The 72,089-nt window shown below is 47.0% G+C and overlaps 1 protein-coding gene across 1 annotated transcript; it reads left to right on the forward strand.

Moving 5' to 3' along the window:
* Positions 1 to 27,246: 27,246 nt before the first annotated feature.
* On the forward strand, positions 27,247 to 29,400 carry LOC119380192 (uncharacterized protein K02A2.6-like). Its single transcript, XM_037648972.1, has one exon. It carries the CDS (start codon positions 27,247 to 27,249, stop codon positions 29,398 to 29,400), a length of 2,154 nt encoding a protein of 717 aa, XP_037504900.1.
* The last annotated feature ends 42,689 nt before the right edge of the window (positions 29,401 to 72,089 follow it).

A 72,089-nucleotide genomic window follows, 5' to 3' on the forward strand; every position in this document is an offset into this window, starting at 1 on the left:
CTATGTCGAGGCGGCAATACTTCGCGGCACCTAAAGTTACATTAAAATGATTATTTACAAAAACTCGTTAAATAACTTTTGAATTATTTACTTGAGGGCAGTTGTTTATATGGAAAAGTTGTAGGGCGTGACAATTTATAAAATGCGCATTTTTTTAGAAATCCCGAAAAACACACATAATTTGAGATGTGAGATATTAGAAATTGAAGGCCACGATTTCTATTATCAATATCTCAAAAAAAAAAATATATATATATATATATATATATATATATATATATATATATACGTTACGGACGCTGTGTCGAAGGACCACACAGCACCTGTCCTGTGTCGTTCTTTGTCTCGTGTAGCCGTCTTTTTTTGCAATGCTTATACCATGAAGTCAAACTACTGCTCCGCAAAGAGGAGCCACTACAGGCAATACGGAGGCCGACTTGTGCCCCTCGTATTAGAACTTCTGGCACTCCGTGCGATAGACAAGAGGTCTGTTTCTTGTGTTGTTTGTTTTCCGGTAGGAACTGAGAAAAAGTTTTGCTTAACTGTTGGACTGTGGTGTATATGTACTAGCCAGGTCAGAGCTTTGGCATGTGACGAGCTGTGTCGTTCATCTTTAGACGTTTCTTGAGATGGGTATTCTCTGCTACGTTTGCACTTTGTCCTGCCTCTTGACAGAAAGCTGAAGTTCGTGACAATGGACAATTATCCCCTCCTACAGTGTAAGCGTGCACGCTAATGTCGTTTATCTGAAACGTTTGACAGAAATGAGCACAATGGCTATCATTTTCTAAGTGCAAGGGAGCGATAGCACAGTTGATTCGGCTAACATAAGAATGCCGACGTGCGTAACGCTGTCATTAAAAGACAATATAACTCATAGATGGACAGAAGTGCATTACAAAAATACAGAAGTGGACGAAGAATGCTGATACAGCTCATTTATCACTCGTTTCAGTGGCAGTGATCAAGTACGACGACAAGGACGCTCAGAAGAACATTGCTGATAATATAGCGTGTAGGAGAAAAAAAAACACAAAGCAAGCAGCTTGCTTAATGGTCCCAGAACAAAGAAATGCGTAATCATTTTGACTTATCTTTGTACTTCCGAACGTAGTACGCATCTACACAGTTCACTTACCTCCATATCGTCCAAGTTTTCTTGCTTCAGACGCATGGAAGAGACTTCTTAGCTCTAAAGTACGAATTAGTTCCCCAGGATAAGGATGTCATGTTCTGAACTCAAGTAGGTAAACACAGCTTGCAGGATGGAGTGTCTTTAGTCCATGGAGCGTTCACGTACTTTTCATCTATGCTTTTTCCTCGTGACCCCTGGTGCTAAAAGTGGGCCGTCGATACAAGGCAGCTTAGCTATATCACCACATCGCTGCGACTTTTTGGTTGATTGATTCCTTTTATTGAGACAATATTTCCGTCATATGTGAGGCATCTGGAACACTGCCTTGACAAACACGCTTCCATTTTCGCACCCACCATCGCTGATGCTTCCTTGACAATGCGCGCGTGTATATACGTGTGTTAAAGGTAATCCGGAATGAAGCTTCAGCGCCTGCATGCCGACGACTTATAGTGCAGGCGGATGATTCAGTAGATGCCCGAGGATCAAGTGCACGCGCACTTATGTGAATCTTCTTCACAGTAAGTCGCCAGCTGTACACTATGGGTCGCAATGTATTCGATCAGCGTTTCTGAAAATGTGGGCTGCGTAGTATGCAATGTAGGTACAACTAGTGTTTTATATGACACCTCTCTCAAAAACCCTCCCTCCCCCTTCCCGCCCACAGACAGAGAGAAAGAGAGAAGTCTAACACCGAACACCTCCCCCTCTCGAAACCAGAATCCTGGAAGAACTTCTTGGCAGTACAATACTTACGAACATCACCTTTCAGAGCAGTGAGCAAGATGTCTGATACGGCATTTGGGACGACCTGTCTTCGCTTAGCGCAACTAAATCCACAGCGTATCAAAGACGATAACAGGATTATCCTGCCCTTGGCCTCGCGAATGAAGTGATTTCGAAACAACCTGATGACAACACCCTCGCTTCCAACATGCAGTTGCGCGTCTGTCCTTTGTTGCATTCTCTGGATAATTTAACGTGTCTTTAAAGCGAAAGTTTTAAAAGCTGTTCTTGAACTCGAAGGTGGGCGAAAGCCCATATTTGTTCGGTGATTGTTAAACCACAACTGATAAAACGCATTTATATTGACCACAGCACTAGCAGCCTAAAAAAGAAAATTACGTCAAGACTAAATGATTAAAAAACTACAGTGCGTTTCTAAGAGCATGCAGCACCTAAATACAGCCGTGTAGGTTAGCTAAAAGTTTGAAAACCACTGTGTTAGAAATTGCAGAGAATAAGGAAACATTCATGGGACTTCCTTTTAAAATATATCATGGGGCTCAGCGACTGCAAGACTGTGATGCAAGAATGCTACGCTTAAAGCAGTTTGCTTCACTTATAACACGGACAGAACTGCTTTCCATGACATTGCAGTGTGCCTTTCCCTGCGGCAGCTGTAGCTCTGGGCGACACCGTAGTCCACGTTAAGCTGTTGCGCGCTTACACCGAGCACTTGGCCAAAAACACCATGAAATGTACAAGACCCGCTCTTAGAAACCAAATATAGCGGAAAGGTGTCACGCCTGCTCATTGCGGTCTCGATCGTTCACAGAGTTTCAAAGCAGTAGTGCCCAGTGTGGCATGGTGGCAACCTAGAAGGTCACATGTATTGAGTCAGTGACACCCAGCTAGCCATTGCTGTCACTTCCAGTGCTCTGACAGCTGCAAGTGACAGCTCTTACGTGCCTTTCTGGCGGCAGGGACTACACCACCTGAATTTATGACAAATAAAGGCCCCCAATTAGGGCTCCAGTAAAATAATTACGAAGAACGCAACGCGCTGAGGATTTAGCTGCGGACAGAGCAAGTTCCGAGTAGCAGTGACGCAAGTATCGTTAATCTCTACGGCCGGCGTGGCGTGACGCGAGAATCGTCGCAGATAACCTGGTTGCAGCGAGACAACGGAATTTTCGATAAGTGTACGAGAGGAGACCTTCGGACGAGTCCTTTTGTTTTGCAGGCCTTGAAGCAACAGGCAGCACGCACCTGTTGGGAAAGATACGCGCCTTCGCTGCGTACTCACGTGCGTAATCGAACGACGAAACTCGTAGCTTGGACGAAATGCAGAACAAAAATAAAAGCAATGCAACTACGAGCACAGCTGCACTTAACTCTATAACGAAGCCAGCGAACCTCAATGTCTGATCTGGACGGTTCTCAGAATGGCTGGATGTATGCGTATACGCCCGAAGGTCGCACAGGCAGCAGGACGAAGCCAGACTGCAACCGACGAGGCAACACCTCATGCTATTATAAACAATCTCTTGGCGATTCATATACACAGCCGCCACACTATAACCGACCACCTCTTCAATATGGACTTATCGATGGCATAGACATATGTACCACAGGTCCGCCAGACCATAGCTTTCCCGCTTCCTCCCACTTATCTATGGCCACCGAGCTTTCTATTGTGCTTCCTGTACGCGATTGCCGGATGCAATGTCTATTCGTGTGCAACTTCAGTGTACGTGCGCACTCTTATATTATCATCTGCTATATGACAGCTTCCCATTTTCGTTTAGATTCGACCAGCATGCCATTTGGCTAGCCTGTCGTAACTACAATACTTTACCGGTAAAAAAATGTACTGTGAATTCCTGAGAGCGGTTAGTTCTGAAGACGATTAACGGCAATGGAAACGGTGGAAACGTTCGTTACAAGCCTAACGACTACATGGGCCAGGGATAGTGCTTTGTCAGCTATTTCAAGGTGTAATGCAATTCACACTGATTACGTCACTTGCGTTGATTTTTCATCTACCTGCGTACTTCACGCACTCATCAGAGCACCTCTGAAAAAAAAATCTATAGCCCTTAAACGAAAGCAACACCATGGTTCTACAGGGGTAATTCAAAACGCACTTTATTATTCAAAAGAGCGTTGATCTAAGTGAAGGAGGTAACAGAGCGTAAAAAATTACCGACAATTACAGATGCTCCCTAGGGTGAAATGTGAGCGCAGCTCTACGTATGTTTTCATTGACGATATATTGAGGCAAAGAATTTAACAAAGACATGCATGTACGTATAATTACAGACTACTCTTTGTTTTTGGTTTTTAGCATTTTTATAAGATTTACTTATATGTTAGTTTATTTTTGTTACTATTTTTTCATTTCCTTGTTCCTGCTTCGGCGATGCGAACTGCATTTGCATGCAACGCTGTATTTTATTTCTCTTTGATGTTCTCCTTATTTTCTTTTCATTTTTACCCTTTTGTTGTCTCTTTGTATTTTTTGTTTCGGCGGCGAAGGCTCCAGAGTAATCCAGCCGACCTCGGCAAAAGAAGAGGAGTGCCGTGTTACTCGAGTTACCCGAGCCAGATCTTTTGCACAGGGTGTCGGAACGAAATGTATTTCGTTTCAGTGTTAGTTTCGTTCCCCCGAAAAAAGTTCCCTTTCGTTTCTTTTCTGGAAGGGAAAAAAATGTTCCGTAACGGTTCCTAACGGTTTTTATTTGTATGCAAAAATTTGAATTTAAGGTAACGAAAAAAAACATCGTATTAATTTTTCCTCTTAAGTGAATAACGAATTCTCTGAGCAGGCTGAATACTTTGCGTGAAGGGAGTGAGCGTGATCTCAGAAGCAGCACGCCATCGAGTGATATGCGAGACCGCTGTTCTTATTAAACAAACTTGAGCCCTCTCCGTGCTGGCCTGTGTGAGTGGCACACCAAGGTCCACTTAATATAAACAGCTCCGGTTGCCACAATTTTCGTTTTCCGCAAACGAAAAAAAGCTTTAAAAGAGTAATACTGAGTTCAGTTTGTACGAAGTGTATACGTAAAATACTGCCAATACGCCAGCATACGCCTCATCAATATATGAACAGTCATGAATGGAGGAATATGATTACTTGTCAAACATTATTAATTGTTTTTAGTCACTCAGCTGTTCAGTTTATTTCTACACTCGCTAATTCCCTTAAACCTACCCTGTATACACTAAACATTTTTACACCCTTAAGGGTGTAAATCGGTTTGTCGCCAGACGGACACCCTTAGGGTGTTATTGACTACACCCTTCAATTAGGGTGTTAATTTAACACCCTAAAAAAAGGGTGTTCAGCAAAAATTTTATGGGGTGTTAGGGTGTTAGCTCGTATTAACACCCTTTTGTATGGGTGTTGGAAGGGTGCACACGATTCCTTTAGCGTCATGTGTAATGGCCGAAACAGAAGCTTTAGGTGGTCACAAAGGGCGTCATGCATGTGTTCCTGCGGATGTCATTAATTCGAGGTGTACTACCGAATTTGCACAAACGCGTCTTCATATTGGTTTGGCAAAGGTCGTGTTCACATAAGGAGGGCTTGGTTGGAAAGACACCCCGAATTAGTGAAATCTGTAGTGATCCATGCGTAAGCCTCGTGCGTTCATCTGAAGCTTCAAATTCGGTCATCACCCACTTGTGCTGCATATTAAGGATCATGGAATAAAATCAGAAGTAGTACACACATATAAATATGTATATACAACATCATGTACGAGCATATGTACAAAGCAATGCTTAATATGGCTTCCACATCCAGTCAAACTGGTCTGCAAAACGTAACTCTTGATTTTCAAAAAATATAAAATATTTATTGTATGCTGTGATACAGAAAAGTATGAAAAATTGGGAAAAAACAGGCATGGGTAATGCTCAAACTTTTTTTACGTACAACAAAATTTGTGTTATGTGCACTTTGACAACAAACATAAGCTGATCGAACCTGCCAATGAAGGTGCCTGATACTTGAAAATGATTTGTTAGATGAAAATAATGAATTCCTTATTAAGATGCCTTGAATAGTCAAAAAATCTAAAACATTCTTACTGTGCTCAAAAACTAACAGACCTTCGCATTATATCAACACTAAAAATATAATTCATGCAAACAGATGCCGAAAATCGCCCGTTGTACTAAAAATTGCAAAACTGAAAAGGGCGCTTTCATACAGCAAGCCGTTTCATTGTCCTTAACAGAAATTGTTCATGTTTGAGCTCGAGGTAGGGGAAATCTGCAAAACTGCAAGTAGATGCACTTGGACCCACTGGAACCCCACTGTCTAGTTGATGCAACGTATGGCACCTCTGAAATACCGCTGTCAGTAGATGGAGCACAAGGGATTGCAAGAATGTCACCCTGCATTGAAGAATAAAATGCATTGTGATTGTGTACTGCATATGCACCTTGTACTACAGCGCAAACACAATCGTAAACACGTTCCCGCTATTTATTGTGTACTTGTGTGTTCGAGCACTAATACAACGTGAATACGCACCTACTTCCCAGACCCGTTCGCTACAGTATAATGTCCTGTACAGTGCAGAAAATTTAGTGCCAGTGTAATGGCATGCATAATTAGTTGCGCAGGGAACAAACGGCAAAGGGAACAAAGCTGATGCTATGGGCGCTACTGGTCTCCCTGTGCATTAAAAAAAGAAGGCGCACACAGTGGTGAACATTTTCTACAGCTGCTTCTGTTTTACGAGCTCGAAAAAATTAATATATGGAGCACCTACTAGCTCTGTGATCAACCTAGGCGAAATATTGTGCTGTAATAACTGTCATATACGCAACAAATGAAACCAACAGACAATAATAAGCGCTGTCTAACAAAGAAACTAGCCCTCGAACAATTACTTTCCTTTAATAACAATTATAGTTGTGTACTTGATCGGTAGTACATAGGTGTGTGCATGTATTCAGAATTTCGAATACGAATCGAGTATTTCGGTAATATATTAATTATTAGTATATTGGGCTAAAAATGTGAAATCACGCTTTTTGGAATATTCGGACAAATTCGAACAAATAAGACTTGAGTGCTACGCATTCATGTCTTTTAAGTAAGTTATCACTAACACGTAATCGTTCTAAGCCTGCTATGGTTAAAACGTAATTGCGACGAATCGCCAAGCAAGACTACCCTGTCGTCGTGGCTGGCCATATGCATACAGGTTGGCGCATGCCGCGATCACGATTTGTCGCGGAAAGATTAACCGCGTCCCTCAACTCGTGATATGGCCGACGCCACGCGAAAGGTCTTTCGTCCTTTGGGAAAGCGAAAGGCCTATCAATAAGTCTGACTTCAGCGCGAATGCATGCGGCAACGCCGTTACAGATAAACAACGGAAAGCACGAAAAACGCGGTTACGGCCACCTATGAACTTGCCAGTACGGCACAGCCCTATAACCATAAGAAAGTGAAGCCATCTGCCACAGCGCTGTTGTATGCGTGCTGCGCGGATTAAATAGGTGACGAGCCAAACGCGCCTGGCCGCCATTGGCTGCCACCTTCGTTCCTTGTGATGAACCGCGCGCGAAGTACGCGTCCGTCGCGGAAACTAAAACAGCTGGCCCTCGCAAGGCCTTTCGCTTTCCCAAAGGACGAAAGATCTTTTGCGTGGCGTCGGCCATATCAAGAGTTGAGGGACACGGTTAACCTTTCCGCGACAAATCGTGATCGCGGCATGCGCCAACCGGTAGGCATATGGCCAGCCACTACGACAGGGGCGATTCGTCGCAATTACGTCTTAACCTTAGCAGGCTTGGAACGATTACGGGTGCGAAGAATATTCTACAACAGGAGGTCGGCAACCTGAAGCCCGCGGGGCAGTATTATGTGGGCCCCCACACAACGTCAGGACCTCTCCCCCCCCCCTCCTTTCACTACGTATCTGAAGACCGACATGGCAGTTCTGACCTCAAATGGGGTTAGACAAGAACAAAAATTGCTTGCAGTTGGCATTACAACGACTGTTTGTAAATTGCAACCTTAGGAGATGCGTGCTAAACGCAAACGTGATTTCCATTCCAGTTTTGTACGTTATTGTTCGTTCCACGAATTCGTTTGCTTTGACTGCAAACCGTCCATAACGCTGAGAACATGGACCGTCAAAATAAGTTGCGCCGCGCGCGATAGAGGCCGAAAGGGGAGGATTAACCGGTTGGAAAACGTGACACTGCACGTGCCAAAGATAATGATGTGTGTGTATGTGTGTGGGGGTGGGGCGGGGGGAAGGGCCCCCGAAACAGCACAATGCAAAGAAAACACGAACAAGCAGCAGCAGCGAGTGTTTCGTTTACGTAAATTTTTTCATATTTTTCTTGTTTCGTGTGCAGCTTAACACGGGCGTTATGAGTCCCCAAGTAGCCCAATTGTCGATCCTGTTGCATTATATAACCTAGGTAGGTGTCCCGCCGCATTGTACGAGCTCAGGTAGACATTCACTGGGGCTCTTCGATTTTCGGACTTCTGGCAGTTCTCTGGCAGCCAGAGATAGCCAGAGGGTCAGCCAGCAAGTTCCGGTCGGGACAGGAAGCAGCGTCTTGGTCACATGTGTGGGAAGCCCGAGACAACCCGAAGCTGCCCCAAGATTACAAAATCGAACGCTGGGACAGCCAGCGTAAACGTAAACAAACGCTACCGCCGTGGCAGCAAACGAAACATTGCGCCGCGTGCGCGTTGGTTTTTCTGCATTGCCCGCTTGAAAATATGTGGCTAGGTTTGCTGAAGAGCTGAAGTGATATTCTCGAGCATACGGATTTGGGATACGATCACGTACGTTCGCAAAATCGTGCGCAACTCGCCCCGTCCGCGAACAATTAAAACAGCCAGCTGGCGCACGGCGCCACGAAAGCGATGCAAGGTGAGCTACCGCGCCGCTAACGGCTTAACCAGCTCGATCACGTCTGCTTAGTACGTGTAACAGTCGCTGCACAACACGATGCGAAAATCTCGCGAAAGTGATCGTGTCCCCAAAAGAGCTCGAGGATCTATCGCGTACTACGTCGCACACACGCGTTGACCAGCTGCGTTTTGTCATAACTTGAGACATGCGGCGGTATGGGTACCACGAGTGCGCGTTATATCTAAGATAAACTTCTGTGTGACGCGTCTTCGACTCGTTTTGGCAGATGTTGCCTGAGCCTCTTTTCCAGTCCTAAGTGGCACTTCAAAAATCTTATGTACTAGCTCAGCTTTTATTTGAGCTACTACCTGGTGATAACCGCGTACATACTGCATGGAATTATTACTAAGAGGTGGAAAAAGACAAAGCCGACGATGAAATAAGCAACAAAAGGATGTATACATTTCTGAATTCATCTTCGTTTTTTCACATCGACGCGTCGTAGCGTAACATAATACCATACCTCATATACTGGCCCGTAGATCGAAGTACGCTCGCACGCCGTTCGCGACCAACGAGGATAACACAAAAAACAATGTCGCGATCGCTTTTATTCCATCAGTATCAGTGCATTTTATCAACATCGAAGACCTAGCTGAAATAAGTTCTGACGGTAGGGTGGCTTCTAGCCACCCTACTGACGGGGTTCACGCACGCAAACATACGACGGAGCGAAATAGGTAGTTCGATCACAATCGTCTCAGCTAAATGCACATAAAGCACACACGACACCACAATCGAATACTACAACGAAATAATAAACTCGAAAGGGGTCTCCATGCGTTCGTACGTACGTGTACATAACTTTTGGGACATGTGCACGACGCAGTTAGAATGGTTAGAACGCGACAGTTCACCGCGTTGTTCACGGAAGGAAACTTCACGGGACACATAAGAAAAGCAATAAACATTAGCTCCAAGTGCTCGCCGCCACTCGTAATCGCGCCATCTCGCACGGCGGAACGGCGCCGAGCGGCCCGAGCGTAAGGACAAGCAAAGGTGTAGTCCGCAAGCGGCCGCATTGCAATCCGTCGAGTCCTCACAAAGATGGCGGCGAGCGCGTATCGTCTCTTTTCGGCGTCTGCTAGCCCGAAACCTTCCAGAGAGCTTCCACGACTGGGGCTCTTCGATTTTCCACTTCTGGCTACCCGCGGGCTGCCAGAGCCAGCCACAGCGCGCTCGTTTTTCTCGGGTTGCTCCGACCCCCCCGCGGCGCACTTCCGGTTGGCGTTCGTTTTTCTCGGGTTGGACGGTTCTGGCGACCCGCGGGGAGCCCGAGGGTCGCCAGAACCTTCCAGGACAATTTAGTCGTGGAAGCTCTCTGGAAGGTTTCGGGCTAGCAGACGCCGAAAAGAGACGATACGCGCTCGCCGCCATCTTTGTGAGGACTCGACGGATTGCAATGCGGGCGCTTGCGGGCTACACCTTTGCTTGTCCTTACGCTCGGGCCGCTCGGCGCCGTTCCGCCGTGCGAGATGGCGCGATTGCGAGTGGTGGCGAGCATTTGGAGCTAATGTTTATTGCTTTTCTTATGTGTCCCATGAAGTTTCCTTCCGTGAACAACGCGGCGAACTGTCGCGTTCTAACCATTCTAACTGCGTCGTGCACATGTCCCAAAAGTTATGTGCACGTTCGTACGAACGCATGGAGACCGCTTTCGAGTTCATGTTTTCGTAGTAGTATTCGATTGTGGTGTTTTGTGTGCTTTATGTGCATTTAGCTGAGACGATTGTGATCGATATATTTCGCTCCGTCGTATGTTTGCGTGCGTGAACCCCGTCAGAACTTAACTATTTCAACTAGGTCATCGATGTTGATAAAATGCACTGATCGAATAAAAGCGATCGCGACGTTGTTTTTTGTGTGATGCTCGTTGGTCGCGAACGGCGTGCGAGCGTACTTCGATCTATGGGCCAGTACATGAGGTATGGTATAATGTTATGCTACGACGCGTCGATGTGAAAAAACGAAGATGAATTCAGAAATGTATACATCCTTTTGTTGGTTATTTCATCGTCGGCTCTGTCTTTTTCCACCTCTTAGAAATAATTCCATGCAGTATGTACGCGGTTATCACTAGTGGCTCAAATAAAAGCTGAGCTAGTACATGAGATTTTTGGAGTGCCACTTAGGACTGGAAAAGAGGCTCAGGCAACATCTGCCAAAACGAGTCCAAGACGCGTCACACGGAAGTTTATTTTAGATATAACACGCACTCCGCCGCACGTCTCAAGTTATGACAAAACGCAAGCTGGTCAACGCGTGTGTGCGACGTAGTACGCGATAGATCCTCGAGCTCTTTTGGGGACACGATCACTTTCGCGAGATTTTCGCGTCGTGTTGTGCAGCGACTGTTACACGTACTAAGCAGACGTGAGCTGGTTAAGCCGTTAGCGGCGCGGCAGCTCACCTTGCATCGCTTTCGTGGCGCCGTGCGCCAGCTGGCTGTTTTGTTCGCGGACGGGGCGAGTTGCGCACGATTTTGCGAACGTACGTGATCGTATCCCAAATCCGTATGCTCGAGAATATCACTTCAGCTCTTCAGCAAACCTAGCCACATATTTTCAAGCGGGCAATGCAGAAAAACCAACGCGCACGCGGCGCAAAGTTTCGTTTGCTGCCACGGCGGTAGCGTTTGTTTACGTTTAGGCTGGCTGTACATCCGAGTATTACACACGCGCTTTGAGGTATAGTGACAAAATGGCTGTGCGCAGCGGTCCACAGCCAAATGTAACATGAAGCCCGTAACAGCCACTGCCCGACACCGCGGACGGCGCACTTTCGACGCTGAAACGATTCGCTTCACCACGGCCGGGCTAGACCGCACGCGCGCTTCTTTTAGCGCGCGCGTGCAGTCTAGCCCGGCCGTGGCTTCACGAAGGTAGAGAACAAGGCGCGGATTCGAAGCGCGGCCGGCGCGACAGCAAACAAAGAAAGGACGAAAGAGTTCAGAACAACGGGTGCTTTGCCTGCGCGAAACTCGTCGCAGGCGGAAGCGGCCGCCAAGCTTCCCTGTTCCATTTAGCAGTGAACCGCTCCGTACATACAATGACATCTCACGCAATACACAAACGCTAACCACAACAACATAAAAGAGAAAGCAGGTACTTGCCTGGAACATTCGTGATGATAAGATCCCATACCGCCAACAATGTCGTGACAATGGCACGGCTGAATCTCGACGTATCCGTTTTCGACAGCGTACAGCCACTTTCGCTGAGAAGACGCATGGCTAACGCACAACGTAGGGGCGACATCTTAGATCACACCACTCACAGCTGCACAAACACATCGCTGTACGCGAACGAAAACCAAACTATACCGCACGACGACGCACAACCACAGCCAAGCGAGAACGAAGCACAGCGCGGCCGGCGCGGCTTCCCCTGGCTTCCAGGCTAAAGCACCCCACGTGATTCTACGCGCTATCACGTGACTGCCGACTGTTTCCATCGCCAAGAGCGCTAGGAGCAAAGGAGGGAGCGCACAGCCTTGGCTTCCGAGGTGGAAGGTGCGCTATCTCGGAGGCGATGGCATAGTTTGTAAGAATGGCAGACTGGGCGTGTTGGTTTAGCATATTTGAAGTGTAAGGCGCGGTAACGACGACGGACAGTACGCACACGCTTGTGACAGCGCGTGATGGGCATATAAACTGTGCTGTTTTCGAAGTAAACATTGTTGAAAGTGGCGCTCTGTGTGTGTACCTTACACTTCAAATACGATGTCATAGCGTGCGTAGTTCTCGCTCCCTCCCGCAGTTGCCGTAGTCTTCGTCTTTTCTCACCCTTGAGCAGTGGGATGGGAGTTGGCAGTGCGTGCGCCGTGCCATGCATTCAGCCATCATTGGGTTTACAGCATATGACTAGCACTTATTGTCATGCCGTAAGTTTTACGAGCATGCGCGGTCATGCACGCGCTGCGCTAAATCGGCGCAGCATGTGAGGCGACATGTATACATGCATGGAGTTCGTGGTGTCCTAGGAACTCTCTTATGCAAAGGTGAGCGCAGGGAGGGGGGGGGGGGGGCGGCCGCTTTCTCAAGTAATCTGTAAGGGGGCGCCAATTCTGCCCCATACATTACTCTGTCGAACCTCTCGCGTCATCTTTAATGCGCAGGGTTATGGCTGCGCATGCTCTTCGGCAATAATGTCAACCGAGGACCTTCGATGGTGAATACGAAGCACAATTTACCTCCTACCTTTACCCCCGGTGGCCGTCGGGAGAAGCACGCCATCGATTCATTTTCATTTTTGCATCCATGGCTCATCCATGGTTGATCTTGTTTTGTTCCTTTCGGACTCGACAAAGTGCAAAGGGGGGGGGGGGGGGGGAGAAATCTGATGGAGAAATCTGAGCACGCCTATGTTCTCATTTTCTTCGTTCGGTAGCGAGGTGCTAACATTATTGTCACTCATGTGTGTCCCCTTAAGGTGACATTGATTTCTTTCCGAGTCTTTGGTTACCTTTTCCAAGTGCTTCTGTGCGGAAATAACGTGGAGAAATTGTGCGGCCGGTTTTTGGCATCGTATATGGAACCGATAATGATTTCCCTACAGGTTTCCCTTGCATGGATGAGTGGTACGAATTCGGGTGTCGAAGTGTTAGTTTCCGTAATGTTTACATTAGCTGGCTAATTAGTACCACAAGGCAAGTGTCATTGTGTCCCATCTTGTTTAATGGACCTCAGTGAGGCCTCGGCTTACTCTAATGTTTGTGGACGAAAAATTCATATCACAGATACATTTTCCACTGCACGCGCGTAAACAAGTGGGTCGTGAAACTTTATGCATCAGTGTGTAATGTATGCATATTTATGTATGTCAGAATTGCGTGCTCTATGTTGTATACATTCCACACGTACAATTGTACTATATTAGCCTATATCTTGGTCTGTTCAAAGTAATTCTTTTTTTGTCCGTCTTATTGGCTAAGCGAGCAATTAAAAGTGTTCATACCGAAACTTGTAAAAAGTGTTCATGCCGGCGGGATGTTTTCTGTCCCACTTACAGCTTTATACCCAGAAAGTTTTTGTAATGAATTCAACTTTTGTTCTAAATTGCTTCTACATTTGTATATGTGCCCTCGTATAAATGTTCATGCGGTTGATATACATGTATTGTGGAAAATATGAAACGGCAGGGCACACCTCGAGCCTGTGCAAAAAAAAGTGTTTGCTGATTTTCTTGTACATTTTCTCGAGTCTTGTAGTATTTTGTGAAGCAATAATACTTCGTCATTTGTCTATGGTATGGTATGGTAAACTTTATTAAGGTCCAGCTGCAGGGCGTGTCTCAACACGCAGCGGGCCGCTCCCACGTAGGGACCGTATGTGAAAATAAAATATCACAAGAATCAACATTGTGCCAATGGCTCCACCATTTCCTTGTTTCTGTAATGTCACTGACATCGTAACCTTAGAAAAGGCAGTACAACAACAGACGCATTACGCAACGCACGCGATTTTAATATGCATGCATGGATGCAGCTTAGTGCTTCAATGTGTACCCTTCACTTCTTCCATTAACACCCTTATGAAAGACATTAACACCCTTTTTCCGCGCACACCCTTCTCTTAGGGTGTATATAAAGAAAAAAGGGTGTTGTGCAATGGAAAAAAGGGTGTTAATGTCATTAACACCCTTTTTACACCCTTAAGGGTGTAAAATGTTAAGTGTGATATATCAAGGTCTCCCTGAATTGCTCAATATCTTCCCATATTCAGCCTCCCAGTTTTTACTCGCGTTGCCTACGAGCAGAGACATAGTTCGAATATTCGATTCAATTCGAAAGACATTTTCTGCCATTCGAAATATGCGAACATGCACCTCAAATTTTAAGACGTCTTTGGAACGTGGTTGTAGAGTGTACAAGTGACATAAAAATGTTTTACTATTCAAAGTGGCGTTGCAGAAATAGTTTTACCAACCAAGGGGGCGAATAATTTCCCGGAAATCACAAAAAAAATAATTTTTCATGCTGCAACACTTCTACAACAGCAACGCCGAGCTCCGCTGAGCAATGCCGTCGCCATCTTCGGCTGGTCGGAAAGCGCATTCCGCCGTCTTCAAATTTACCGCTTCGGCTAGCCCGAATTGCTGACGCTACAAATTTGCCGCGTCGTCTAGGGAAATGCTGTCACTATAAAACTAGAACAAGAAATTTGAAATCAGCACAAGGGATTGCATACCTGTGCTAACTATCTTAAAATTTGATGCACAAACAGACAAATTGACTTCAGTTGCTTCATCCCCCTCCACAGAGGAGATGCCAGGGCCTGGAAATGTATATGAGGCCGAGCACGTCATTGCAACATAGTGCCAAAGTTATACTGAAGAAAACCGCCGAAACAATAAGCAGCCGTTGCTAAATGAAAAATAAACCCACCATTATTCTCGGTTATCCTAAGATGAAGCACCTGCAACGAACACCATACGCCGCCCAAGTGAGGTATCATGCTTAGAGGAGTAATTTAGAGCGACAAGATAAAACAAATCAGCACTAGTGTGCCTAGTCAGCGGTTGTTATCGTTTTCACGAAGAATTGTGACATGCACAACGATGTCACTGCTCCCCAACCATCCTTTCATCATGAAAACATTACGTAAGTAACTGCTGATGTGGCACTGTCAAGCAATAATGTTGTCCAATGCACAATATTCCTGTACACTATTTCCTGTACTATATATTTGCTTTTTCATCTTTGGTTGGTGAAAAAAAGATTTTTCGCAAAAGTCAGTAGTAGTAATATATACATTCTAAATAGATAGGGCGTGCAAACACGGACACAAGAAAGAAGTCAGGACACCACAAACGGCGTTTGTGGTGTCCTGGCTTCTTTCTTGTGTCCTTGTTTACACGCCCTATCTATTTTATCTATTTAGAGTGAATCAACTAGCTCAGCTCTCTGTTATTCTAAGTAATATATATATATATATATATATATATATATATATATATATATATATATATATATATATATATATATATATATATATATATATATATATATATATATATATATATATATATATAATTGTTGGGGTTTACGTCCCAAAAGCAGGAAATGATTATGAGGCACGCCGTAGTTGAGGGCTCCGGAAATTACGACAATCTGGTGTTCTTTAACGTGCACTGACATCGCACAGTACGCGGGCCTCTAGCATTTCGCCTCCATCGAAATGCGACCGCCGCGGCCCGGATCGAACCCGCGGTTAAGTAGCTCACCTGGTTTTATACTGCCTCCGTGATCCTTTGACCAGGGGACGATGTCATGTGATGACGTCACAAATTTAGGCGCTATGCCACGTCATGATGACGTCATCACGTGATGATTTTCTGCATCACTAGTTTGGACGTCGACATCGCGGGACGCCGCCTACGGCCAATTTCCGTGTTTGATGAGGCATCTAAGGCTTTCGCCTTAATAAAATGCACGACGAAGTGTCTGTCTGTGAGAACGTTGTTTGAGTATCTCCTGCCTTTTTTCGATTATAGTTTGCAAACATCGCTTCCGTGTTCGTCGGCGATGGACGTGGACCACCACGGACGCATGCCAAGTCCGGCGGCGTCGGCGGCGGCCACATCCAGGAAGCGCACGGGCCCCTATAGCGACTCTGACAGCGAGGGCACTCATGTCTACTCACTGAGCAGCGAGGAACCTTCCGACGACGATTTTGAGCTTGTAATGAGCCGTAAGGCGAAGAGGCGGAACACCAGAACCTCTTCGTCATCGAGTACGTTGAATGAGAGAGCGCAAAGGAGACCCGTGACCAACACCATCCTTTTCGTCCCTGAGGTACCGGACGGCAACATGAAGCGCCTCAACAGGCAATCTGTTTCGGCGCTGCTGGAAGGACTGGTGCCAAATGAGATCACGGACATCCGAGTGAACACGCGTAAGAACGTCTTGGCGATCGACGTTTCAAATGCTGCCGCACTTAACACACTGCGCAACGTCACCGAGCTGGATGGAATGAAGGTTCGTTCCTATATTCCGTTGGGCTCTAGCGTCGTCACTGGAGTGATCTACGACGTGGATACTGCCATTCCCAGCTCCGACTTCGATATCCTTGTCAAGCCGGCAAATGAAGCCAGCGTCATCGCAAAGGTTTCCCGTTTGGGCAACTCGCACTGCCTAAAGATAGTGTTCAAGGGCGACTCTCTTCCTTCGCACGTAAAGGTGGGCCATTTTCGACATCCTGTGCGACCTTTCATACCGAAGCCACTACAGTGTTATAACTGCATGAAGATGGGCCACGTGAAAAGCGTATGCGAAAACAAGACAGTGTGTTCTCGCTGCGCCGAGACCCATTCTGCGGATGAATGCAAAGCAACTATCCTCAAATGTTCGAATTGCGATGGATCTCATGCAGCTTCGTCAAAAGAATGCCCAAAAATTCAAAGGGAAATAGCAGTGTTGAAACAAATGGTGAGAGACCATTCTTCGCATCGGGAGGCTGCCAAGACCGTCAGAAAGAGGCGACATCGTCGCCGCAGTTCTTTAAAGAATGCCACAGACTCTGCATCGGCCGCGCCCCTCCACCACCCTTCTTTTTCACCGCCCTTGCCTCCAAGACCGAAGGCGGCCAGCGCGACCAACAAACCGACGAACAGCATTGTTGCTGTTGAATCAGTTTGGCCTACATTGCCGAAGTCACAGCCACCTGCAAGTTCCAAGTTCACATCGAAAGCCATAACCTCCGAACCAGCCGCCGACAAGCTGCCTGAGGAGGGCAAAGAAGTCATCACAATGTTTCGAAAGCTGCTGGATGCCCTGCGAAAGCTCTGCAGCAATCTGAAATCCCCGCTGGCTCAGAGTGCACTACAAGTACTGGATGCTCTAAATCCAGTGTTTGCAAGCCTCCAGTAGAAACCATGGCTCGTCCAATCCTGTCATTCCGCAACGAGGTCAGACAAGCGTCGATTCTACAGTGGAACGCAAGAGGCCTGAGGTCCCGCATCTCATCATCCCGACCGTATGTATTCACGAATCGGATTCCCGTAATTGTTATCTGCGAACCAAACATAGAAAAACCTCTCAAACTATCAGGGTACGAAGCTTTTGTTTCTTCAACGTGCGTGGAACGCAGCAAGGTGGTTGTATACATTCGCACGGATTTTACGTATGTTCACCACGCAGTTCAACCACATGATGACAATCAATATGTCTGTTTACGTGTAAGAAAGGAGAAAGTGTCATTCACACTCATTGGTGTCTACATATTGCCAGCCGGACGATTTGAACAGGACAGACTACGAGACATATTGTCAGCAACTAGTGGCCCTTGGGTCATAACTGGTGACTTCAACGCACATCACTTACTTTGGGGTAGTTCGACGATCAACGCTAAAGGAAGAAACCTCGTGTCATTCGCCTCTAAGCACGACCTGTGTTTTATAAATGATGGCAGTCCTACATACCTGCGGGGGCTTACATACAGCAGTTGCCTAGATTTGACCCTGGTATCCAGAAGCTTCCGGTCGCAAGTCCAGTGGTTTTCAGACATTGAAACACATGGTAGTGACCACATTCCAACTTATGTGCGAATCAGAGGTCTTACCAACTCCTCCTCTAGGAATAAAATACGGAGAATCGATTGGCAAAAATTTCAGCGTCTCATGGAAAATGCATGCCGAGAAGACATTGGCCATAACTTGGAAGATGTTATCAAAGAGGCAATGAGAGAAGCTTCCTGCATGCTCCCGTTTGCCGGCAAGCGTTCAGACTTTGACGTTGAACTGGAGAAACTGTACACGCTTCGCCGAAGGGCGGAAAGGAGATACAGACGCACGAAGGCAATATGTGACTTAAGGCTGGCACGGCGCATACAGAAAAAAGTCCAACGACGTTTGGACAAACTTGAAGAGCAGCACTGGAAATCATTCTGCGAGTCATTGGATCCTCGCAAGCCATTGTCACGCATCTGGAGCACTATTCGTGGCTTGCGCTCGACTCCCCAACAAAGACATCCTTTCATGGCTCTAGCCCTACATCTAGGCCGCACCCAACTTGAAGTGGCGAATGATTTTTGTACGCGAATCGCTGGTGTGTGTGCCATGCCCGCTTCCGCCGTTCAGAGTGTTTTTCCTGAGCCCCGGATCCCAGAAATGGACAAAGATTTCACTATGGAAGAACTGGACGCATCCTTGGCGGCTTCCCGACGATCATCTTCACCAGGGCCTGATGGCGTCACCTACGCCGCTTTAGCCAACCTTGAAAAAGAGGCCAGAGGAAAGCTGTTGAGATATTACAACCACTCATGGCATGCTGGCATTGTTCCCCAGCAATGGAAGATAAGTCGGCTTGTGCCACTACTCAAACCAGGAAAGTCTCCATTCGATTTGACGTCATTTCGCCCTATTGCCCTGGCAAGTTGCGTCGGGAAAGTCATGGAAAGGATGATACTTCTACGCCTAGAATGGTATCTCGAGCGCTACAATGTGTACCCAGACTGCATGACGGGCTTTCGGCGAGGCAGGTCATCCGTTGACAACGTCATTGACCTCACAACCTTTGTCCAGCAGCAAAAGTGCCTCAAGCGCATATCACTGGCGCTATTTCTCGATGTGAAAGGGGCGTACGACAACGTAACACATGACGCGATCCTCGAGTCCTTGGAGGCTGTCGGAATTGGCGGTCGGATGTTTCAGTGGATCCGCGATTATTTGACGAGGAGGTCCTTCTTTGTGCAGACAGAAGATGGTCCCACTGCCAACCACTATACTTCCCGTGGCGTCCCACAGGGCGGGGTATTGAGCCCCACTTTGTTTAATCTTGTGATGGTCGGCATTCGTGAGCTTTTACCAAGTACTGCTCACATATCAATATATGCTGACGACATTTGCCTTTGGTCTTCGGCTGTGACCCGTCTTCAAGTGCGCGCAAGAGTCCAGCAGGCTGCCACCTTAACCTGCTCATATCTCCGCAAACAGGGTCTTTCTGTCTCTACCGAGAAATGTGCGTTGGTCGCGTTTACACGCAAGGCCATGACACCATATCCTGTTATTATCAACGGCCAAAATGTCTCGTACCAGAAGAACCATCGCTTCCTAGGTGTGATTATTGACAGGGATCTTTCGTGGAGCGCCCACTGCGTTTACTTGAAGAGAAGACTAATTTCCATAGTTCACATAATGCGCTTCCTCTGCGGGAAAACTTGGGGCACATCGATACGTTCCATGATGCAGCTTTACAGAGCACTGTTTCTGGGATTTTTACGTTACAGCTTGCCGATGCTGGCCAATACATGCAAGACGAACATCCGCACCCTCCAAAGTTTGCAAGGCCAGGCACTACGCACGTGCTTAGGATTACCACGCTGCACCTCCACGCACGGGACAATTACGATCGCAAGAGAGCATCCGATTCCAACATACGTCACTACTGACAATTTAAGAGCTCACATTAGACATCTCTGCCGAGTTCCCGGTCACCATATTGCTGCGTTGCCACTTCAGAGACCGCAAGCCATGTTTTCAAAGATTGTGTCGACTCATAGAGAATGCCTTCCGTCGGGCTTTACTCCAGCAGCAAGACCACTGTCGCCTCCGTGGTGCCTACAACAACCACAGGTACGCCTCACAATTCCGGGAATAACGAAGAAGAGCCGTCATTCGACTGTGGCTCTACGACAGGCGACATTGTCACTACTCAACGAGGAGTATGGCCAAAGGACACACATTTATACCGATGGATCAGTCCTAGCCGACAGCTCCACAGGTGCTGTTGTTATTCCGGCCTGCCAAGTGACTGTCAAGTTCAGGGTGTCACACGGGACAACATCAACAGCAGCGGAGCTTGCCGCCTTACGTGCTGCTATCCTTTATATCGCGGAAGCCCAGCCTCAAAAGTGGGCTGTCTTTTGCGACTCTAAGGCATCCCTTCAGAGTCTGCAATCAGCATTACGACGAAGGGTGCACGAGCAGTTAGTGAACGAAATGAGAGAAGCTCTTCACCAAGCTTTATCGAAGGGACATGACGTTGTGTTCCAATGGCTGCCGGGACATTGTGGTATTGTGGGTAACAACCTCGCTGATGATGCTGCTCGGTCCGCTCACGAGGATGCCCAGACAACCCCAATACCCTTGTCGAGGACAGACGCTGCAAAGGGTCTACGCTCATTCGCTGACTCCATGACGCAAACTTGGTTAAGTGACCCCAGTGTCTGGAACCGTCGCCTGCATGAACTAGACCCATCGAGGAAGCTCCAAGTTCCATCGCACCTCTCCCGCCGTGATGCAACTTTACTGTGCCGCCTGTGGTTAGGAGTAGCTTTCACGAAGGCGTACTCTTTTCGCATAGGAATGGCAGACACCCCAAAATGTGACTCGTGCAATAGCAACGAAACGATAGAACATCTACTGTGTTTCTGTGGACGTTTTGTGAACGAACGAAACGTTCTGCGCGATGCGCTGAACAAGTTAGACGACAGACCGTTTTCCGAAGAGAAGATCCTCGGATCGTGGCCTTACGCATCTCAGGCCAGCAAAGCGACGCGAGCATTACTGCTGTTTTTAAAATCGACCGGCTTAACCGACCGCTTGTAGGCATTCAATGGACAGGTGCATATGTACCCTGACAGTGCCTTCTTCCCTCTTCTTTCTTTCTTTTAATCCCTTCATCCCTTCCCCCCAGCGTAGGGTAGCAAACCGGACGCGCGTCTAGTTAACCTCCCTGCCTTTCCTTCATTTCCTTCCTCCTTACATCTCTAGTCCAATAAAATACGCCGCATATGCTGCGACAAGGAAGGAAAAGAGGAGAGAGAGGAAAGGCAGGAATGTTAACCAGTATAGCATAACCGGTATGCTACCCTGCATAGGGGAAAGGGATGGGGGAGATTGAAAGAAAAGCAGAGAAAGAGAGAAAGAGAGGGGAGTACACACACACAACTTCACAGAGCAGAGCTGCAGTCTTGTGCGGTATACGGCATCATTATGAGTCTACAGCCGTTCGTGCAAGTCTGTTGTCCTTAGAAGTTTTAACAATGCCTTGGTTGCTTTCATTCTCGATGACTTTTCGGGATGACATTGGAGAATTGTTGCTAGCGAAATCGGTCTGTTGTCAAGGAGAGCGAGAGCGGTTGCGAGTGATCGTCTCTGCACAGCGTAGCGAGGACAGAACAGATGCTGCAAAGGCTCCACGGTACCGCAGACGTTGCAAAGAGCGTTGTCGGCCATCCCTATACGAATCGAAAATGACTTTGTGAAATCCACTTTTAGCCATAACCGGCATAGCAGAGTGGCCTCTCTTCGGCGGAGTGTATTTGAACCGTAGCAAAGCGTTCAGGTCGTGTTGCCTATAGTTTTGGCTACTTGTATTCAGTGTGAAGTGCGTGATGTCCTTTGCGATCATTCGAAGCATGGCAGCACCATCAGACCTTGAAAGGGGTATAGCCTCTTCCTTGTCGCTCTGCAAAGCTGACCGAGCACATTATCTGCGTGTTCGTTGCCTGTCACATCGCAGTGCGTTAACAACCACTGAAATGTCACTTGGTGTCCTTTCTCAAATGACGTGTGGCAGCATTTTTGACAACGTCGTGCACATTTTCATCCCAGATTATATTATTGTTGCAACATCCAACGTTCTAATATGTCGTGCTCAATCTGTACATTTAAGCTATCATCAATTTTTATGTGTTGCTTTGAATAACACAGCCCTTGTTTTTGCTGTGCTCAAAACTTGAGGATTAGGCCAACGCCAGTGAATCAATGTTCCTAGGTCTCATGAGCTAATAGTTCAACACGTGGAATGCAAAAAATCATGAGCACGTGATGACGCGTCACCATAACCGTCGGGCTGAAAGAACGGACAGTAATATCGTCGACACATGATAAATTAAACACACTGAGTATTGCAGTATCCGAGGAGTCCCTCAAGGAGGTGTTCTAGGCCCTACGCTTTTCAATATAACCCTCATTGGACTGGTCGAAAACTTACCAAGCACCGTAAAGCTTTCTATCTACGCTGACGACATCTGCATTTGGGCTTCAGGTGTGACACGGCTTCAACTCCGCGCCCGCCTTCAGAAGGCAGCCACAATGACGTCCTGCCACCTTCGTAAACAAGGCCTCGAAGTGTCTTGCGGGAAATGTGCAGTGGTAGCATTCACAAGGAAGCCAATATCTGCCTATGGTATATCAATTAACGGAGACCTTATATCATTCAGCAGAAGCCACAGGTTCTTGGGAGTCATAATTGACAGAAACCTGTCTTGGACTCCACACGTGAAGTACGTGAAGAAGCGGCTGACTGCTATGTGTCACATGTTCAGATTCCTTGCAGGAAAGAAATGGGGAGTGCCGATACCATCTATGCTACAACTGTACAGGGTTCTGTTTATTGAATTCCTACGGTACAGTTTAGCTGCAATATCGAACACCGGCAAGACTAACCTGCGCACGATTCAGAGCATTCAAGTCCAAGCTCTTAAGATATGCCTTGGGTTACCCCGCAGCGCGTCAACGGCTGAAACCATTGCCATCGCGCACGACTACTCAATCACGACACACATTATCACCGAGACAATGCGTACGTACCTCAGGCATTATGCCAGGACCCCTTCCCACCATCTGGCGAGCCTCGCTGCTGAAAGGCCCCGCACGACATATAGTGACACTGTCGGCAAACATCGCTCATCATTTACTGCGGGGTACGCACCTGCGTCAAAACCAGTGTTCCCTCCGTGGTGCTTGAGCCGCCCACGAGTTCACCTAACGGTTCCGGGAGTGTGGAAGAAGTCAGACCTGACGACACATGCATTGAAACAATTGCACCTATTCCTACTGTACGAAAACTACAGCAACCACGTTCACATCTATACGAATGGCTCGACTACGTCGTCCAGTTCTGGTGGTGCGGTGGTTATACCATCACAAGGGACAACTCTGCGTCTTAAAACTTCACATGCGACGACGTCTACGGCGACAGAACTCGCGGCTCTGAGCAGCGCACTAGAATTTATTGATACTGAAAGACCAAGTAAATGGGCTGTGTTTTCTGACTCAAAACCGGCGTTACAGTGCCTGCGATCAGTTCTCCGACGAGGATGCCACTAACAGTTGGCGTATGAAACCGTGAAACTTCACCACGTAATTCAAAAAGGCCACGATATTGACTTCCAGTGGTTACCTGGCCACTGTGGCATCAGTGGAAATGATTCCGCCGATCACGCTGCTCGCGCATCACATCAGGAAGCAAACATCGTCCCAATTCCGCTTTCAAGGACAGACGCTGCAAGGCAACTTCGACAACTGGCCGCAGTCTCACACGGACGGAGTGGAACGCACCAAGCATAAGACATACCAGACTACATCAACTGAACCCTTCACTGCAACACCAACCTCCATCCGGCCTTCATCGAAGCGAAGCTTCGCTTCTTTATCGCCTTTGGTTGGGAGTTGATTTTACGAAGGCATATACAACGTTAATCGGAAAGACTGACAGCGCGGCATGCGATGTTTGCGGCACCGAAGAAAACTGTGACGTCGTGCGGTGACGTACCGGAGGCAGTGCGGCACGTGCCGTTTCTATCGGCCACCACAAGTGCAGCTAAGGGCACCGTTCATCTATATAAGCTCGTTACAGTTGAAATAAACCATTCTTCGTGTTGGCTTGTCTCCTGTCCTGACGTCAATTATTACAGTGGCGACGAAGCACGGTCTCGCCCGTGCGGGCAGTCGGAATCGACGAAATGGCGTGGACCAGCCGCATTGCAGAGTTTGATGTAAACGGTGGTGCGACATGGGAAGAATACGTCGAGCGCATCGAACTCTCTTGTGCCGTCAACAAGCTGACCACGGATGCAGAGAAAAGGGCTGTGTTGCTGAGCAGTTGCGGACCGGAAATGTACATACTCTCTGATAGCGACGCTCGTCAAGCCTCTGCGACCACCGAATGTCGACTCTACAAGGTGATCATCGACACCGCCAAGGCCATCCGTGCTATATTCGAGGTATGTGTTCTCGAAACTGGGCCAGGAAAGCGGGGAATCTGTTGCTGACTACGTAGCCGTCCTGCGCAGATTAGCCGGGAACTGTGGGTTCGGCGAAGACAAGTTCCCGCATGAGGAAATGCTCCGAGATCGATTGGTTTTTGGAATCTTTGATGGAGTGGTTCAGCAACGCCTCTTGGCAGAAAAAGAGCTGATGTTCGAAGCCGCATACGAGCTCGCAGTGACGGCGGAAACTACGGCTAAACAGCAGAAAGCGATAAGGGCAACCCGACACGAGAAAGAAGTTCAGCACGAAATGACCGCAAAATTGGGCACGCAAGCCATGAAGGAAGGCACGGAACAAAGGGGAAACGAACGTGCCGCGGGGGCGTCTCAGCAGTTTGAGCGGCGCTGTTTTCGATGTCTTGGAAATCACAGGGCGATGCGTTGCCGTTTCAAGAACGCTGTATGTTTCAACTGCTCACAAAAAGGGCACTCAGGCGCACGAACAAGGTCAGCTGGATGAAGCTACTGTCGCTGCGGGAACGGAATACAGCCAATTGTTTTGCATTAGCCAAGTAACAAACGGCGTTCCAAAATACGTTGTCGATGTTGAGATTGCCGGTGAGCAGGTGAAAATGGAAGTGGATTCTGGAGCAGCGCGGTCCATTATCAGCCAGAAAGAGTTTGAAAAACTTAGTGGCAAATCATGGGAAACTGCAAGAACCAGACAGGCAGCTCGTCACCTGGACCAAGCAGGGTCTCGAAGTGTTAGGGAAAATTATGGTGCCAGTAAAGTTCAAGAGCAGAAATTGCAAGCTGCCGTTGCTGGTCGTCAAGAACGAAGGGAACAAGCTGCTGGGCCGAGATTGGTTCAGGGCACTACAGATAGAAGTAACAGGTCTTCATCACATCAGTGGTAGAAAGCAGGACGTTTTCGCTGCCGGGTTCCGGAAGTTTTCAGCGAGTCGCTGCCTGGCGCGGCGTTGCCGCCTATTAGCATCGAGCTGAAGGACGATGCATCACCGCGGTTTCTTAAATGTGGAAACGTGCCATTTGCTTTGAAGGAGGCTGTTGTGACCGAACTAAATAGGCTCGTGGCCCTTCGAATTTTGGAGCCGACTCAATATGCAGAATGGGCTACCCCCATTGTGGTAGTGCGAAAGAAGAATGGCTCGCTCAGGATCTGCGGGGATTATCGAAGTACCGTCAACCTTGCTGTTGAGAGCAACGTCTACCCCCTACCGACCAGCAAAGAGCTTTTACAGCGAAAGCTGTTATGAGATCATTTCACCGGCCGTTTTTGGCGCCGTAGTTGTCCGCCGCCGCCGGTGTCCGTAACCACTATCGCTCGAAATAAGAAAAAAAAAACGAAATAAGAAAAAAATTCCAGGATGGAACGAGGTTCGAACCTGGGCCCTCTGTGTGGGAGCCCAGTATTCAACCTCTGAGCCAGGCCGGTGCTTGAAATTGCCTTGCAAAAAGACCCTATACAGTCCTCATGTCGGGAAGGAACCACATTACCATATGTAATGTAGTGTGGTAGAAGAGTAAAATAACAACCAAGTGTCACACAATGCGAATTCTGTAACCAGGCGTCACACAATGCGAATTGCGCAACGAGTGAGTTGTTGAATGCTTCACACCCATTACAAAGGGCTCTGCCATAACTCTTCATCGTCATCAGCCACAGCATCAACAAAGTGCGCATAAGGCCTTAGAGGTGTTTAGCGGGTACCACGGTTCTGCGCAGAATGACGAAAAATTGCGCAGTGACTGCTTCCTTCCTTCACAAAAATTATGATTTATAGCGTATTGGGTTGCGCGCAAGTGCACTTCTATTAGTTTCCAAGGAAGCCCATAAGGCTCCCATGATCCATTTCCTAGGGGTCTCAATAAAGTTAATTCCCTCTCTCTATGTCTTTCTCACGTTAGCGTATGTTAAAAAGCGTGGTGGGAGAATGACATAACGACCGGGCGTCAAACAATGCGAAGTACGTAACTAGCGGGTCATTTAAAGCTTCCAACCCATTACAAAAGGCTCAGTCATAATTCTTCATCGTCATCAATCGTCGCATCAAGAAACTGCACATAATGCCTTAAAGATGGTACCTCGCTTCTCCGCAGAATGACGAGTAATGTCGTGGTGGGTGCCTCCAACTTCACAAAAATGATCGTTTGTGGCGTAGTGGGTACGTTGCTAGTGTAGTTGTATTAGTAGCCACAAGAGATTTTATAACGGCCTCTAGAAATGCCGCTCTTCGAGCTTTCGCTGTGACTGTGCTGCGCTTTCCGCGAAGGCCTGGCGTTTTTTTTTTTTTTTTGCTAAGCTTGGCAAAGGCCGCATTTTCTCAAAATTAGACCTAGCGCAGGCGTATCAACAACTGCTAGTGGACGAAAAGAGCGCTGAACTACTCACGATAAACACAGTACAAGGACTCTACAAAGTTCGTCGACTGCCGTATGGCGTATCAGTGGCACCTGGTCTGTTTCAATGGACCATGGACACAATACTAGCTGGACTTCCGCAAGTTGCCGTACACCTAGACGACATTCTCGTGGTCAGTGAAACAGAAGAGGAACATGAGCACGTGCTCACCGACGTATTTAGGCGGCTGGCTAAGGCGGGACTCAGGGTGCAGGCAAACAAATGCGAATTTTTCAAACAAAGCCTGGAGTTCTTGGGACATCGCATTGACCAAAAAGGCGTCTATCCGGCGGAAACCAAGGTAGAGGCCATCCACAAAGCCCCAGCCCCAACCAACAAGAAAGAACTACAGGCGTTTCTAGGTATGATAAACTTTTACAATCGTTTCTTGCACGGGCGGTCTGAAACAGCAGAGAAGCTTTACCGGCTGTTAGATAAAAATGCTAACTGGAAGTGGGATGAGAAGCACCAAGAGGCGTTCGAATGTCTTAAGAAGTCGTTAACTTCAGTCTCTTTGCTGGTACATTTTAACGAAAGCGCTCCCTTGATATTTTCATGTGATGCGTCCCCGGTGGGTGTAGGTGCTGTATTGGCTCACGGTGACAACACGAGAATTGAGCAGCCGATTGCTTATGCATCGAGAACACTTACGAAGGCCGAGCGGAACTATGCCCAAATTGACCGAGAAGCGTTAGCCGTTGTGTTTGGTGCCCGGCATTTTCATCAATACTTAGCCGGTCGGAAATTTGTAATATTCACAGATCATAAACCACTTCTAGGAATATTCCGGAGGGAAAAGCAAATTCCTGAAGTGCTGTCGCCTCGCATGCTTCGTTGGAGTTTAATGCTGTCGGCATATGAGTACCAACTCGAGTACCGCAAAACGCAGGACCACGCTAACGCGGACTGTCTCAGCAGGTTGCCGGCTCCCGGATGTCATCAAGACGCTGAGCTTCCAGGTGACGTCTTGCTCCTGGAAGCCGTAGAGTACCCACCAGTTACCGCCGGGGATATTGCAGCCTGTACTGCACAGGACATCCAGCTATCAAGGGTGACGAGATGGATCGTCGACGGCTGGCCGGAAGAACGCGTGCCTGAAGAATACGGCGCATACGAGGTAAGACAGCACGAGCTGTCCCTGCACAGAGACTGCGTGGTCTGGGGAAACCGCGTGGTGGTCCCGGAAGCGTTGCAAAAGCGTGTGCTTGTCCTGCTGCACGCAGAGCATCCAGGGGTATCGGCCATGAAAGCTATCGCGAGATCACATGTATGGTGGTCTCGCATGGATGCGCAGATTGAAGAATTTGTGCGGCATTGCACGGCATGTCAAGAAAACCGGCAGAGTGAACCCAGGGTGCCAACCCACTTTTGGACAAAGCCGGAGCGGCTGTGGAGCAGAATACATCTCGATTTTGCGGGGCCTATTAACGGTGTCATATTTCTGGTGGTAGTTGACGCGTTCTCAAACTGGGCAGAGGTGGAAATGATGACGTCGGCGCGCGCGCCTGTCGTGATAGAACGACTACGCAAGATGTTTGCAACTTACGGGCTGCCGGACTTAATCGTGTCCGACAACGGTGAAGTATTTACGAGTGAAGAAATGCAGTCGTTCCTTAAGATAAATGGCATCCAATCTATGTACACTGCCCCTTACCACCCGTCAAGCAATGGCAGAGCAGAATGCATGGTTCGTGAGTTGAAATGTGCCCTTAAAAAGCAGAGCCAAGGAACTCTAGCGTGCAAAGTCTCTCGGTTTTTGTTCAAGCAGCATTCCACCCCCCACTCGGAGACAGGCAAGGCCCCGGCAGAGCTCATGTTGGGATGGAACCTGAGGTCAAGCTTGGCAAGACTGCATCCCGACACGATGCATGTGGAATGCATGCGGCAGTTACCCCCTCGAAGTTTTCAGTGCGGTGACTCTGGTTATATAAGGAATTTTCGCCCAGGTCCAAGGTGGTTGGCGGCGCGCGTGCTGCGGCGCCGGGGCCACGTTATGTACGACGTCCTGACGGCAGATGGAAGCACACATCGACGACACCGGGACCACGTACGGAGGGCGTGGAACCCAACACCCGTGACCACTGTAGGTGGTACCAGTGCCTCGTTTGCGCTACCCGAACCCTCAAGTTTGGTGCCTGCGCCTGCGCCTGCCCCTGCCGATCCAGTGGAATTGAGGCGCTCCACCCGTACGCGACGTGCAGTGCGCCGTTATGGGTTCGATGACTAGTGCTGAGGGATGTGACGTCGTGCGGTGACGTACCGGAGGCAGTGCGGCATGTGCCGTTTGTATCGGCCACCACAAGTGCAGCTAAGCGCACCGTTCATCTATATAAGCTCGTTACAGTTGAAATAAACCATTCTTCATGTTGGCTTGTCTCCTGTCCGGACGTCAATCATTACAAAAACATCGAACACTTGCTGTGCCACTGCCCTCGTTTTGCCTCGGAGAGACAAGTACTGTCCAACGCACTGCGGCGACTGGATGATCGGCCAATTTCTGTGCAGGTGCTGCTACAGCACCGTCCACATCTCTCGACGGCCCACAAGGCAGTGAAAGCACTCTTGTGTTTTTTGAGAACGACTGGCTTGTGCGAACGCCTCTGACTTGTGGTACGATGCCGCACGCTGTAGTGAATGCACTGCATCTCTTCTCTCTCTTTTTTTCTCTTTCCTCCTGTCTATTTCTCGTCTTTCTATCCCCCTTCCCCGATCCCCCAGTGTAGGGTAGCCAACCGGAAGTGTTTCTGGTTAACCTCCCTGCCTTCTCTTTTTCCTGTTTCCTTCCTTCCTAATTCGGACTATATCATTTACATAAACGTTGGATAACACCGCGCCTATAATTGCACCCTATAAAGTGGACGGGGGGATGACAGCCGCCCTAGCTCAGTGGTCATCGGACGCGTTATTCGGAAGTCGCAGGTTCGGTCCCTGCCAGCGGCAAGTTATCTTTTCGTCCGCTTTACTTTCTTCACATTTATATCCCAATTATTACAAATAACATCCCCTATACTTTCCTTGGCATTATTGTCTGTTAGTTCTCATTAATCTTGTGTTTAACAAGGAAACTTTCCTTCAATATAGCATCAAATCATACAATATGCTCCGCGCGTTTCTTTCTTTTTCTTTTTACTGTATGCGCTAGTTGCCTTTGTGTTCCAGTATCTAAACTGTTTACAAAAGCGTGTTGTCAGAAGAGCAAGCGGAACCACGTGCGCATTTTGCTGAAAGTCCTTATTTCAAAATTGTGCTATATAATTCCGAAATTAGTTCCAAGTGAATGTGGCTTTCAAGATGTAGATTCCAATAAATACTATTGTCAATTATGATTTTTCATTTCTCGTGAAATAATTGTGCGCCTCGTCGAGTAATCCAGATGAACTAATACTGTGCTACCTGCCACAGGAAACAAGAAGTCAGAATTTAAAAAAAATTACAAAACTCACACGGGGTGTTTCAGCTGACTCGTGTCAAGTCTTAAGTAATCTACGTATTCGATACGAGAACGCAACCAACTTAGTATTGTTCACAGAACACAGTATTTTTTGCAATAAATTTAGGCAAATAATTACGCAAGCAGTCATTAACCAATTTTCAAATTAATGGAAACGTTTCACTAGTCGTTGAGTCTATTGACCAATACCTAAGTAATGTCTTTATGTGATGACAGCAGCTGTCTTTAAAAATTTTCCACTCTACAAATAAATTGCGCTAGACTAGAAAAAGCTGATATATGCAGATGGCCGACAGCCGCCACGCCCGTCGTCTCCGATACATTGCTGTCGGCTGCCAAGGCCTCCTCGCCCTTTACGCCATTTGTCAACAGCAAGAGCGAAGCAAGTTGACTCGAAAGAATACAAGTCCGATGTGTATCGTTATATGTACGCAAATGCGCTAAAGTTGGAGCATTAAAGCTGATGCAATGTTGCATAACTGCATGACACTTTATATGTTATTAGCATTTTTTTTCTTCGTTAGGCCGTCAGGCCTCACATTTCTTTTCTCTCCACCGGCGGCAAGTTGTTTTCTCATACACTTCATCGCCCTTTATTTTCACAGTTGCCACATTTCAGTTAAGCACTGAAATTAACGCCCTAAGCTTTCCTTGCCTTCGCCATCTGTTGCCTTCTTATAAGATTGTGCCCAACAAAAAATGGGCCCCTCGATCCATCACCCGTCTTTTGTTCGTTAGTAACTCTCATAATTATGAAACGGCTCCACGGAATAACAAAAAACACAGAAAAACATGACACAAATCACATTAAAATCCACATCCAGCTTAGGCAAATCCACGCAACTGTTGCGCAACTTTTAATGAAGGGCGTCTCCATGATGATGACTTCCAGGGGGGTAGCCAATCATTTTTTTTTTTTGCGGGGGAGGGGGGGGGTTCAACTATCCTTTATATATGTTCGTGCGCACGTGCGTGCATATATATATATATATATATATATATATATATATATATATATATATATATATATATATATATATATATATATATATATATATATATATATATATATATATATATATGCATATACACAAATGCAAAATCGAAAAATGACGAGAGGGTTTGAACACTCCCCTTGCCGCCAATGATGACGGCAATGATCTTACTGGCGTCCCCTTCGAAACGGGGAGGTTCCAATTAGCTGCGTAACTTGTTTTTTCTAATCGGGTTTTATAGCATACATAACAGTCTAGCATTCTGGCTATCTCTTTCTGCTTTTCCTTTCTTTCTTCTATCGATCCTATATCCCCTATTGTACTATTCGACTCAATCACTCTGAGCATGTATGTGTGCGTGTTTTTTTCAATGCTCTCGTCTCTTGCTTATCTCCACCGCTGACTATAGTTAATGCATCCATCCGCTTTGAATCTGCTTTAATGCTCCTACGGATCCTGCTGGGTGTATATCACATTCCATTGTAGCGTGCTATATACGTAGTATCCAGACCTTAGGTGCAGCAGAAACACGCCTCATTCCGTTGCGAGTGTATTTATCGCAGGCATGTTTTTGTCCTCAGGCAGCTAGCTCGCGCCTCAAATAGCAAAGAATTGCCCTTCGTGTTCTCGCACCGATTTTTCCTTCGGATTTCGTGCTTGTCGTATTTGTTAATCTCCTCGGCCTATTTTTGTTTCCATTCTTCGCATCCGATGTATCTCTTGTGTTTATCTCACTTTCTTTTTTAGGACTCCTGGTTGTCTTGTTCTCTTCCTCCATTGCGCTCCCACTTTGTGATCATGCGACACGTTAGACAGCCATGCTGGCATACGGAAACGTCCTGGAGGCTGCGTCCTGACTGAGCATCTGACAGCATCTTTCGGAATATTACATTATACAGCTGGTGACTTCAAGGCTCGCAACAAATTGTGGAGAGTTCCCCTGTAGAAATTTATTTACTGCCACCGGCGCATGCTTGTATAATAAGAAAGAGCCTGTAATTATTGCATATAATAAATAATCAGAACTATTTTCTGTGGACTTATCGCTCGACTGCGCTACATTCTTGCCACACTTCGAATGACTTATGTTATGACAAATTCTCTTGGAAGTTTTCGTAGTAACATTGAACTCAACCAAGGCTGGGCAAAGATACTTTGAAACTGTATTGCGGTAAGATACAAGATACTCAAACAAGAAGTATTTGAGATACAGGAGCAAAATACTATAGCAATGATTGTATCCGATACGATACTCTCCAATTGTACCTTAGGATACTTGGACACATTCGCGAATTCGTTATTATTGATCTATACAATGTAGCAGCGAATGCCTATGCACAAAAATGCTTGCTTGAGAATTTCTTAAATGTAACCGATTTAGTTTCATGTGAATAAAATGTCTGTGAGTACGTATCTCAAAAGTTTTGTATTTCTTGCTCAAAGTCTATCAGCTTCATTCCGAAGCAACCTATCGGGGTTCCTTTAGCTCTTTAACATGACAGCTCTTTATTCACTTCTCTGACCGCTGTATTTGCTTGTCGCTTTTGTAATTGACGGCTGACCCTAAGGTCGCGGGATCGAATCATGACCGCGGCGGCTGCATTTTCGATGGAGGCGAAAATGTTTGAGGCCCGTATACTTAGATTTAGGTGCACGTTAAAGAACCCCCGGTGGTCGAAATTTCCGGAGCCCTCCACTACGGCGTCTCTCATAATAATATAGTGGTTTTGGCACGTTAAACCCCAGATACTATTATTATTATTAAAACCGCAATGACTTTTCATATTCTACTTATCTGCTGGCTTAAAGCATTCGTTAGTGACATACTCACTAACGTGCAATATTAAAAAAAAATTTCTTCAGCGAGAGAACATGTGCAACCCAGAAACGTCTCAGACGTATTGTGTAGTTGCACAGAGAGTCGCAGGACATTGCCGCTATTCGGACTATTGCCACTTATAGCTCAAATTACCTGGTGATTAGTAACAGTAAAAAAAGGAAGGCTTAAAGAAGGAAAACAAACATATCTAAATAAAATAGAAAGGCGGTTCCGTTTCAAACATTCACAGTCAGTAAGTACAGAAACACGATACAGGCGGCACTCCTAGTAGCTACGACTATCGACAATGAATTATCGACACTGTGTGTGTGTAATAATAATTGTTGGGGTTTAATGTCCCAAAGCAACGATTTGATTATGAGAGACGCCGTACTGGAGGACTCCGGATGTTTCGACCATCTGGTGTTCTTTAACGTGCCCCGAAATCTAAGAACACGGGCCACAAGCACTTTGGCCTCCATCGAAAAGCACTTTCGCCGCTGCCGGGATTCGATCCCACGACCTGCGGGTCAGCAGTCGAGCACCGTAACCACTAGACCACCGTGGCGGATGTGTGTGTGTGGGGGGGGGGGGGGGTAGAAGTCTTGTCGACTTGATGTTACGCAGGAATGTTTTCGTCGCTCTCTAGGCGTCACTGCTTGCTTACTTAGTGAAGGCACTGGAAGTAGCACACGTATACGGCACCTCGAGCAGACGGTCTCGGTAGCTTAGCATAAAAAGCGTGCGAATACGCACATAATGTCGAGGCACAGAACGAAGCAGGTGACCGCGAAAACGACTGACGCAACGATCTGCAGTTCGCTCGCCCTGCTGTTACAAAAGCTCACAGATTTAACCGCTTTAATCCATTTGGCGGTATAGGATATGAACGTTCTTGCACACCAACAACAAGCCTTTTTTTTATTCTTTTGCTTCGTTTTGTTACCCTGCTCGCAATAAAGTTATACCCTCACGTTGTATACGAAGTACTTTATTGTTATCCCCGTAGGAAGGTTGTGACGGGAGAAAACGAGCTCGCTCAGACACTGCGCGCATAATCACGCGCTCGAGTATTGTGTACCGCATACTCTTCCTGATTTCCTCGCGATAAGGCTGGAGTTGCTTCGAAAGTTTCCGCGCCGGCGCCGTCACTGCGGAAGAATCCCAGACAGCTTCTTAGCGTTATGCAACTGCCAGTGTCCAGCGAGGATGCTGAAGTGACCAAAAGATAAAGATATGCACACCATCATCCATCCTCACTCGAGCATACCATGCAAATGGGCCTTCGGACCCTTCCAGTTCCGATCGACGATTCTGCGGGGGACCGACAGCACGTTGAGAAAAAGGATACCTGTATGAAATGAATCATACCTGCGTATCTCGCACGTTACTTTATTGATATTTTGGGTGAAGGCGACTGGCCAATATCATCTCATATGCTATCTGAAGCTGTCAAAGCTGCCGAAGTCGAGACCATTGCTATGGAATGAGAGGGAATTGAACGGCAGCCGAGGTGCTCGATTTCTCGATGATAATAAAGCCTGAAGACAACATGAACCAAGGAAAGCGCCGGGGAAACTGTTTAATTTTACCTAATTGGAGTAATGAAAAATAATTAAGAGGAAATGAAATGACGAAAAAAAATCAGTTTCGCCGCAGGGGCGAAGCAATGAATGCGATAGCAACAAATTGGAATGTCGCACGAAGAACGACAAGCAGCTCGATACTTGCAGCGCACCGCTCAAGCGCAAAGGACACAGGAAAAGAACGCACACAGGACGAGCGCGTACTAACAACGTTCACAGCTCGACACTTGCAGCTTGCTGCTCAAACACAAGCAAGGACGCTCAAAAAGAACGCACAGGTGCACACAAGACGAACAACTGTAACAGTGGTTACTTCGTGTTTGAGCAGCGCGCTACAATCCAACGCTTTTAGATGTTTTCTTTTTTTGAAAAGTGCGGCGCGTGGAGTGACCCCTACGCGTCTCCTGCCGAGCGGCGGCGTTCGACGCTCTGTTTTCCCTGCGTTCCACATCGCGAGTGGGTACAGAAATGGGCCACTTTTTAGTGCGCAGTTTGCACACTCGGGCAGTTTGCACACTGAAGCAAAATCTTGGAGCGTTGCTTTAAAGCGCGCCTTCGTTCAATCTCGCTGGTCATACTGCACATGGTGAAGCACCTCCGAGCTCTGCGTACCGGCAGCGGTAAATGGTATATATATAAATAGCTCGCCGTTAGTCTTCCAAAGAACGGATGGCGCGTGGCATAGTTGTGTTGTCTAACGCGCTGGTTCGGGTCGCAGGTTTGAATCCCGTTGGCGCGCTTCGGACATTTTTTCTTCTGATTTATTTTTCTTTCTGGATTTTATTTATATATACATACATATACATATCCAGGACATGCCTGCAACGGCGACGGCAAAATCCGCCGAGAGTGTTCATATAATTGAGCAATGTGCTTGAATGGGCTGGTTGGTGCATTCAGCGCTGTGTCTGTGTCTTCTTCTCGTCCCGTCCAAAGCGCTGCTTTATTCTTCGTCCATATAATTGCTATCGCAATAATAAAAAAAAAAACTGGCCGCAGGCAGAGCTCGCATATTTATTTTTCACGAGCGATGCTCATGCCACTGAGCTATCGCTGCCTTGTTTTCCCGTTTCCCGTTCGTATTTATGCTTGCTAAAACTAATATCGATTGTGCTGACTATAGCGCAAGATGGTTCGCTCTCTCGTTAATTTGCTTGCTTGATAATTTATCAGTATCCAGCGAAAAAATTTAATTTAGGAACCATTAGTTTTCCTTGTTCTCACTATTATACTGGCGTCATCAGATAGATAGATAGATAGATAGATAGATAGATAGATAGATAGATAGATAGATAGATAGATAGATAGATAGATAGATAGATAGATAGATAGATAGATAGATAGATAGATAGATAGATAGATAGATAGATAGATAGATCAGGCGATTAATAAGTCCTAACAAATGCAGGCCCGCGTACAAAAACATTAAATCGTTGCGTCAGTCGTTTAAGTCAACATTTCGACCAGGGACCGGCCTTATCAAGAGTGAGTTTACAAGCAGAGGGAGTTCAATCTATACATTTTCATTCGAAGGAGGTGCATAAGGGTTAATGTTGTAATATTCATATGCCATAGAAGAAACATCTGGGCATACAAACGAATACGCAAAAAGGAAACATAGGCCTCAAGTAAGTGTACTTATATCCATGAAGCCAAAGAAAGGTTGAGAGCGTACTATGCAGCCGTGACGAATGCGAACATGCTTACATGCAGCCACGCTCACACAATAAAACAATACTGCACAATAAAACAGGGCGAGATAACGAGCTGAACCAAGTAACAAACTTTTTTAGTGTGTGTGTGTGTGTGTGTGTGTGTGTGTGTGTGTGTGTGTGTGTGTGTGTGTGTGTGTGTGTGTGTGTGTGTGTGTGTGTGTGTGTGTGTGTGTGTGTGTGTGTGTGTGTGTGTGTGTGTGTGTGTGTGTGTGTGTGTGTGTGTGTGTGTGTGTGTGTGTGTGTGTGTACATTTCGAAATAAGGGCGAGATCTTGGCGGGGCAAATGTTGTTGCTCATAGATTACAGCGTGCAGCAACAAGGCGGCTGCACTATAGCAGTAGAATGGAACTGCGATTGCTCCGCTGCCACGGTGCAGCGACCTCGACGAGCGAGGCCTCGGCCGAGAAAGCGCGCATCTCTCCGGCGGCCACTCGCCTCCCTCCCATCGTACACCCCATAAAGTCATACTCGGGTCCACTTGCATTACGACGTGCTCCATAGAAGGCGGAAAGTTGCATAGCAATGTTTTTCGCCCATCGGTATCTCTCCGAAAACAACACAAGATGGTAAATACCAGGGACATTTCGCAGACTAACGATGATATGGAGGAAATCTAAAGAAAAAAAATGAAGAAATGAATTGTGCACTTGTTTTTCAGTCTGGAAGTTGCAATAATGCAGTGTTTACGTACATAAGGACGTCATTGTCTGTTCCTTGCTTTAGTTGTAACATAGGTTTTAAGATCCCCATCTAACATACATGATGAAGAATAAAGACACCCAGAGGAAAGGACAGCCACAGCCGTCAGAGGACAAAGGACAATGAAGCCAAGTAAAGCTTAAGAGAAGTTATTCGTTGTTTTTAATTGAAGCGTAGGAATTATAAGTTTACGCGAAATGAAGGTGGACGAAAAAAACTTGGAGGACGCTTGAGCTTCGCCTTCAAGAGTAGAACGCGATCGCATAATCGGGCCCCGCTAGCACCGCCTTTTCAATAGCTAGCCAGCCTTCGGTTCTCGGTGCATGTCTCCACCGGGTGCCGCAAGGAAACGAACGTCTGTGCGCGTAACATTGGCCGTTTCAAACTATCCTAGAATGCTCATACTGCAAGTAGCCATTCTAGGATAGTTTGTATATTTTCATGTCTGTGTATTTTTATATACAGACAATTGCCCACTATACGCCACAATTCTTCCTTTTGCGAATCATTGAAGGGCCCACTATCCGTGCCTGCAATGCAACACGCGAACCTACGCCGTTGCTCACTTTGCTGATGATGACGATTAATTATGTCTGAGCGCTTTGTAATGGGTGGGCCTTTACAACACCCACTCGTTGCGCAATTCACATGTTTTGATGTCTGGTGAGAATCTAGGCTTCTGCCACGCAATATTACATGCATTAAGGAGACTCCTCCCACTATACAAGACATTCATGTAGTGTTTTTTTGGAGCTGTCTTAAGCAATGGCGTGGCTTTGTTATAGAACACCTGCTTGCCACGCAGAAGGCCTGGATTCGATTCTCACTCGAACCGAAGATTTTCGTTGTTTATTTTATCTGCACCTTTCTCGAGTTTTCGCTCAGGGACAACGCTCATTTTTTCGCTCACTACCAACGACGCCGACCCCGGAATTTCCGCGAAACGAGCTCGTTAACGCTGTCGCGTTAAAACAACTTACCTCTGGTCAGCGTTGAAAACACAATTCCGGCATTGATCCTGCGTTTAACTGCCTGTTACACTATATACGGCTCCTTATTGTCTTTATTTACCGCGTTCGTTGTGCAAAAGAGACTAGTAGAATAAGCGATTACTTAAAAAGAGGGTGGATGCTCCGTCATCCACTCATCGAATATTTACGTGTGAGTGCAACATTCCATACCCAGGGTGTATAGCTTGCGCCACTCGTGACCCTGGCGGCGGATGTGGAACATCATATTTCCCGATACCGTGTGAATTTCAATAAACCCTCACATGCTACCTGAGGCATCCAACCTGCCGGAGTTTAGACCTTGGCTATAGACCAGAATTTAGAGCCTTTTCAGCGACTGTCGGTTGCAGTCAAATATTTCCGGGGACTTCAGGAAAAAGAGGAACGAAGGACTACAGTAGTGTACACTTTGTCAAGCTTGCGCCTGTGTGTACCCTCTACATCAGCTGTCACACCACCAAACCCGCAGTACGTGTGCTGACCGCGCTGACAGGAGGTAACTGGGGTCAATATTATATATGCTGGCTGCTTAGACGAAAGTTTCAGAGGCTAAAGCGACTGTATAGCAAAGGTCTTTGCATGCTTACAAAGAACGCATTCACGAACTGTGATTCACAGAAAACAACTAAAACGTAACTTATTGCAACTTCAGTGCCCAGAAATGACATTTCTTTCTCCGTGCTCGTACAGATAAACATCACGAAAACGTGATAATTATTGCAAAATAGCGTGACCTTAAATATGCCATACCGGGCCGCGACATTTCAGAACGTCTGCACCACGCTCGTATACACGCTACATGGAAAAGGTAACCGATTAATATTACAAATACTTTCCTAAAAGATTTATTTGATTAGAATCTCCAGTTACCGCGCCAAGAAAGTAACTGAAAAATTCCTGTAATCGATTACTTCTGCGCACCCCCCCCCCCCCCAACTTTTAATAGCGTTGTTAACATGCAGTGAATAGAGCGCGTTGAACTGACTCTTTCCCTGTGTTTTGTGCAGCTCTTCATACCTTATTTACCTTCACTAATAATTGCTGTGAAACATTTTTTTTGGCCATTTTTCTTCGTCTCTTTATGAAAACATAGTCAGCGACACTCAAAAAACGCATGATGTGCGCACTGGAACGAAGGGCGGTGTTCTTTCTTGGAAATATGGCAAGCGGAAAACCCGACAAACACTCAAAACTCAGATCGACATCTATTAGCGTCCACCTGAGTCCTGGAAATCCCAATTCGTGGTCTCCCTGGCAAGGAGCTCTTCTTCTTCTTTTTGCAGAAAGAATTAACACGGGAAATCCAACAACGATACGAACACCTTGTACGCAAGGTGGATACGTTACCGCGGTGCTCTTGTCTGGGTCCTTCGTAAAGTTTACCGCTTTACAGCTTCTGGGGCTCGGATTCCCTCGAAGACGATGCTCCTAAGAGGACTAGAGAAAAGGTAAAGGTCGTTATCGCTATCGAGCCGTATAACAGCGGCGATTCATTCATTAAGTGGAGTGTTAAGATGGGTAAAGAAATACGAACCATGTGCACCCTGGTTTGCGTCCGAACAACCGAAACGGCTCTTTTGTCACTATATACAGTTCCCGTCCAATTTAAATGCTAAAAGCTGCGTTGCCTGTTATATCTAGTTGCAAATAAAGAAATTAATTATGTGTGATTACTCAGAAAAGCATTTTTATTATAATGAGCGTTGCCAAGTAAAATGTAATTGATTAATTAAAAAACCGTCAAGGAATGTTATTAATTACATGTGATTCGTTACGTACAAGTATGTTCCACACGTAGGCTTGACAAAACGCTGTGAGAGGCAAGTATATGCTTCTCTCACCAGTTGTCGTCGATGAGTTTGTTATTGTAAAGGTTTTGGTGGTTCACGTGACCGCCGTGGCGTCGCGTAATCGTGATTAATGTCACTGAAGAGTTGCTATCCCCATCTGGCAGGAATTTTCATATCTGGAACTGTGTGAAAGAAGTTGTGTGACATTTATTTACTGGGGACACAATCGTACATATTCTTGTCGTTTTTTATGGTCCCCGACAAGCCGTGTATTACCAAAGCGAAGAAAAAGGTAACAAGAAATGAGCCTTAGCTGTTCCTTACATTATCGCAGAGGCCAAAGAAAGTGGGAAGTAGATACGGTGTTAAAGTTTTTTTTTTTTTTTTACCGCCATAAATAAGTTATAAAGGTATGAGCTGCCGTGAAGGGAATGAATGAGCATATAACAGACTCAAGACGGACAGACATTTGTTCCGTAAAACACACCAACCAACCTTTACAAAAACTGCGAGGCATACTCCGAAGTGGATGCTTGGGCTAGTTGGCACATACTCTTTTTTTTTCTTTTAATGATCTCTTTTTTTCTTCTCAGAACTAATACGCGACGTTTATGGTGAGTACTAAACTCGAACAATAATCCTACAATACAATTTGTGATATCGTGATTTAGAGACCCTCAGTGTTAAATACGCGGCTAAACACATGCCGAAACCGAGTTTCTTGCAAGTTCTAACAACGCGAATTTTAGAAGTTCGATGTTTTTTTGTTCATGTAAGTTTTGAACTTTTGGTGGAAGCGAATTTCCTAAAAAAAGCAAATACGGATTTTCTTTTTACTGCAAGGCGTCCCTTTAATCTCCTCGTGAGTACCTGCCACTGTGGTCTAGTGGTTACGGTGCTCGACTGCTGACCTGCAGGTCGCAGGATCGAATCCCGGCCGCGGCGGCCGCATTTTCGATAGAGGCGTGAATGTTTGAGGCCCGCGTACTTAGATTTAGGTGCACGTTAAAGAACCCCGGGTGGTCGAAACTTCCGGAGCGCTCCACTACGGCGTCTCTCATAATCATATCGTGGTTTTGGGACGTTAAGCCCCATCAGTTATTTGTCCTCGTAAGCATTTGTGTTGCTCCAACACCATTTATGGAGTACAGATCGGTGCTTTACCACATCATTGTGGTGAAGCATATATGCATGTATTTATTTATAAATGTCACGAATTTTTAAGAAGAAATCGCAGGTGATCATAGCACCAAGTTTGGGACAGTTAGCATGAGATAATAATATCTGGGGTTTAACGGCCCAAAACCACCATATGATTATGAGAGACGCCGTAGTGGAGGGCTCCGGAAATTTCGACCACCCAGGGTTCTTTAACGTGCACCTAAATCTAAGTACGCGGGCTTCAAACATTCTCGCCTCCATCAAAAATGCAGCCGCCGCGGCCGGGGTTCGATCCCGCGACCTTCGGGTTAGCAGTCGAACGCCATAACCACTAGACCACCATGGCGGGGCAGTTGGCATGAGATAACCCAGCGCTGAGCTGAAGTCCACAAACAGCCCTAGCAACGAAATACTGCGTGAGAAATGGTAAATATGCAAGCACAAGAAGTTGTGTGCAGCCAAAACAACCAAAACGGCGAAGTTGGGGCTGATATATGCACTGCCCATCGATACCATACGGGCTGCAATTCTCATTAGACATTAACAAGAATGTTCTACACTCGCAGTCATGGCTACGAGCGGCACCTATATACTAACATTCCCAAGTTAACACGCACACAAATTCCCAATACGGTGGATGGGAGGACTACGGCTGACGTACTGTTCAATTGGTCGAGCATTAGAAGCGTTATCCGAAGGTTGCAGATTCGATTCCCACCGGCGGCAAGTTGTCTTTTCGTCCACTTTAATTTTTTTTTGCATTTGTATAATTCCTAGACTACAGTTAAAAGTCAACGAGCAATGTCCCCTAACCTTCCTTGGCTTTATTGTCCGTTGGTTTGATCACGTTGTGTCTAACGAGGAAAACGAGCGCCTGATCCATTCCCCTTCTTTCGTTCATGAATAATTTCCAGTCGCTCGACAAATACGCGACCCGACAAAACCCTCATCGCGCCGATCGGCCCTAGACCAATTTTCGCCGCCGGGAGGAAGCATCGTTTGTCGCAAGCCCACGAGAACGCGAGGTTACGAGAAAGCGGAGCGGATGCGTGTCTAGCGTATAGAGCATATGGCAGAATTCACTGCCACCGTGGCTGCCATGCTTAAAGGGGCCATGGCACGGTCACCCAATAATTTGCAGTTGTCAGCGACATATATAAGTGGACATATATACATACATATACCATATATACCCCCCACACACACGTATATATATATATATATATATATGTGTGTGTGTGTGTGTGTGTGTGTGCCTATACATATGAGCAAAATGCACTGTACAAGAGTAAGTCAGTGCAAAATAAGCCCTAGAAGTCGCCAGCTACAAAACCCGCCCACCGCCATTTTGTCATGGCGTGTGTGACGTGATGTGCTACATGCAGCGGAGCCGTCATCTTCTACCAAAGTTTCAGCCGCTGCAAATCGCTCACTTTCAATGCCAAGCTGAAAAAAACAAAAGCCGGCAGATCCCACGCATTGTGGGAATCGATGTAATGCGAAGCAGCCAGCAAAGAGCTGCATATATCGTCTTGTATGTCACTAAGGAAAATGCCCGTCATGGTTTTCATGTTAACTCCAGTTATTTATATTCGTCACACAGTCACGTCGCGCAATACCAATTCCGGGATTGATCAAGCTAGCGAAACGGCCGCCAGCGCACCATGAGCGTGGCACGTAAGTCATGCTGTACATGACATGCGAGTCATGATTTTCATGTTAACTCGTGTTTTTATGTTCGTCACACAGTCACGTCGCACAATACCAATTTCGGGATAGATCAAGCTAGCGAAACGGCCGCCAGCGCCCCATGAGCGTGGCACGTAAGTCACGCTGTACATGACACGTGTGTCATGACTTTCATTTCAACTCATGTTATTTATGTTCGTCACACAGTCACGTCGCAAGCTACCAATTTTGGTGTATATAAAGCTAGCGAAACGGCCGCCATCGCACCATGAGCGTGGCACGTAAGTCACGCTGTACATGACATGCGTGTCATGATTTTCATGTTACCTCGTGTTATTTATGTTTGCCACACAGTCACGTCGCAAGATACCAACTTTGGTGTATATCAAGCTAGCGAAACGGCCACCAGTGCCCCATGAGCGTGGCACGTAAGTCATGCTGTACATGACATGCATGTCATGATTTTCATGTTAACTCCTGTTATTTATATTCGTCACACAGTCACGTCGGAAGATACCAATTTTGGTGTATATCAAGCTAGCGAAACGGCCGCCAGCGCACCATGAGCGTGGCACGTGATTCATGCTGTACATGACATGCGTGTCATGATTTTCATGTTAACTCGTGTCATTTATGTTCGTCACAAAGTCAAGTCGCAAGATACCAATTTTGGTGTATATAAAACAGCCGCCAGCGCACCATGAGCGTGGCATGTAAATCATGCTGTACATGACATGTGTGTCATGATTTTCATGTTAACTCGTGTTTTTTTATGTTCGTCACACAGTCACGTCACACAATGCCAGTTTCGGGATAGATCAAGCTAGCGAAACAGCCGCCAGCGCCCCATGAGCGTGGCACGTAAGTCATGCTGCACATGACATGCGTGTCATGATTTTCATGTTAACTCGTGTTTTTTATGTTCGTCACACAGTCACGTCACACAATGCCAGTTTCGGGATAGATCAAGCTAGCGAAACAGCCGCCAGCGCCCCATGAGCGTGGCACGTAAGTCATGCTGCACATGACATGCGTGTCATGATTTTCATGTTAACTCGTGTTATGTATGTTCGTTACACAGTCACGTCGCAAGATACCAATTTTGGTGTATATAAAGCTAGCGAAACGGCCACCAGCGCACCATGAGCGTGGCACGTGAGTCATGCTGTACATGACATGCGTGTCATGATTTTCATGTTAACTCGTGTGTTATTTATGTTCGTCTCACAGTCACGTCACGCAACACCAATTTCGGTTTAGATCAAACTAGCGAAACGGCCGCCAGCGCACCATGAGCGTGGCACGTAAGACATGCTGTACATGACATGCGTGTCATGATTTTCATGTTAACTCGTGTCATTTATGTTCGTCACACAGTCAAGTCGCAAGATACCAATTTTGGTGTATATAGAGCTAGCGAAACAGCCGCCAGCGCACCATGAGCGTGGCATGTAAATCATGCTGTACATGACATGCGTGTCATGATTTTCATGTTATGACTTGTCATTTATGTTCGTCATACAGTCATGTTACGCCATACCAATTTTGGTGTGCATTCGATTAACCAAGCGACCAGGAGAGCACGAAGTCGTAAGCGGCTAGATAGATAGATAGATAGATAGATAGATAGATAGATAGATAGATAGATAGATAGATAGATAGATAGATAGATAGATAGATAGATAGATAGATAGATAGATAGATACGCTCAAAGTCGCAGAAGTTCGCTAAGAAATGCTTCGCATTTAAAATGCTGGAATAGCTCGATTTCACGCGCAGCTGACCACGGAACAAAATCGTTCGTGACCGGGGAGTGCCGGGACAGCGGTGACAGTGCGAGCAAAGTACGCGAGATGGATGACGATTATAGTTGTGTGGCAGGAATACCCCCCAAATACTAGATTTTTTTATTAGAGTGTACGCCCTGAGATCGAGTAAAAAAAGGGCGTCTTTTGTACGACACACGATAACCGTCATTTGGCTGGCTTGCGTTTCCTTTCTTGAAAACTCGGCGTTCGCCACTTTCCCATGAAGAATGCTACGTCACGCTGATAACACGTATGCTGTTCGTGACCTAGAAGTGCTGGGCGTGCGGCGATGCAGGGAAAGACAATGCAGGGAAAGACACGCAGGATAGATGACGGTTATCGCTGTGGGACAAAAAAGACACCCTCTTTACTCGCTCTTTTTTCAGAGCGTGCCAGTTATGCTACCGAGGACTTCTGATTTGCAGCAATTACCGCAGCAGCAAAATTTTAATTTTGGAACACTTTGGAGCAGCAAAAATTTTCATTTCGGAGCACTTTGGAGAAGGTAATTTTGCATCTGGCAGCTCCCTGGAGGAGCTAATTTCGCATTCTGGAGTACATTGGAAAAGCAAGTTGCATTTACATTCAGACACAAGAATAATTGCAATGGCGTACTTATGAAGATTTAAATATCTCGATTCGTTGCAAATCTCATGGAGAAAATGCTCTCCGGAGCATGCATTATCTCGTTAATGCAAAAATAAGGGCGTCATGCAGTTGAATGTTGTGGAATAACCTCTCCAGCTCTTTTTTTTTTCAACACGAGCAAATAAACAATACTGGATCAATGAAATTGTTTATTATGGAATAACTCTAACTACAATATATGTGATTATCAAAGTGCAGGGCTTCTGCCAAAAATCTATATTCTTAATCCCAACAAAGCATGGTTTGTTGGCATTAGGACTATAGATTAAGGATTAAGGGTTAAGACTACATCATCTCCCTCGGATCTACCGAAATGACCTGAGTGTGGAGCTCCTAAATTGATGTTTGTTAAAAATTGCCAAAACGTTTTCTCTGGATACATACAAACAACTAAAACATCTAAAAAGTTACTAGGCACAAAGGGAGCCCAGAAAGTTATTGCGGGACCGACGATTTTCATAAAAACACCATCAGAACAAAACAGTACACGATCACCCCTAAAATGCCCCTGTGGGAGCAAAATTACCTGCGTGGAAAAAAATAATGAAAAAATCGGCAGATCCCACGCACGGTGGGAATCGATGTAATGCGAAGCAGCCAGCAAAGCTGCATACATCGCCTTGTTTGTCTTTGAGCCAAATGAAATCATTCATGCCATGACATCTAGTCCACAATATATCGCATGTTTGCCATGCACGCATGCATGCACAATCTAGTATACACCATGCCAATGAAACGCATATTCTGGTATATACAATGCATGACCTGTCGCTTATGTTCCTCACGCACTCGAGTCGTGCCATACGAATTTCGGTATATATCCAGTTAACACAACGGCCGGAAGCACACCATGACAGTGGCATGTAAATCATACCGTACATGACATGCATAACATGATTCGCATGTTAAGACCTCTCATTTATGTTCGTCATACAGTGACATCGCGCAACATCAATTTTGGTGTATATCAAACGAGCGAAATGGCCGCGAGTGCACCACGAGTATAGCATGTAAATCATGCCATACGTGACATGCATGTCATGATTTTCATCAGGCACGTAGCCAGGATTTTTTTTCGGGGGGGGCCCAAGGCCTAATTGTTCGAAAGAAAGTCTTTCCATGGCAAAAAGGAAAAAAAGTTGCCTGGGAATATAGAAGGCTGGACGAATTTCGGGGGGGGGGGGGCCCGGGCCCCCCGGGCCCCCCCCTTGCCTACGTGCCTGATTTTCATGTTAACACCTTTCATTTACGTTCGTCCTACAGTCGCTTCGCGCAATACGAATTTTGGTGTATATCAAGCTAGCGAAACGGCCGCGAATGCACCATGAGCGCGGCATGTAAATCATGACATATATGACATCATGTCATGCTTCCGTCTTACCACCTCTCATTTACGTTCGTCATGCAGTCGCGTCGCGCAATACCAATTTTTGTGTATATCACGCAAGCGAAACGGCCACGAATGCGCCATGACCATGACATGTAAATCATGTCGTACATGTCATGCATGTCATGATTTTCATGTTACCATGTCTCAGTTACGTTCGTCATACAGTCGCTGCGCGCAATACCAATTTTGGTGTACATCAAGCTAGCGAAGCGGCCGCGAATGCATCATGAGCGTGGCATGTATATCATGGCATACATGACATGCATGTCATGGTTTTCATCTTACCAACTGTTATTCATGTTCTTCATACAGTCACTTCGCGCAATACCAATTTTGGTGTATATCAATCTACTGAAACGGCCGCTAGCGCACCATGAGCGTGGCATGTAAATCAGGTTGTACATGACTTGCACGTCATGATTTTCATGTTACCACCTCTCACTTACGTTTGTCATACGGTCGTGTCGCGCAATACCAATTTTGGTGTATATCATGCAAGCGAAACGGCCGCAAATGCACCATGAGCGTGGCATGTAAATCATGACATACATGTCATGGATGTCATGGTTTTCTTGCTACGACCTGTTATTCATGTTCTTCATACAGTCACATAGCACAATACCAGTTTTGGAGTATATCAATCTAGCGAAACGACCACGAGTGCGCCATGAGCGAGGCATGTAAATCATGTCATACATGACATGCATGTCATGATTTACATGTTATCACGAGTCAGTTATGTTCTTCATACAGAAATGTCTCGTTATACCAGTTTTCGTATATATTCCTTCATTTAAACGGCCGTGGGCGCCCAGAGACCATGTCATGTAAATCATGCTGCACATGACATGCGCGTCATGATTTGCATGTTAGGACCAGTCATTATGTTCGTCATGAATTCTTGTCACGTCGTACCAATTTTGGTGAATATGAAATTAACGGAACGGCCACAAGAGCCTAAGGTCGTGGAATGTAAATCATGCTGTTCATGACATGCGTGTCATGATTTTCATGATATGACTTGTCATTTATGTTCGTAATAAGGCCATGTTATGACACACCAATTTTGTATATATCCGATTAACGAAACGGCCAGGAGAGCACAAAGTCGTAGGCGGCTAGATAGATAGATAGATAGATAGATAGATAGATAGATAGATAGATAGATAGATAGATAGATAGATAGATAGATAGATAGATAGATAGATAGATAGATAGATAGATACGCTCAAAGTCGCAGAAGTTCGCTAAGAAATGCTTCGCATTTAAAAGTGACGCATGCGCGCTTGGTGTTGTGCAGCCGCGGTTTTTCTTTCGGGTTTTGTGCTCCATTGTGTGGTCTGTGGATCCGTGCGGCATTGCAGAAGTCATCGTCAAGCTTGCAGGATTTTTGTGGGCTTTCATCGGTACAAAAGGTATGTACGGAAATCTCTATGCGGCGAAGTTGCAATTGAATATTTGTGTTGTGCGTGGAAATGGTGCAAGTTCCACAGTGCCTGTGAGCGCAAAGTTCCGAGTTCACCGCTGCTGTCTTTGTTTTCTTTTCCCTAGGATAAGTCGGAAGGAAACGCGGGCGCGACAAAAAACTAACATATGAACCCGTTTGAGATTATTCGTGACATAATTCGCTTGTTTGAGACCGTAGCAGTGTAAAATAAGTACTGCCTTGCCTTGTGCTTTGTTTTGGAACCATACAGCACTTCCACAAGTGTTTAGAAGATCCTTCTAGCATTTCGTTCGGCTTTTACATGCGACAAAGCTTTTAAAATATTATAGTCGTGCCGTATCGGAATACAATAAGGCGTGCCGTACCGGAACGTAAACGGGAAGAAATATAACGGCAGCCTTCATATCTTTTCTTCTTACCCGTATGTGTGAGTGATTGATAATGCCTACTTCATGTTCGGACGAAAGGTACGGGAATGCTCTCCCCCCCCCCCCCCCCCGCATGTTACCCAAATCGCATCGTGCGTGGAAGTTCTTACGCTTGATCACTCCTTTTTCTCATTTTATGCTCACCCAATGCGCTCAGCGCTTAACATCGTGTCATTTACCTTGGTCGCGTTGGCATCATGCGTTCGCAGCAGTCTGATAGTTCGTAGCCTGCCGCGAGGTGCAATGGATGTTCGGTGCACGGTGCTCTCGAGTTTTGTCTGTTGAGCAGCGCATACATCTGCCACGTTTTGCTCAGTGAGGGCTACCGTGTGCAATATGTATAGCCGCAGCCACGGATATAGTTATCTTCCTTGAAAATGCGTGAGTTTGCGCATCACGTACTTGTAATTATTAACCGATAGGCCAAAAAAAAAACCTTTTTTTTTACTATTTAATGTGGCACAGCAGTTCACTGCTTGCATTTCTCATGCATGTTTGTGGCAACATGTATGCATTCAATGCCTCCTTTTAATTATGCAACGCTGCCGTATAGCAGCAACAGCTCAAGAGAGCAGGCAGGAATAGTTACGTTGCTTTAAGTGAATAACGAAAGGCAGCTTCCATGCAGTTCCTTCAACATTTACCTCTATAGAGGATGGATGTACCTCTATAGAGAAGTGAACTGGAAGCTGCATTTCGTAAGCTGTTTTGACTGAACGGCAGGTTGTGTGTGTAGGTGAAGAGTAATGCATTTAAAGGGCCGCTAAACAACCTCTGAAGATACAAGGTACAAGCGCATTATTCTCTCCTGGCGTTTTCCGTCTTTTCGGCAGAATTCGTGATGTGCGCAGTCCGTTCACGTGACGTCATGAAGAAATAACCTCTCGATTGCTCGACATACGAGGGATATATGAGCTGTGAATTCTCCCACAATGCTTTACCATGCGGTCGCACGCCCGTTCTGCCTTGTCTCGCACAATTGGTTTCACTTCGTTTTGTGCGTTTTCGGCTGCGCAAGACGAGGTAGCAGAGTCTACCGTGAACCCCCCCCCCCTACGGCGAAACATAATCGGACAAGATTTGGAGGGGAGGCCCTTGCTCTGTCGCGGATCAAAATTCAAGATGGCGGTGGAAGAGCCGCTAAAAATAGAGAATGCACACCCGTGCATATAATTAAATGCGTTATTGAATGCGCATGCATTTACTCTCTTTACTGGGCTGGAGCAAATCCTCGTTTGAAATTTCACCCGTTATGACAAGGGGGGAAAGACGTTCTTGAAATGTTCCGACAGTTTGTAACAACTCAGAATGCAACCCCGAGGCCACGGAGAAAGAAGTATTTGAGGAGGAGAATCTCCAGGCCGCGGCAGCGCGCGAGGGCGGCGCGATAGCGTCACGGCGGAATGCGGTTTACGCCGAAGCCCGACAGATGACGCTTTCGGCTTGTTGCCATTAGAGTTACTGTATATGCTACCTGTAGGTAGCAGAGTTGCGCATCTGTCTTCCAAACGCCGCTAGCAACCACGCATTGCGGAGAAGCTGGCGCTCGGGCCAATTTTTGTATTTCTCGACGCCGCCGCTGCAGCAAAATGAATTAACACTATTGATCGACAGCCAATGTTTATCGCCGATCTTCGACACTCGAGACATGTTAATCGCCGACACGGTAGGCATGTCGCCTGCACAAACGGAGTGCGACTTCACCGCATAGCGTTGGTTGCTAGCCGGACCTATGCGCAACTCTGCTACCTAAAGGTAGCATATACAGTGACTCTAGTTGCCATCTTTTACATGCTCTTCTAGGGACGCGATGCATAAAAATCGTGACAGCGCCTCGTGCATTGTAAACTTTCTAAGATTTCTGTCTGTAAAATCAATCGGTAGATATGACAGATATTTTAGCTGCAGTTACTAATCGATACTGCCAGAATTATAGGCCGTACAGCGCTTGAAACGAACTGCTAGTAGCGGTCCCTGAGCAGACGACGTCTGCCGCCGCATTTCGACCAGTGCTTCTTCAGGATGGGGCGGAAATGTGTCGTGCCGAACTGTAGCAGTGAATACGCGTCCTGCAAGGAGAAGGTAATTACCTTCAAAGTTCCCAACCAGTGAGATTGGGAACCAATTACAATTACAACCAGTGAGGTTGGAAGCGTAGGCTCGCGCCATACCAAGAAAAGACCGACAGCTGACGCCTCGTGACCATGTTTGCGAGAAGCACTTCTCGGACAGTGACATAGACAGGCGGCGCTATTATGGCGAGCTTGGTGGCGAAGTTCTCCTTGACAAACCGAAACGGCCAGTGTTGTTACCAGACGCCGTGCCTTCAATCTCCGCGCACTGTCTCAGCTACTTGTCTGCTGTTCTAAAAAAAAGACAACGTGAAACTTCGACCACCTGGGGTTTTGTAACGTGCCCCTAAATGTAAGCACACGGGCCTTTAGTATTTCACCTTCATTTAAATGCGGCCTCCGCAACAACCTAAATCTGAACTGATGGCATATAGGGTAAGTCCCATCATTCGTTGTTCAAAATAAATTATGCCTAACTCATTGAGTTCACGTTATCAAAAATTATATATTTCGCGTTGCACAAAATATATCACCCTGGTAATCTTCCTTATGTGACGCCATTTTTCTCGTGAATTTACCGAGAAAACTTGGAGTCGCTTGAGCTTCGCCTTTAGAGGAGTACTGACACGATTTTGAAGTGCAGCAAAACGGACGTTTTTTGGTTTCCTTGGCATGTAGTGTTAACGCTCTCCTCATACCGCGTCCGGGAAACACGTATAAATATTTAAGTTTGATTTTAAAGTTTTCATCTCCCAGCATCTGCAAGGCAGCTTCACCGCATGGAGAGCCCTATGACGTTTCAAGTCAGCCCACTTGGTTTGCGAAATCTGGGTTCTGCATGCAGCCTAAATCCCAGAAATCGCTGTCAGAGGCACTGGACGACAGTTCACTCATCATTAACCACGTTCGACTGACAGCAAAGGACAGCAGGTGCATATTTCGTGGGTTGCAGTCTGCCCGTGACGTCACGGGCCGACTTGACACGTCATTATGAAGCCGCCCTCTCGAAACCGAAACTGCTGGCTGAAAGAAGCGGTATTAAAAATATATGCGATGCATCCCCAGGCACCACGACACTCTTTTTAGGGTTCTCGACACCCGTGCTTTCATTTAGAGCAACAACCCGAAAAATTTTAAAATTCATGTCAGTACTCCTTTAAGAGTAGAACGCGATAGCGTAATCGGGCCCCGTGCGCATCGCCTTCTCAATTGCTAGCCTCACCGACACCGGTATTTCTGCGAAACGAGCTCTTTAACGCTGTCGCGTTAAAATATGGAGCCGGCGAGGACGCACAAAAACACAATTCGGGCGTGAAGCGCGAACGGCGAATCGGCGACGAATGGCCTTGAACCGACGAGCTTCGTTGGAGAGCGCGCTGAGAGGGACGCGCGCATTTTTCCTTCTCCGCTAGCGGATCTCACGACAGAGGGCGCGTGAGCGCTGTGCCCGATTCCGTGACTTTATTAGGACGCCCGAGCGAGCGCAGTTTCGCCTCCTCAAGAATTCTTGCTCCGTGCCCGAGGCACCACATTGTAAAAGTACTAAGAAATCGTCCGCATATCTAAAGACTCTCCGAACTTGGGTTCCTGGTTACAGCTGGTGCAGCATTCTGTTGCGGAGAACGGGTTAAAAAAATGGCGGGAGGTGAGGGGGGGGGGGGGGGCGCTTGCTCGGGTAGAGGCGCTTGCTCAGGATCCTGACAGTGCTAAGTTCTGATAGGCTCAACCTGATACTTTCCACGTATTTTATAAGGAAATAACTAGCGAGGAAGAGATAGCGCCTGTAGGAAGGTTAGTGAAAGCGAGAAAGAAGCCGCTCCCTCATCTTTGAACTCGGCGCGGTTTATGGGCCCTTTAAGGTAATTGTTCGCCAACAAAACTTTCACATGGCATCTTGAGTTTCGCCCAGTGCATTTGCATTAAATGTTTAACGATTCATTCAATTAATTTATTATATACTTATTTATGCACTTAGAGAAGGGTACACCGGTTCTTTCAAGAAATGTGTCCAAAATCTTCAAAAATCAGGAAAATGCGATATTTGCTCGTTGCCTTCACAAATGCTTTTTCTGTAGCGGCAGACACCTTGACATGGTTAAAGACATCATTTGGGACAATAATTAAAAAAAGTTAAATTAACTAACTTTTTCATAGTGGAGTTAGGCGGTTATGTCAAATGGGAGAATTTAAGTTCTTTATTCGAAGAACTTATCGCAGCTTTGATATATAGAAAAAGCAACCTCTAGTAATTATTGTGGCGTAATAACATTCAACCAAATTCAACGGCGAAACCGAAGCACCGATGATCGCAACAAGCAGACGGCTAGAATGACGTCACTGTTCAAGATAACGGTTACAAACGTGCAGGACGCTCGCTCATTCTGGACGTCCCAAAGACATATATGGCAGTAGCGCTCTTCCGCGTTTCGGTTTCAACGCTGAATTTGGGTGAATTTCATTACTTCGCAATTATTACTAGAGGCCGCTTTTTCGAAATCTCAAAGCTGCAACGAGTTCTTCGCATGAATAATAATATCTGGGGTTTAACGTCCCAAAATCACGATATGATTATGAGAGACGCCGTAGTGGAGGGCTCCGGAAATTTCGACCACCTGGGGTTCTTTAACGTGCACCTAAATCTAAGTACACGGGCCTCAGACATTTTCGCCTCCATCGAAAATGCAGCCGCCGCGGCCGCGATTCGATCCCGCGACCTTCGGGTCAGCAGTCGAGCGCCATAGCCACTAGACCACCGTGGTTCTTCGCATGAAGGACTTCATTTCTCCTGTTTCACATAACCACCATAACTCCACTAATTAGAAAGTTAATTAATTTAACTTGCTTAATTAGTGTCCCAAATGATGTCTTTAGCCATCTTAATATGCCTGCGGCTACAGAAGAAGCAATTGTGAAGATATCGAACAAATATCGCATTTCCCTGATTTTTGAGGATTTTGGACACATTTCTTGAAACACCCTCCACATGTACTGGGTGTCCCAATTATCACACAGCACGATTTAAAAAAAGAGGAACGGCTTTACGCGATAATAATATCTGGGGTTTAACGTCCCAAAACCGGCTTTACGCGAAGCAAACCTCACATATCGTTCCCAGTACACTGTAGTATCCGCTACTTTTTTTTCGATAGTGGGGTTGATTAATTAGTCATAATTATGTTTCTAACTCGACAAGTATCAGTTAATTTTCAAAATGTCAATGAGGCATATGTAGGCACGCTCAAATTACATCTAACTGCGCTGTTTTCAGCAACGTACTAATTACGTGCTCATTTTTTTCGCATGACACATGACTACGCTCCCTCCCGCAAAAGAAAGCAGCGCCCTCAAATAATACCCCTGTCACACTGGAGGTGTTAATGTCATTAGGTTCGAGTGTCATTCGGCGCAACGAATGCCATTCGATCCGTGGCGGTGCTACACAGGAAAAAGTAATGTCATTCGTTCATGAGACGTGTGCAGTGTGCGAATTGCATTTTGAGCTGCATTAAGTTATCAGCGACTACACTCATATAATTGATGGCAAAGAGATCGCATTCCTCGTGGTAGACCAACGCTGTCGGCAGACGCTGTTCCGACGATCCTTCTGAATCACCCCGCGTACCTTATCAAAAGGACTCCCAAACCCTGGAGTAAAAGAAAACGACAAGAAAGTTACCAAACGACCAGCAGCATACGCGCCGTCCGCCGAAAATGACCCGAGCGACCAGTCGCCATCAAATAACGCATATACATTTCGCGCTTGCGAAGAAGCACAAAAAGCAGCCTGCTCAGATGAGGTACGGAACTATTTGAACTTTTTTTTTCCACCTCAAAATACCTTCTTAGTGCTAGACGAAGCATTAGTTTTGTTTTCCATTGTTTTCCGGTACTTTATTGCACTTTTTTTTTATTTTCGAAAGTCTGTTCATAGCCAATAATTATTGATTCAAAAATACACATACAAATTGCACTTCGACATTATGCGAAGAAACGTCTGTGGTGTCGGAAAAAGTTGGCATGAATTTCTGCAACAAGCCTCACGATGCCCACTGCAAGGTATATCAGGTGGAGACTTGTTGAACAACATTGTTTGAGTTCCCAGGAAGAAGCAGAAAGCATGCTCGAAAAATTAGAGATGCCTTCACAGCAGATATGCTCATGTTATGTAAATGTTGCTGCTTGAAAGAAAAGTTGACATTATGTACTGCCACACCATTTTAAAACACAAATTTGTAACATTCCTGGAATCTAAACAGTTTTTAGAGTGTCTTTGTGTTTGGTGGATGTCTTGTGTATGATCTTTACGGCAATGTTGTTCATAAAATATTTAAATTGCAGAAAGAAAAAGTCAGATCTGAAAATAAAGTCGTTTAGCAATGCGCCCTTACAAGAAAGTTTTGCTCGAATGTATTCATTTTGCGCTTGTTTGAGATTTCAAGGTAGTAATTTTCCACAAATAAAACGGATGTTGTGGATGCCTTTTGTTATCTTTCTCACAACGTGCACTTTCACGTCCATGTGAAGCATTTTCTTATGCGAAAAGCACACCGTCTTTCGTAACTTGACTGGCGAGTTCCGTCGACTTCGGTCACCGCCAACGCTTGGCAGGCGTCGAGCATGCGTTCAAGGCGCATGCAACGTTCGAAAATGCCTGATAGAGTTATGCTTAAACAGGTGCAAACATCGCGCTGCGCCAAGCTATAAGCTGATTAATTTGTTGACAAGCCATCACTTAATAGCGGCTCTCGGGGAGGCAGCCGACATCTCTCCAGCCAGCGCTGCAATCATAGCGGTAGCGTGTTTCTTTTGTATTTCTTAACGAGAAAAGCGAGTGCGTGTGGACAGAATTCCGACCGTATGGAGAGCAAGCAGTTTATAATTACACGGTCTGCTAAAATAACCCGCAACGCCCGCCTAGCGTAGCCGCGAAACTTGTAAAGCCGCACAACCTTTCAAGAGGAAATGCTAGTGGCGCCATCACTCGGAGGCAACATGAGGTGCCTCAGGCGGCGCACGGCCACCTGGATCGGGGCGCGCCCCGATCCAGGTGGCCGTGGGCGGCGCATGTGTCTTGTGCCCACTAGAACGATAGGGGTAGTGGGGCGAGGGAGAGCTGGCGGCAATCGCGCGCAGTGAAGCTCAAAGTACGGAAATTTTAACCTGCCGCGTGGTGGCGTTGCTGTGCCTTTCACCTGGCACTGGCGACGCGCATGCCGGGCGTGATCATTTGGAATGTTTGGCACGCCTCGACATGTTCTGCTGAACTTCGTGTTAGCGTCTTGAATTGAGCTGGTTGGTACATACTCAATTTTGAACGAAGAAACAGCGCTAGAACAGGACGAAGACGAGAGGACGCAAACACGGCGCTGACGAACAGCCATATTCTATTGCGTTTGCACGTCAGTATATACAGGGGAAAACGCAATCAGTATACACATCGGGGACCGTGAGCAGTCATGGTCGGTGAACAGTCATCTGGTAGATCACTGTAGGAAATGTGATTGCGAACCAGATTTTAAAGATTGTGTAGTTCTAGGCACTTTATGTAGAGCAACGCCAACGTGAAATATTTGAGGATTTTTGCATCCAGGTAAGTGGAGACTGTTGTGTTAGCGCAGCTTCGCTATCACTTTGCAAAAATGAAATGTATCTCAAAACGCTGATTTGGCAATGTTACAGCGCTATCTTGTACCCCGATGTGTATACTGATTGTGTTTTCCCCGGTGTATATTGACGTGCAAACGCAATAAAATATGTTTGTTAGTCAGCGCCGTGTTTGTGTCCTCTCATCTTCGTGCTGTTCTGTTTCTTCGTTCAATATTCTTCGCGTTATCGCGAAGGCCTGCTTCCCCCACTGCGGCAGACCTAGTTAACTTTCTCGATTACCTGGGCAAATGGGAAGCCTGCAGTCCTGGAAAGACGGGATTTCTAAGTGACTCCACGGCGACAGGACTGAGAGTCACCATTGCCAGCACTCTCTCATTACTTCAATACCTTGCAGAATCACTTGGATTCAAGTACATGCTGACTTCGCGTCTCAGTACAGACCCCATAGAGCACCACTTCGGTATTGTTCGACAGTCCAGTGGCTGTAACGCTCACCCGTCGCAGAGCAGTTTCTGATCACTGTGAACTGCCTTTCATTCTACAATATCGCCAGAAGTGTTGGTGTTGCCAATGCAAATCCCGACATCGTCAGTTCACTGCTTAATGCGCACAACAGGACACACCAAAGAAAATCGATGACCTGCTCGTGCAAGGCAACTTGTATGAAGCAAAGAAACGTTTGGTTTCAACCCCAGCTCCTTGCAGTCACCACTTGTCTTAGTTGTGGAAAAGAGTGACTCACGACTGGTCTACTACATGGCAGGTTATGTAGCCAGGAAATGTGTTTTGAAGTTTGGCTGTTCATCATGCAGGGACCTTCTTATAAGTCCAAGTGAGGCAACAGAGAATCGGCTCTCGTCAGGGTTCACAGAGCAGTGTGACTGGGGCGGTCTTCTATATCCATCAAAGGAGCTTTACATTTTCATCTCTACACTTGAGGACCTATTCACAGAATGTTTTAGTGTCAGCAAGCTTCACACAAACAGCATACTGGCCCTTGTGAGCAAGAACTTTCTTCCTTCCAACACCGTGGGCTGCACAATTCACAGTGAATAATAATAATATGTGGGGTTTAACGTCCCAAAACCACGGTATCATTATGAGAGACGCCGTAGGGGAGGGCTTCAGAAATTTCGACCACCTGGGGTTCTTTAACCTGCACCTAAATCTAAGTACACGGGCCAACATTTTCGCCACAATTCACAGTGAGGAAGTTAGTCTCAAAGTTGTTTCTTTTTATGTTCTTACGCGCCTGCACTTTTTGGTTAAAGGCCTGAACAGTGCTAACAGCACTAAGCGTCAGAGGGCCAAGCACCCTAAACTGAGCAGGACTACTTAGATGAAAATTGTGCGCAAATTCATGACCCTTCAACTCGCTCACGTGCATTTGTTGCCGATGTATCCTGCTGTAAATGAAATGTTCCTGCTCGTTTTCAAATGCAATAAGCAGTTTTGGCAGACTGAATTGTTAAAAAGTACGCGGATTCACTTCAAAGACTGGATAAGAGCGCAGGCGCATCAATAGGTTAGTAGGCGGCCGACCCAGCGCGCTTGCGGCGCCCAGGTGAAAGTCGCAGTGGCGCCATCTTCCGTCGTCGATGCAAGTGGCCTCAGCGGAGAGCTCGCCCTCACCCCACTACCCCTATCTAGTACACTCTACTAGAACCAACGTTTTTAGAAACGTTGACTAGAACACAGCGAATTCCATGGAATAACACGTTTCGAGCTAGTTGGTTGTTCATACCGAGGCGAAAACAGCGCGTACAGACGAGTACGAACAGACACAAGAAAAGGCACAGACACAGGCGCTGTCTAACAACTGAAGTTTATTGCTCATACGCCACGAAAATAAATAGCACGTATCAACAAAAAAACAATACGAAGAGAGACACAGCAAAAAAGCAAGGCTTGATAGGACACTCAAAGCAGTTAGCCAGTGGGACCGTGTTTATCTAGCCCCCGATAGGAAGGCTAGCTCTTTATCTAACAGGGCTAATGATGGGGCGCTTACGCAGCTGTCCTGTAATTTCACGATATTTTGGGCCTCCATGATTTCTCGGGTTACTTTATCGCTGGACCTGCGTAATACTTTCGTGTTGTTGAATTGGGGCGCGCATTCACAATCTCGACAGTGGATGCCCAGGTGTCCTGAAATTCGCACGGTCACATTGTATTTATGTTCTAACAATCTTTTGTTAATTTCGGCCGGTCTGGCCGACGTAAGTGCGTCCGCAAGACAAGGGAATGGAATAGACGACTCCCTCAGTACAGGACACGAACTTGTCGCGGTGATTAGTGGTGCAGCCAACCTTCGTCCGACCCATTTGATTCACTCGTTTGCAAAGACCTGACAAGCGGTCAGGAGCTGAAAACAGAACGTGTATCCCATTTCTGCTGCCTATCTTTCTCAGGTTGTGGGAGATGCCATGTACGTAGGGAATGACCGCACACGTTTTGTCTTTGTCTCTTGCGCGAGTCTTATCTGTCCTTAACATTGTTTCTGCCACTGAGGATAGGAGGGTTATCGGGTACCCAGCTTGTACAAGACGGCACTTCTGGTTCAAAAAGCTGTTTTTTAGCTTGTGCTCGCACGATTTCTTTATAGCACTGGTGAAGCACGAATGTATGATGCTGCGCTTAACCAACTTCGAGTGGGCTGAATCGAAGGGAAGGATTGGTTTGTTATCCCGAGGCTCAAAAGGATAACTGTGACAAGACCTTAGTAGGTTTCTCGATTGACGTAAAAGACTTATATTATGCCATACCTCATGAAGACTTGATCAGGTGTATCAAAGACTGCATTGACCAGCATGGGGCTGTAAAATTCCAAAACGCCAGTAGCATGTCAACTGCCGACTTCATAGAGCTGCTTTCCTTTTACCTGAAATCGACCTACGCAGAATGGAATGGTTCGTTTTTTATTCAAAAGAAAGGAATATGTATAGGTTCGTCTATCGCACCGATCCCCAGTGACCTTTTTCTGGCTATGCACGACAGAGTTTTAAACGAGTTCTTTCACGATAGCATTGTGAAGCGAGTGTTCAGATTTGTCGATGATTACCTTGTAATTCTCGATTGCCGTCTGGAAGCCATCCATTTGGAGGCTCCAAGTATTCTTTCTCAGTTTTCAAGTGTTTTAAACCCCTTGATTGTCACCCACGAACTGCCATCCAATGGTTGCATGAGGTTTTTAGAATTAGGTTTATATTTTACCAGCAATCATGTGTGCTGGGCATTTGAGCCTCGGGATAACAAACCAATCCTTCCCTTCGATTCAGCCCACTCGAAGTTGGTTAAGCGCAGCATCATACATTCGTGCTTCACCAGTGCTATAAAGAAATCGTGCGAGCACAAGCTAAAAAACAGCTTTTTGAACCAGAAGTGCCGTCTTGTACAAGCTGGGTACCCGATAACCCTCCTATCCTCAGTGGCAGAAACAATGTTAAGGACAGATAAGACTCGCGCAAGAGACAAAGACAAAACGTGTGCGGTCATTCCCTACGTACATGGCATCTCCCACAACCTGAGAAAGATAGGCAGCAGAAATGGGATACACGTTCTGTTTTCAGCTCCTGACCGCTTGTCAGGTCTTTGCAAACGAGTGAATCAAATGGGTCGGACGAAGGTTGGCTGCACCACTAATCACCGCGACAAGTTCGTGTCCTGTACTGAGGGAGTCGTCTATTCCATTCCCTTGTCTTGCGGACGCACTTACGTCGGCCAGACCGGCCGATGCCTTAACAAAAGATTGTTAGAACATAAATACAATGTGACCGTGCGAATTTCAGGACACCTGGGCATCCACTGTCGAGATTGTGAATGCGCGCCCCAATTCAACAACACGAAAGTATTACGCAGGTCCAGCGATAAAGTAACCCGAGAAAACATGGAGGCCCAAAATATCGTGAAATTACAGGACAGCTGCGTAAGCGCCCCATCATTAGCCCTGTTAGATAAAGAGCTAGCCTTCCTATCGGGGGCTAGATAAACACGGTCCCACTGGCTAACTGCTTTGAGTGTCCTATCAAGCCTTGCTTTTTTGCTGTGTCTCTCTTCGTATTGGTTTTTTGTTGATACGTGCTATTTATTTTCGTGGCGTATGAGCAATAAACTTCAGTTGTTAGACAGCGCCTGTGTCTGTGCCTTTTCTTGTGTCTGTTCGTACTCGTCTGTACGCGCTGTTTTCGCCTCGGAATTCCATGCGCATCGCCATATTTGCATCACGCGTCGCGCCATCTATCGCACACGCGAAGAAACAACACGCGCGGGCTGCCACGCCAGCAGACGCTACACAGAGCAAACGTGAAACTTCCGAAACTCAGCCCGTCGGAGAGCGTGTTTCGCGTCTTTTCTAGCCTGAACATTTTCGCTGATTTTATTGGAACACCAAGAACATCTTCCTCATGCAAGTCCACAATGTATATACAGTACGTGCTGAGTGGGCTGCGGAAGCAACCTCGTCAGATACGTACGCTGTTACATTTGTAAAAAAAAACGTTCTCGCTGTAGTACGCGTGAATCGTAATTGCAGTGCAGCTCGCGAAAGAGTGAAACGATGTTTTGTTGCCCCATATTACAAGTTGTGCACAAAGTTTTGTGAAAGCTCATCATTTCAGCATGCATCGCGTAATAATTAGAGTACGCTTTACGGGTAGTTTCGCGGAACGTAATTTTTGTTTCACGGGCACTCTTACAATAATGCGTCTTGCTCACAAAATCGTGCTATCAGAGAGTATAACCTGAAGTATCGTTCAGCGATCCCTTTTGGAAGCTACCTGCGCTATTTTATTCTTGTAACGATGGTGCTTTACAAGCGAAACTGTGCTACTCTTAGTTAAGCCCAATATTAATGAGAACTAACAGACAATAATGCCAAGGAAAGTATAGGGGATGTTTTTTTTTAGTTGTAAATGTAAGGTAAATGGGAAGAAAGAAAAGTGGACGAAAAGATAGCTAGCCGCGGGCAGGGACCGAACCTGCGACCTTCGAATAACGCGTCCGATGCTCTACCAACTGAGCTACCGCGGCGGCCATCCCCCGTCCACTTTATAGGGTATATATGTACATTTAAACGTGGGAGCGTCAGTCAGCGCCGCCAGTAGCCATGACGGCGAGTGTGGAACACTCTTTTTCTGCCTGTTGGCGTCACGTAGCACGTGAACTTATTACGAGCTGGCAGCTGACCAATAATCCCTCGCATACCACCTGAAAGCATCAAGTCTGCCAGAACGAGACCCTCGCTATGAATGAAGGAAAGAAGTGTTAATCTTAAGGGCTCGTTTTCTTTGTTATACACAATATTAATGAGAACTAACAGACAATAATGCCAAGGAAAGTATAGGGGATGTTTTTTTTTAGTTGTAAATGTAAGGTAAATGGGAAGAAAGAAAAGTGGACGAAAAGATAGCTAGCCGCGGGCAGGGACCGAACCTGCGACCTTCGAATAACGCGTCCGATGCTCTACCAACTGAGCTACCGCGGCGGCCATCCCCCCGTCCACTTTATAGGGTATATATGTACATTTAAACGTGGGAGCGTCAGTCAGCGCCGCCAGTAGCCATGACGGCGAGTGTGGAACACTCTTTTTCTGCCTGTTGGCGTCACGTAGCACGTGAACTTATTACGAGCTGGCAGCTGACCAATAATCCCTCGCATACCACCTGAAAGCATCAAGTCTGCCAGAACGAGACCCTCGCTATGAATGAAGGAAAGAAGTGTTAATCTTAAGGGCTCGTTTTCTTTGTTATACACAATATTAATGAGAACTAACAGACAATAATGCCAAGGAAAGTATAGGGGATGTTTTTTTTTAGTTGTAAATGTAAGGTAAATGGGAAGAAAGAAAAGTGGACGAAAAGATAGCTAGCCGCGGGCAGGGACCGAACCTGCGACCTTCGAATAACGCGTCCGATGCTCTACCAACTGAGCTACCGCGGCGGCCATCCCCCCGTCCACTTTATAGGGTATATATGTACATTTAAACGTGGGAGCGTCAGTCAGCGCCGCCAGTAGCCATGACGGCGAGTGTGGAACACTCTTTTTCTGCCTGTTGGCTATTAGCCAACAGGCAGAAAAAGAGTGTTCCACACTCGCCGTCATGGCTACTGGCGGCGCTGACTGACGCTCCCACGTTTAAATGTACATATATACCCTATAAAGTGGACGGGGGGATGGCCGCCGCGGTAGCTCAGTTGGTAGAGCATCGGACGCGTTATTCGAAGGTCGCAGGTTCGGTCCCTGCCCGCGGCTAGCTATCTTTTCGTCCACTTTTCTTTCTTCCCATTTACCTTACATTTACAACTAAAAAAAAACATCCCCTATACTTTCCTTGGCATATTGTCTGTTAGTTCTCATTAATATTGTGTATAACAAAGAAAACGAGCCCTTAAGATTAACACTTCTTTCCTTCATTCATAGCGAGGGTCTCGTTCTGGCAGACTTGATGCTTTCAGGTGGTATGCGAGGGATTATTGGTCAGCTGCCAGCTCGTAATAAGTTCACGTGCTACGTGACGCCAACAGGCAGAAAAAGAGTGTTCCACACTCGCCGTCATGGCTACTGGCGGCGCTGACTGACGCTCCCACGTTAAATGTACATATATACCCTATAAAGTGGACGGGGGGATGGCCGCCGCGGTAGCTCAGTTGGTAGAGCATCGGACGCGTTATTCGAAGGTCGCAGGTTCGGTCCCTGCCCGCGGCTAGCTATCTTTTCGTCCACTTTTCTTTCTTCCCATTTACCTTACATTTACAACTAAAAAAAAACATCCCCTATACTTTCCTTGGCATTATTGTCTGTTAGTTCTCATTAATATTGTGTATAACAAAGAAAACGAGCCCTTAAGATTAACACTTCTTTCCTTCATTCATAGCGAGGGTCTCGTTCTGGCAGACTTGATGCTTTCAGGTGGTATGCGAGGGATTATTGGTCAGCTGCCAGCTCGTAATAAGTTCACGTGCTACGTGACGCCAACAGGCAGAAAAAGAGTGTTCCACACTCGCCGTCATGGCTACTGGCGGCGCTGACTGACGCTCCCACGTTTAAATGTACATATATACCCTATAAAGTGGACGGGGGGATGGCCGCCGCGGTAGCTCAGTTGGTAGAGCATCGGACGCGTTATTCGAAGGTCGCAGGTTCGGTCCCTGCCCGCGGCTAGCTATCTTTTCGTCCACTTTTCTTTCTTCCCATTTACCTTACATTTACAACTAAAAAAAAACATCCCCTATACTTTCCTTGGCATTATTGTCTGTTAGTTCTCATTAATATTGTGTATAACAAAGAAAACGAGCCCTTAAGATTAACACTTCTTTCCTTCATTCATAGCGAGGGTCTCGTTCTGGCAGACTTGATGCTTTCAGGTGGTATGCGAGGGATTATTGGTCAGCTGCCAGCTCGTAATAAGTTCACGTGCTACGTGACGCCAACAGGCAGAAAAAGAGTGTTCCACACTCGCCGTCATGGCTACTGGCGGCGCTGACTGACGCTCCCACGTTTAAATGTACATATATACCCTATAAAGTGGACGGGGGGATGGCCGCCGCGGTAGCTCAGTTGGTAGAGCATCGGACGCGTTATTCGAAGGTCGCAGGTTCGGTCCCTGCCCGCGGCTAGCTATCTTTTCGTCCACTTTTCTTTCTTCCCATTTACCTTACATTTACAACTAAAAAAAAAAAAAAACATCCCCTATACTTTCCTTGGCATTATTGTCTGTTAGTTCTCATTAATATTGTGTATAACAAAGAAAACGAGCCCTTAAGATTAACACTTCTTTCCTTAGTTAAGCCGGTTAGCTACGCCTGCGATGTAAAGGACACTGGCGCGAGTACTGTTTACTTACGTGCCAATATATGTATTATGTGCAGCTGGATGCCTCGTGTCCAAATAAATTTGGGGACATCAAACATTGAAATGGAAGCACAAAATTCTGGCCAGCTGTTGAGGAGCACCGTGCCATTTATTACCTTTTGAAGACCGGAAATCTCGAAGGCGTGGATGCCATCAAAAGCACTAAAGCTTAATACTACGTTGAAAGTGGCAAAGCATGCTGATTGCTTGTGCTTGAAAGCACTACCTAGCACTAGATTTTCGTCAAAGGAAACGCTCACCCCACACAAAGCTGACGCCTGCCTTCAACCCAGCTGCGTGTCACGCAAATTAGGTTCGCAAAATGAAATAGGTGGGTATCACACTGCAGAATACACGCAGTTAGTGTACTTACTCGCGCATTTTCACTCGGCTCCTAGTTTTTTTTGCTTGAATCACAGTTATCCACTCGCGGCGAAGCTGAAAACACCGCACCGGCACTATTTCCGTGGCGCGTCGTAATCGTCGCAGACAACGCTAATATCCTCTTGTTGCACAGCTTGTTTTGGCATCCAAAGACGACGCAGTAGTGCCCAAACGAGCTCTTATACGCTGAAGCGGTGTGAACGGGTACTTTTTCGCACTTTAAAGCCTCAGAACTGCAGCTTGGTCTGTTTACTTGGTGCAGCCCGCGCGCGCCTTGGCAGCCCCGGTCAGCCCGGCGTCTGGTTGCGAGAGTATCCGCTCGGCTCGCCAGCAGCCTGGGTGCGAGACAGGCGCACTGTAGCTGACATGGCAGTACCGCTATTCTAGGCACTGAAGCGACTGAAGTACCGCTGAACGACGACGCTAAGCTGCAGCAAGTAAAACATTTAGTTGCTTTGTACTTAGCGTTGCAAGGAACGCGCATAAGCCAGAAGAAGAGATTTGACGGAAACTCAGAGCGCTCCGCGTTTGTTCGCTTTCAAAACGCGGTCTCGCACGCGTCCATGCGGGAAAACAGCTTTCAACGGAACTGCGCACAATTGTCTTCTCATAGCCTTATGAGAGCAAACATCTCCACCTCGGTCCAGTGCGCTCGTGGCGTCCATTCCATCGCTGCAGATACACATGCACGCAGGCGTCTATTTGTTTACATTATGGCCGACAGTGCCGGCGGCCAGACGCCACTGAGGTGGAGAGTAAAAACATTTTGCGACAGTCTTCCGTACACCTGTGTTCGTTAAAATCACAGACGCCTTTAAAAACGCAACATTAATAGCGTGTTTGCACGAATGCGTGTCGAATTGAGAATACTAAATGACACATTTTAAGTAGTCTCTGGTGTAGAGACTATACATTCGGTTCGACTTCGACAGCGAATTTTTTTCGAACTCATTCGATTGCTTAAGTCATTCGTCTCTAATGACATTAAATATCACTGTGTAGCAGCCGCATAATGTCATTAGATGCGAATGTAATTCCATTCGAATGACATTAAAACGTCCAGTGTGACAGGGGTATAAGCTTACTGCAAGCAACTGTTTTTTTTTTATTGGCGCCAGTATGCCCCTACGGCATAAGTTAAATAAAAAGAAAGAGTTCAGTTTCGCGGATAAAGGCCAGGAGCGGTCGATGCAAAGGCCCGTGCGTCCACAGCGTTAAAGGGACACTAAAGAGAAACAATGAATCGGTTTAGATCGATAAATTGTGCTCTGAGAAATCTAATGTCGTTAATTTCGCTATCATAGGTTTATTAAAAGAAGAGAAAATCAAGTTCAAAGTTTCATTTTTTAATTTCGCGCCGAAATCTCCACGCGTTACGTCACGGATTTCAAAGTGTATTTATCGTATTGCCACGCCCACTTCTTGTTTTATTTGGGTTTGACCAGCAAGGACGGTTATCAACGCTCGACGCTGTCCGCGAAGCAGTGTTCGAGAAACTTCGCGATTGTAGTAGATCGTTTTGTTAAGATTGCGCGCCGCACGCGATTGTTCCAGCTTTGTCGAGAAATAACGCCGCCACTAGCGATATCGCTGGAAAGTTCGATAGCGCCTGTATAAAAGCCGACGCGCTTGACCGCTTGTCAGTTGGTCGACGGTCGACGCTCTGTTCGCCGCTATCAGTGTATTGCTGTAGTTTGACTTTCAGTTTCCCGGCCACAAGTTCGGCCAAATAAACAGTCTCATCTCGAACGTGCTGACTGCTGTCTTCGTCGACGTCACGACCACATGACATCGGGTGGAGGTGCTGCTTCATGATCCGGACGCCACCGCGGGGCGCTGACCCAAGCCGCGAAAAAGACGACTCGAAGGACAACCCGGATCCTCGAACCAGCCGCCGGCAGAAGGGACTACAATCAGAGTACGGGCTCCTGCCCGAAAACGCCAGGCAGCCGAAGACCGTCACATCGACCGCCGAGACGATGACAGAACCCCTGCCACCTACAACGGTAGTGATGCAACAGCCAAGGGAGCCACCGACTTTCCGTGGATCGTCGTTGATGACCCGGAGAGCTGGCTGGAAACGTACGAGCGAGTCGCCACCTTCAACCACTGGGACACTGAAGAGAAGCTGCGCCACGTCTACTTCTACTTTGTTTGTGGTGTCCTGACTTCTTTCTTGTGTCCGTGTTTGCACGCCCTGTCTTTTTAGAATCGAAAACCATGAATCGAGCCTTCAATCCTGAGACCTCTTTCGGACGACGTTCCTTATACCTTCGCGAGCATCGTCCGCAAGGAAAAGGCCGCTGCTTTGCTGGAGACAAGAGCACAGCTACCGAATGAAACGGTCACTATCTACACGGAAGAGATGACGCGACTTTTCCGCCTGGTTGATGCTGCCATGCCTGAGGAAAAAAAAGGTCCGCTTCCTTATGCGGGGAGTGAAACAAGACCTCTTTGCAGGATTGGTGCGGAACCCACCGAAAACTGTCACCGAATTCCTAAAGGAGTAGTGATGCAGAACTATCGATGGTACTATCGATACTATCGATAGCTGAGTCACTATCGAACTATCGATGGTAAAAGATACTATCGATAGTGCTATCGATAGTAAGTACTATCGATAGTTTAAAATCAACAGCGCGAATTCATTGCAGAATAAATTTGGTTCCCCGCGCGCCTGGTACATAGTGGAGCCAGAGGAGCAGGTTGAAGGGCAAGAAAATTGACATGCTTGCGTTCTTCACCGGGGTGCTTCGCTGACACATGGTCATAAATTCAAACTATTCAACTGTAGCGGAAAGGAAGCCGTTACATGGGGTGGAACTGCGCGGCTTCAGTTCTATATATTGCATTTGATGATTTCAAAATAAAAAAATGATCAAGAACTAAGTTTGTTATTTGTAAGATGTAACTGGTTGCTTTTAAATAATTATTTATTGATCAACATCTGCCGACGTTTTCACTGCGCAAATAATTTATCTCGATAAATATTTCCTCCTACATTAAGCGAAGCTGATAGTATATGCTATCGCGAATATTTTGGCAATTTGGCCAGCTAGCAACAGCATCGTTATTCGCAACACTATCGATAGTATTGTCACGTGGTTGTGACGGTGAAGAATGCTGCAGCAAGACTGGGAAATACGGAGCTCTTTATTTGGGCGAACTTGTGCCCAGAAAATCAAAACTTAGAATACAAGCAATACACGCTGCGCACTGATTGCGGCGAGAACAGTCGCCGGCCGTCGAGTAATCTGACAATTGGTGGAACGCTTCGTCTTTTATACATCAGTCATCAAACCTTCCGGCGTTATCGCTGGTGCTCGCGCAAGCCCTCGAATAAACTTGAATATTCGCGTCCGGCGCGCAACCTTGAAATGTCAAACAATCGCGAAACTTCTCAAACATTGCGGCGCGGCCTGCGTCAAACACAGCTAACAGTCTGTGGGTGGAACCCGAATACATCAAAACAAAGCAATAAACACGCGCGGCAGTAATATCGCTAGCAATATTACCGATGGTAACTACCGATTCGACTATCGATAGTTTATCGATAGTAGTACCATCGATAGTTCGTTTACACTATCGATAGTTTGAAAGAAACTATCGATACTATCGATAGTCAATTTACCGATAGTTCTGCATCACTATAAAGGAGGCTACAACAATTGAAAAATCCCTCGAGATTAGGACGAAGCAATACAACCGCTCAACCCTGTCGTCAGGCTACACCGAAGCGCACTCACTAGGCACCGACGACCTACGGGAAACCATCAGAGCGATAGTGCGGGAGGAGCTGCGCAAGCTCTTGCCTTCAGCGCAGCCTCTAGTGGATTCGATCGCCGACATGGTCCGCGAGGAAATCCAACAGTCGCTGGGCACCCCCGATGCAGCGCAGCCGCAGCTGCAAGCAATGAACTATGCTGCAGCAGCCCGACGCAACGCCCCCGCTCCTTGTCCACGTCAAGACGCCGCGCCGCCGCAGCAGTTCTGCCGCCAGACGCCGCCGCCGCCATCACCACCAATGCCCTACCGTCCTCCTGTCGCCCAGCGCTAAGCCCCGCGCTACGCCCCAAGGAAGACCGACGTTTGGCGCGCCCCTGACAACCGCCCGCACTGCTACCACTGCGGGGAGGCCGGCCATACGTACCGCCGCTGCCAGTCCGGAACACCAAGAACGACGACCTTCCCGATCGCCGTCGCCCGGCCGCTACATGTCACTGCACCGCCGGCAGTACACTGGCCCAAACCGGGGCCGGTCGCCTAGCCCGTATCCGGAAAACTAAGGGCAGCAACCGATGGAGGTGCGGTTGCTGAACGACGAAATGCTGAAGATCCTCCGCCGTCGACGACGACACCGCGACGAAGTTCCGAGCCCCCGCCGCACGCCGAACGACGTCCTGAAGACGAAACTTTGCGACCGGAAGCAGACCTGACGACGCAGCGCGGCAACAGCGGTGCAAACCGACGTAGCCGTGACCCGACGCCGCGACGTAACCGCAACGCAAGACGGCGGACTAGCGACCTCGACGTTCTGACCGACGGCCACAACGTCACCGCTCTCGTCGATACTTGAGCCGACAATTCCGTCATCAGTGGGCCGTTCGCAGCAAAATTGAAGAAAGTTACGACTGCTTGGGAAGGCCCCGAGATCCGGACCGCTGGAGGCCATCTGATAACGCCGATTGGTGTCTGCACGGCGAGAGTCACCATCAATCCTTCGTTATCCTGCGAGCTTTGTAATCCTACAAAACTGCTCCAGGGATGTGATACTTTGAATGGACTTCCTAAGTGACCACGGCGCCGTCATCTACCTGAGGTCTGAGTCGATAACACTAACCTCAGACAAAGCACTCCCGCCCACGCGACGCCAGGAAACCATTCATTGAATGTGGTAGAAGAGTATGTGACCGTTCCGCCGCGCTCCAGCGTCATTATTTCCGTCGGCACCGAAAAACCTGCGAACCTTGAAGGCGTCATCGAGGGCGATCAGCACCTACTCCTTAACCGTCAAATATGCGTCGCACGAGGTATAGCCGAGCTGCGTGACGGTAAAGCAAAGGTAGTGCTGACAAACTTCAGCCACGAATATCAATCCTTGTGCAAAAGACTGACGGGCTTGAAAGGGTTATCAATTATGCTAGCCGGTCACTATCCAAGGCAGAAGCCAACTATTCCACAGCAGAAAAGGAATGCCTTGCCATCCTCTGGGCTACGTCAAAGTTTCGCCCCTACCTCTATGGCAGGCCCTTCAAAGTCGTCAGTGACCATCACGCCTTATGTTGGTTAGCTAACTTGAAGGACCCTTCAGGTCGTCTCGCACGATGGAGTCTGAGGCTTCAAGAATTCTACATTACCGTCGTGTACAAGTCCGGACGAAAACACTCTGACGCCGACTGCCTGTCTCGTGCCCACGTCGACGCGCCGCCGCACGATGATGACGATGACTGCTTCCTCGGAACTATAAGTGCCGACGACTTCGCCGAAAGGCAACGAGCCGACGCGGAACTGGGGGGCCTTATGGAGTATCTCGAGTGTAAGACCGCCGTTGTTCCGAAGGTATTCAAGCGAGGACTGCCGTCGTTTTTCATACGGAACGGCGTTCTCCTGAAGAAGAACTTCTCGCCACTTCGAACAGACTACCTTCTCGTCGTGCCCTCATCATTACGACCAGAAGTCCTCCAGGCCCTACACGACGACCCGACGGCTGGACACCTCGGTGTTTCTCGCACGCTTGCCAGAATACAGGAAAAATACTACTGGCCACGCCTTGCTGCCGACGTCGCCCACTACGTTAAGACTTGCCGAGATTGCCAGCGACGGAAGACACCGCCGACAAGGCCAGTGGACTTCTGCAGCCAATCAAACCACCTCACCGGCCGTTCCAGCAAATCGGGATGGACCTACTGGGGCCGTTCCCAACGTCGACTTCCGGCAACAAGTGGATCGTCGTAGCAACTGACTACCTCACCCGCTACGCCGAGACAATAGGCCTTGCCCAAAGGCAGTGCCGCCGAGGTAGCCAAGTTCTTCGTGGAGAACATCGTCTTGCGTCATGGCGCCCCAGAGGTCCTCATCACAGACAGAGGTACCGCATTTACTGCGGACCTAACTAAGGCGATCTTCAAGTACAGCGAGACGAGCCACCGCCGCACCACCGCCTACCACCCGCAGACCAATGGCCTCACCGAACGTCTAGATAAGACCATCGCCGACATGCTAGCCATGTACGTCGACGTTGAGCACAAGACGTGGGACGCCGTCCTTCCGTACGTGACCTTCGCTTACAACACGGCCGTCCAAGGAACGACGCAGATGACGCCGTACAAGTTGGTCTACGGAAGGAGCCCGGCGACGACGCTCGACGCCATGCTACCAAAACGTCACCGACGAAGAAAATCTCGACGCCGCCGCTTACTTACAACGTGCCGAAGAAGCTCGACAGCTCGCCTTCCTGCGCATCAAGACCCAGCAGCACACCGACAGCCGTCGCTACAATCTTCGACGACGCTTCGTGGAATACCAGCCCGGCGACCGTGTTTGGGTCTGGACGCCGACACGCCGACGTGGGCTTAGCGAAAAACTCCTTCGGCGATAGTTCGGGCCATACAAGGTTATTCGACGCCTCGGCGCTCTTGACTACGAGGTCATTCCGGACGACATTACGAACTCCCAGCGACGCCGCACTCGACCTGAAGTCGTCCATGTCGTGCGCCTTAAGCCGTTTTTTGCGCGTTAGTGAACCTGGGGACTCTACTTTTTCCTTTGTTATTGTAATTTATTTGTGTATGCACTTTCTTTTTTTTCTCTCTCTCTTCTATGTTCTTTCACAAGCATCGGGACGATGCTTTTACAGAGGAGGCAATGCCACGCCCACTTGTTTTATTTTGATGTATTCGGGTTTGACCAGCAAGGACGGTTATCAACGCTCGACGCTGTCCGCGAAGCAGTGTTCGAGAGAGAGAGAGAGAGAGAGAGAGAGAGCTCTTTATTGAAATGCAGAGAATTTAGCCGGCGTGTGTAAATTCGCTGACTTGCTACCCTGCGTGGGGAAGGGGATTGCCCTACTGAAAAAAACCTATATGGTTTCATACAGGATCCGTGTGATTTTATACAGGACTTACAGGACTAAATATAGGAATTGTATAGGACCGTGTGGGGGTATATAGGATTCAAACAGGATCCAAATGGGACCTAAACAGGACCCATATGGCGGTATATAGGATGCAAGTAGGACCTACAGAGGACCCATATGGTGGTATATAGGACTCAAATAGGACCTCCAGAGGACCCATATGGCGGTTATAGGATACAAATAGGGCCGGCCAGGACCTATATGGCGGCATATAGGATCAACACAGGAGTTGTT

This window comes from Rhipicephalus sanguineus, chromosome 1 (assembly GCF_013339695.2).
Source record: "Rhipicephalus sanguineus isolate Rsan-2018 chromosome 1, BIME_Rsan_1.4, whole genome shotgun sequence".
NCBI classification, from domain to species: Eukaryota; Metazoa; Arthropoda; class Arachnida; order Ixodida; family Ixodidae; genus Rhipicephalus; species Rhipicephalus sanguineus.

Excerpts from the sequence above, each read along its gene's own strand:
- LOC119380192 (XM_037648972.1), top strand. The coding sequence starts at position 27,247 with ATGGACACAATACTAGCTGGACTTCCGCAAGTTGCCGTACACCTAGAC.